This window comes from Neofelis nebulosa, chromosome 9 (assembly GCF_028018385.1).
Source record: "Neofelis nebulosa isolate mNeoNeb1 chromosome 9, mNeoNeb1.pri, whole genome shotgun sequence".
NCBI lineage: Eukaryota > Metazoa > Chordata > Mammalia > Carnivora > Felidae > Neofelis > Neofelis nebulosa.
In genome coordinates, this window is record NC_080790.1 from 120,100,515 (window position 1) to 120,170,852 (window position 70,338).

General features: G+C 52.3%; 1 protein-coding gene and 1 long non-coding RNA gene across 2 annotated transcripts; one reads left to right on the top strand and one right to left on the bottom strand.

Moving 5' to 3' along the window:
- Positions 1–23,025: 23,025 nt before the first annotated feature.
- LOC131485741 (uncharacterized) lies at positions 23,026–27,140 on the top strand. The gene is made up of 2 exons (XR_009248986.1): positions 23,026–23,849; positions 24,275–27,140. It is a non-coding gene; the product is annotated as an uncharacterized LOC131485741 (long non-coding RNA).
- Positions 27,141–28,065: 925 nt separating this feature from the next.
- On the bottom strand, positions 28,066–59,062 carry TGM2 (transglutaminase 2). The gene is made up of 13 exons (XM_058685571.1): positions 58,960–59,062; positions 55,184–55,363; positions 50,292–50,534; positions 46,300–46,418; positions 43,681–43,809; positions 42,446–42,623; positions 38,725–38,860; positions 37,926–38,029; positions 35,876–36,118; positions 33,636–33,911; positions 29,941–30,101; positions 29,241–29,377; positions 28,066–28,521 (listed from the first exon to the last, which is right to left on the bottom strand). The coding sequence occupies exons 1-13, from the start codon at positions 58,967–58,969 to the stop codon at positions 28,371–28,373; spliced, it is 2,067 nt and encodes a 688-aa protein (XP_058541554.1). The 5' UTR covers positions 58,970–59,062; the 3' UTR covers positions 28,066–28,370.
- Between the last annotated feature and the right edge of the window lie 11,276 nt (positions 59,063–70,338).

Here is a 70,338-nt window from a genome sequence, read left to right on the forward strand (position 1 = left end):
CTCAAAGGAAATGAATGAGGTTGACTAACCGCTGAAGTCCTTTCCCGACCTGAAGTTCCATATGCCCAAGCTTTCAGAGTCTTTCTACCGAGAATCTTACTAAAACACCCACACCATACACTCCTTTGGTTTTTAAGTGCCAGTTATCTGTATGAAGTCTTAGTTATAAAAGTGGTAAGGTGGTTACAAACATACCAACGAATAACTTTGAAGGAGGTGTTTTTTAAAAGGGCCTAGGGCCATGTCTGGAATAAACTAGGGACTTGATGGTAGGCGTTACTATATTCAATAATGAATGTAGGTATTTCAGTGCACATGTAACATGAGGTTCAGGCGTTTTGGGGGAGGCAGCAATAGATACCACATGCCTGGACCATACGCTCTATTTACAGTGGAGACGTAGCCCACTTAAACTTTCTCACCCTCGCGGAGGGTATAAGAGAGTCAGGAGTTCAGAGCTGAAGGAAGACGATTTGGGGTACGGATTTCTTTGAAGAGGGTCATTGGTGTGTTTTGAGTCCCCCAAGGGAGAGTTAGTGGATGCCACCTGCTCCTTGCCTTCAGGCTGGGGAGCTGGGCTTCTGTGGAGCTTCACATGTGTCCCCTCTGGGGTGACAATCCAGTACCCAGGACAGCCCCCTACCTGGAAAAGCCTAAAGGATGGGATGCTGGAAGCAAAGTGCTTTGATGATGGAGGCAGGGAGAGGTGGCTGAGTTGAGTGCAGCCTCTACTGCTAGAGTTTGTCAGGGCGAGGGACGCATGTCTGTCTCCCAAGGACCAGACGTGGGCCGTATGTTAGAGAACTGGCATGGGGTCATCTCAGATCCTGGCCAAGAGGCAAGGGGTGGCCCCAAGCAGGTGCAGTGCTGAGGAGGAGAAAGCAAAGAGCTGGAGGCGTGTGTATAGAGGGAGAGAAATTTTAAGGAGTGGGTTCATGCAATTGTGGGGGCATAGTAAGTCCAAAATCTGTAGGATAGGCCAGCAGTTGGGGACCCAAGAAAGAGTGGCACCGGCATCCAAAGACAGTCTGCTGACAGCATTTCTTGCTCAAGGGGGATGTCAGTGTGTTTCATTTATTAAATATTATTTATTTGCTGGTTGGATGAGGCCCACCTACATAAAGGGTTACCTGATCTACTCAAAAGTCCATCAATTTAAATGTTGAATCTCATCCTTAAAACACCTTTAAAGAAATATCCAGAATAATACTTGACCAAATATCTGGGCTTTGTGGCCTCGCCCAGTTGACACATAAAATTAACCATTATGCTCGCCAACACTACTTTACATTTTTAAAAAATCATAGCTATATTTGAGTCCTGGGTGTACCACAAACCAGGTGGCTTAAAACAACAAATGTATTGTCTCACAACTGTGGAAGCTAGAAACCCAAAATCAAGATGTTTGCAGGGCCATGCTCCATCCAAATCCCCTAAGAGAGGCTCCTTCCTTGCCTCTTCCAGCTTCTGGTAGCCCCAAGCAATCCTTAGCTTGTGGCAACTAACCTTTACCTCTGCCTCTGTCTTCACGTGGCTATCCTCCCCCTATATCTTTGTCCAAATATACCTCTTTTTAGGGCCCACCCTGATGACCTCATCTTAACTTGATTAAACCTGCAAAGACCTAATTTTTAAATAAGGTCACATTCCCAGATACTGGAGCTCAGAATTTCAACTTACCTTTTTTGAGAGGGGACACAATTCAACCCATAGTAGTAGCCATCTTAGCGGGTATGAAGTGACTTGCGTTTTCCTACCGTAGGCTAATGGCAGTGAGCATCTTTCCACGTGCCTGTTGCCCCTTTGCCCATTTTTGAATTGGCTTGTCTCTGTTGTTGGGTTGAAGAGCTCTTTACATATTCTAGATATCAGACCCTTATCAGATACATGATGCACAAATATTTTCTCCCATAGGTGTCTTTTTGCTCTCTTGATAGTGTCCTTTAATATACAAAAGTTTTAAATTTTGGTGAATTCCATTTTCTTTTGATGTCACATCTAAGTAAACGTTGATAAATCTAAGGTCATGAAGATTTACTGCTGTATTTCCTTCTAGGATTTTATACTTTTAGCTCTTATATATAGGTCTTTGATCCGTTTTGAGTTAACTTCAGTAATGGGTTGTATCTCGATCAATTCACCTTAACCTCAAAGATCAGGTTCCCAGCTCAGCTTTTCATAAAATCTTGACAGACCTGGCATTCTGGTAGAGTTGTAAAGCTCAAGAATACTCATGAATTTACTCCAAGTACAATTTTCTTTAAGGTCTCTAACAGCCTTCAGTGAAGTCACCATCTATGAAACAATAAATGACATTTTGAAGTTTAACCCAATAGTGAAAACAACTCGAGTAGAGATTTTCAGTTCCACCTATGAAGGATTAAGTGCTATGGGAATTTCCCTCCACCCTAAACAACTGGAAAAGTAGATATGTAAAACAAGTGTTTTCAAACACTGGACATCAGGAAGCACAGAACTACGAGTCCCTGGAGAAGGGGAACAGATAGGGAGAGGAGACTGCCACATCTTACTCACTGAGGGTGCTTCCAATCTGCAGTGCACAGATGGGGAGCCAGAGGCCCACTGTATCACTGAATTGAGGAGATAGACATCAGAGTTCAGGAAGGTTGAGGCGGCTACAATTTGCACGGAGAGCTAACGGGGCAGCTGCACAGAGACTGAGTGCAGAAAATCTGCAGAGGACATGTGTGGGATGAAACTCAGTGAGACCAAGGAAAGAACAAACAGAAAGCAGTAACCCCAATAATTCCTGCAGTTCACACAGGTCTGCGGATAGGTGAAGTTTCTGCTAGCCAAAGTAGAGAGGCCTTGTAATACACAGAGCAATGGAGAGAATCCTCAGAAAGGCCATGCCTTTGTAGTTGGGCTAAATTAGTACTAGAATAAAGTTTGCTTTCAGCCAGCCATAAATAAAGCTTGGTAGTAAACTTCAAACTGATCTGTAACTTAACTGCTTGGCCAAAGTCCAGCTGTATTTAAAGAAATAGAACCAACCCTAGCACTCAACAGAGTAAAGTTTGATCTTTGGATTCCAAAAAAGAAAGAAGAGAGAGAGAGGGAGAGAAAGAGAGACAAAGACAGAGAAGGAAAGAAAGAAAGAAAGAAAGAAAGAAAGAAAGAAAGAAAGAAAGAAAGAAAGAAAGAAAGAAAGAAAGAAAGAAAGAGGAAGGAAGGAAGGAAGGAAGGAAGGAAGGAAGGAAGGAAGGAAGGAAGGAAGAAAGAAAGAGGAAGGAAGGAAGGAAGGAAGGAAGGAAGGAAGGAAGGAAGGAAGGAAGGAAGGAAGAAAAAAAAGAAAAAGAAAAATGATCAGACCTGTAAAGAAGTAGAAAAAAATATGACCAGAGTTGGAAGAAAAATAAGTCAATAGATCCAGAATGGCACAGGTGATGGAATTAGTTGACAAAGATCTTAAATAGCTGCTATTAGTATGGTAACTACTCAAGGATATAAAGGAAAATATGAACATAATGAGGAAAAAAATAGAATACATATTCCTAAAATCCAAATCAAATTTCGAGAGATGAAAAATACGATATCTGAAACTAAAATAAACGGAATGGGATCTAACAGCAGATTGGACACTGCAGAAGAAAAGATGAGTGAAATTAAAGGCACAGAACTAGAAATTATTCGAAACGAAGCACGGAGAGAAAATACCAGAAAAGAAATGAACAGAGCAGCCTATGGGACAATACCAACTGTCAAAAATACATACCGGTAGGAAAGGAAAAAGGGAAAGAGAAACATACTTGAAGGAATGATGGCCATTCCTCAAATATGATGAAATTTATAAAACCATAGATCCAAGAAGCTCAGTACCTCAAGAAAAATAACCCTGAAAGAGCTGCACATGGTAACACACATCATAATCAAGTTGCTGAACCAGTGATAATGAGTAAAAAGAAACACATAGAGTCACAAACATCAGGATGATGGCGGACTTCTCATCAGACACTATGCAAGCCAGAAAAGAATGGCCATGACATTTTTAAAGTGTTGAAGGAGACGGGAGTGGTGTGGGAAGCTCCTGTCAATCGAGAATTCTGTATTTAGCAAAAATGTCTTTGAAAAATAAAGGTGAGGGGCGCCTGGGTGGCTCAGTCAGTTAAGCATCCGACTTTGGCTCAGGTCACGATCTCCTACTTCAGAAGTTCGAGCCTTGAGCTGGGCTCTGTGCTGACAGCTCAGAGCCTGGAGCCTGCTTCAGATTCTGTGTCTCCCTCTCTCTCTCTCTCTGCCCCTCTTCCGCTCACATTCTCTCTCTCTCTCTCAAAAATAAATAAACATTTGGGGCACCTGGGTGGCTCAGTCGGTTAAGCGCCCGACTGTTAATTTCAGCTCAGGTCATGATCTCACAGTTCAGGAGTCTGAGCCCCATGTTGGGCTCTGCACTGAGAGTTCCGAGCCTGCTTGGGATTCTCTTACTCCCCCTGTCTGCCCCCTCCCCTGGTTTCTCTCTCTTTCAAAATAAATAAACATTTAAAAAGTTAAAAAAAAAAAATAACAATAAATAAATAAATAAATAGATAAATAAAATAATAAAAGTGAAACGAAAACTTTTTCCAAGCAACAAAAACTGAAAGAATTAATCACCAAAGACCTGGACAACTTCAGACAGAAGAAAAATGATATCAGATGGAAATCTGGATCTCCAGAAAGGAAAGAAGAACACTGGCTACTACATGAGGAAGTATATCATTTTTTCTTATTATCTAAATATTGTTAAAAGATAATTGTCTAAACAGAAACAATAGTGTAGTGGGGGCTTATAACATGCAAAAAAGCAAAATGTATGATGACACTGGCATAAGATCAGCAGGGATCAGAGAAACGGAAGTATATTATTATAAGGATCTTATTGTATTTGTGAAGTGTTATAATGTCACTTGAAGGTAGAATGTGATAGGTAAAGTTGTACACTGAAAAGTCTAAATCAACCACCAAAATAACGAAAAGAGTGGTAGCTAATAAGGCAACAAAGGAGATGCGATGCAATCGTAAAAATTATTTAATTATGAGGGACGCCTGGGTGGCTCAGTCGGTTAAGTGTCCAACTTTGGCTCAGGTCGTGATCTCACCATCCATGAGTTCAAGCCCCACGTGGAGCTCTGTGCTGACAGCTCAGAGCCTGGAGCCTGCTTCAGATTCTGTGTCTCCTCTCTCTGCTCCTCCCCCACTCACATTCTGTCTCTCTCTCTCTCAAAAATAAACATTACAAAAATTTTTTTTAATTATTCAATTATCAGTAATTTTACCAGTAATCACACACTGTAAATAGCCTAAACACCCCAAAAGGCAAAGAGTGAGATATTTTTTTTTTTAACGTTTTATTTATTTTTGAGACAGAGAGAGACAGAGCATGAACAGGGGAGGGTCAGAGAGAGGGAGACACAGAATCGGAAGCAGGCTCCAGGCTCTGAGCCATCAGCCCAGAGCCCGACGCGGGGCTCGAACTCACGGACCGCGAGATCGTGACCTGAGCCGAAGTCGGACGTTTACCCGACTGAGCCACCCAGGTGCCCCGAGAGTGAGATATTTAAAGTTCATGGTTTCAGGTATCAAGGTCACCAAAAGAGACGCAACTCACACAGGTGCTGGATGGAATGACTCATTTACTCAGAGAGGGAAGACACAGACAAGATCAGCTTCAACAGTGAGCATCAGTCCCTCATGGCCCACACCCCTCATCCCACAGCCAACACGGGAATGGTCTGTATGTATCCCTCTTATGCTCCCTCCTAGGCAGAGGACCCTGTGTCCTACCATGGGGAACAGATAGCAGCCTGGTGCCTGCCCTACGATGCACACCCTTGAGCAGAATAAAGATGTATGCAGCAAGCCCTTTGGGGAGGGAAGGATATTTCCAAACAAGGTGATTATGCCCAGCACAGCCTGTGAAGGGTCCTTATCCCATCTCTGGACTAATGTAATGCACACTTCAGTCCACCCTAGACCATGATGACTTCTGGATTGTTAGGTTATGAATTAATGAGGTCTCCCTATATTTCCTAACGTGTCATTCTTCAAAATGCCGGATACCTACGGTGGGTATTTCTCCTCTCCCCGGCCCAGGGGCTCACTGAGTAATTGTGGCCTCTCGGATATGTATGTGGACTCAAACCCGGGTGGGTTAGAATCCGTTTGACCTCCCTCACTAGGTTCTATGTAGTATTGCTACCTCGGCAGATTCCACTTCAGTTCGACCCGATTTGTCCACTCAGCATGCTCTGGGCTAGAGCAAAGCCCTGAATTTGGAACCCAGTTGGAATCCCAACTCCATCACTGCAGAATGGAGTGACTTTAGACACGTCACTTCACATCTCAGGGGGGGTCTGACTTATTAGGAAGACGCTATTTCCGGTTCTCCCCGGAGGCCTTCATTCCCATGTTCAACACGAACAACTGCGTGGAAGGCAGCACGGGATGGCTGTGAGGACCAGCTCCAGACCCCCAGTGGTCTGAGTTCGAGGCCCAGTCTCCCCACTCAACTGGCACTTTGGCCAAGTGATTTCACTTCTCTGCACCTTGATTTCATCATCTCTGTACTATGGATGGTCACAGACTCGGTCTCAGAAATTTATGGGGATTTAATGAATCAATATTGCTAGAGTAAACTGAGCTACACAAGTGTGAAATAAATAAAACCCGTTTGCTGATATGAAACAGTCTGTCCAAACTCTGGGCATGTGAGCCTGGGATGTGGCACAGCTGGACCCAGCCTTTCTTCTCTGGAGATCCTGGAACAGGAACTGTGCCCTCTTAAAGTCACAGCTGTTGTGAAAAGATGCTAAGGTGGGGGCGGGGGGGACTTTGGCCAATGGCAGGAGGGTGGACAGGCCTCAACATCAAGGCCTCCCAGGAAGGAATGGGTCAAGGAGAGGGCTTGTGGACAAGGAGAGGGCAAGTATGGTGGGACTCGGAGGCCGTAGATGAATATAGGCATAAAAATGGCTCTTACTTTGAGGATAAAACTGAGGACAAGAGGCGGAAGTTTCAGTGGAGACGACTTCTGACCCATCCTCAGGAAGACTGGTTGCCCCACCAAGGTTGGCTGCCCCATCTTGTCTCGGGCTCTGTAGGGAGATTCTCAATGAGGGTAGAGAATTGGACAATGTGAAACATACACGGCCCCTCCCAGATCTCATGGTCCTGGACTCTAGAATTTCTGTTGGTTTTGAGATCTAACTACTGATAAGTGTGGTAGGAACAACAAGACATTGCTATTGTAAAGTTCCAAAATGTGAAGCTTGCCAAGAACTCTATAAAGAGCGTCTGCCCAGATTCCCTGGGCTGCTTCCTGATGAAGTGCTCAGCAGCCTGCCATTGCTGTAAGAACCAGCCCCCCCCCTCTTCCCAAGGATTGTGAAACATGGGTGGTGGTGACAGCTCTTGGCAAGGTCATAGAAAGTCAGTTTGTCTAAGAGCTGTCATTGCTTAGGAGCCCAAAGGTGGACCTTCAAACCCTCTTTTGATATTGCCCGTGGCTGCCCTTGAAACTTCAAAAGGGACATCCAGACCCGGCCCCTAGTTTGCCCATAATCCGATGGCATCTGGGCTTCCTTTCAATGGCCGGAAGTCTGTGAAGTGATTCCTAGGAGTGGCTTTCTTGTCTGCCCCAGCCAAAACAAGCATGGAGAATCCTGGTTATGAGGCACGCACACGTTTATTAGGCTGTGGTATTAAATTATAGCATGGCCTGTTATACATGGATTTAGATAAGCCATGGTTCAAATCAAGCTCTCCCTCCTCCCCAGAGCTCTTTGACCAGCCATGGAACGGACTGGTAGCATACCGTCTGTCCCTGAAGGCAACAAACGGTGCCTATGTGACCACTTAGGTGGGCAATACGTGGAGAGGGGGTTCTCAAACCCAGTAGCATAAAGGCTGTAAACTCAAATGCTTTCCAGGCCGGGGATGCAGTGGAACTGAAGCAATTTGGCCAGCTGTGGGCAGGCACTCAGCAATGCGCCGTTTAGCTAAGTGTCAACATGCCGGGAGGCAGAGCCAGTATGGCCAGATTGTCTGATTTTTCTAAGAAAAGGTGGAACCCTGCATTTGCACGTAAAAATCTCCCCATTTTTTTGAAGGGTGGCAACTAATTTGAATACCGGTCGGAAATTCCTTTCGGTAGCGGCTGCAATATCATCTTGTTTTAGAGTGTCTGTTGGTTTTAGAACGCCAGTTGGCCACTTTGGCAAGCAGAGAGTTCCTCTCTGCTGAGGACCTATGACAGGACTCTGCAAAGCCAACCACGGTCTGAAAAGGAATCCTTGTTCCAAGAAGCATGTGTAGGCCTGAGTTCAGAGCCTGCAGGTGACTTCAAGTTAATCCTGTCTGGCTACTTGTAGCTCGCTGTGGAGATGGGAGCATGGGCCGGAGAGTGAGGAGGCCCGAGGTCTGGTCCCAGCCCTGCCACTGCTTCCCTGTGTGACCTTGGGAAAGTCTCGGGTCTACTCTGGCCTCCGTTTCCCCTTCTGGAATTGGCCCAGAACATCTCAGGTCCCGGATAGTTCCAATGGTCTCGTTTTTTCCGGGAGGAACCCAAAGGGAGAGTCTTTAAAAGCAGGACATGTGGTTCATTTGGGGTGAAATGGCTGTCCTCAGGACTGGCTGTGCATCTCTAAGGAGTTCCAAAGCTAAGAAAAGAAGTTACCAGAGAAGAGGCCTTCCCAGCGCCTTCCAGAGTCTTTGTGCCAAGGGCTTGGGGCTGATGGAGGTGATCTGCTGACATTCATGAAGCACCAGTGGTGAAGTTCAGATGGTGATAGAAGGCAGGTGGGGCTTTTATGACAGACGGAGAATGGCAGGTGGACGGTCACACCAGTGGCCTGGCTTCTCAGCTCTCTGCTCTCACTCATCCTGAGCCCAAGAAGACCTTCCCTGTCTCTGGACCTCAGTTTCCTCCTTCAGAATGAGGAAGGAGGTTGGCTGGCTGGTTTCTGAGCCCCCTTTGAGCCCTGGAGGTCTAGGATTCCAACGAATTATGTCACAGAGTTACAGTTTTGTTATCTGCACAAAGGCTTTAATTTTTTTTTAGTTCAACAGATAATTTTTTTAAGTTTACTTATTTATTTGGCGGGGGGAGGGAGGGGCAGAGAGAGGCAGAGAGAGAATCCCAAGCAGGATCCTCGCTGTCGGCACAGAGCCCGATTTGGGGCTTGAACCCACAAACCGCGAGATCGTGACCTGAGCCGAAATCAAGAGTCGGATGTTTAACCACCTGAGCCATCCAGCCAGCCCTCAACAGATACTTCTAGAGAAACCTGCCATCATGGCTCGCACCATCCTGGAGGAGGCAGCGAGCAGCCAGAAGGAACGGCGTGCCTGGCAGGGAGCAGTGAGAAGAGAACAAGTTTTCAGTGGGGGGACTCCGACGTCGTCAGGGCGGGATGGGGACAACTTCTTCAGGGAAGGAACTCGAGCCGGGGTCCACAGGGTGATGAGGCGCTCACTAGGGGAAATGACAAGAAAACATTCCTGCAAGAGGAACGGAAGGTACAAAGCCAGTGACCAGAGGGCAGAGGCATATTCGAGGCACTGACAGGAGCCAGTGCTGCTGTGAACAGAGGCTGTTGAGATTTGGGGTGAGCCAGACCCCGCAGAGTCTTGTCACTCTCGGGGAAGACTTGGGTCTTCACTCTGAGCATGTGAGAAGCAAGGACAGACAGGGTCACACCTGTGTTTTGAAAAGGCTTCTCTGAGTACTGCTGGGAAGAGATAAGGGGATGGTGGAAGGGACGAGTGGGGATTCAGGGGAGCAGAACAGACGTGGGGGAGCCAGTGAGGAGGTGGTGACGGAGTGACAACATCCTGGTGGGACACGACGGGGGGCCTGGCTGGAGCCATGACAGCCGAGAGAGACCGAGAGGTCAGACTTGAGAGCTCTTTGGGATTTTGAGTCCCCAGGACTTGGTGAAAAATGGAGGGAGGAGTTGGGGCCCCCTCCTTGCCGTCGGAGCAGGTGCTCCCAAAGGCGAGCCGGCCTCCGCTCCACATCTGTCCCAGCAGTAGCCCCTGACGTAGGCGGCCTCTGACACGGCTCCCAGCGATCCCCTCCTTCTGGGCTCTCACAGCTTTGTGTTTTTCCCTTTTGGCTGTGGGGCCCACTTAATGACTTGCAGCAGAAAGAATATGTCGGCAGCGATGGGGGGGAAAGGTTGGGTTATAGAAGGACTGTGACTCCTGTCCGGTGCTCTCTCCATTCCTCCCGCTGGGGAAGCCAGCTGCCTGGGTGTGGGGCGGCCTTCGCGAGACGCCCATGTGGGTGCACTTGGAAGTGGGTCTTTGGAGGCCTGCCGACAGCTGTGTAAGTGACTCTGGAATCCGCTCAGCCCCCCAGTCAAGCCTTGAGCTGGCCCCCACCAAGGCTGACGCCTTGATTGCCGCCTCATGGAAAACCTTGAGTTAGAACCAGCCAGTGAAGCCACTGGCAGATTCCTGACCCACAGAAATTGAGAGCTAATCATCATTTGTTATTTCCAGGGGCTGGATTTCAGGGTGATTTGTCAGGCAGCCACGGATAATAGACACAGCCCTCCCCGACACGGGCAACACCCTCCCCGTCCCCGGAGCTGGGGAGGGAGGGGTTAACCGCAGAGCCCGGGGCCTCCAGGCTGGGAGCAAGGTCAATGTCCCCAGCTTGAGGGACAGTTCATTACGGAGTCATCTAGTGGCCCAGCCAACATTTGGGTCTGCTGCCGGCTGGGCCTCAGCTCTCCTGTGGTGCCTGTCAGAGCAGTGGCCCTGGAGGGGCCGGGGCAGCCTGGAAACGGATTCATTCACCGCCTGGCTTCCCTACATCCGCCCGTGATGCGCCAGCTGCACGTCCCCAGTAGGGGTCAGTGCTGCCTCAGCTCCTGCATTGCGGCATCTTCCAGAGCCCATGGCCCCGGGGTCTGCTGTGTTGGGTCCACAGAGAGGTGCCGAGGAGGCTACCCCAAACCCCAGGGACGGCCAGTAACCACACACAACATGTATGGAGCACCTCCTGGGTGATGGGCCCTTGTATTCACCATCTTGTTTCACCCTCCCGCGAACCCTGCCCAAGTGGGAATGCCTACGAGCCCCTCCGCTGCAGGTGAGGAAACCAAGGTCCGAGGTAGCCGGAGGGGGAAAGCACCTGCCGGTCTGTCTCCAGAGTGTGTCTGCCTCCTTGGTGGCCCCGTCCTGAGGAAGAGGGATTTGTCGCCTTAGTGGTTAGGGGAGCTGCTTCAGGGGCTGAGGTGGGGGAGCCGAAGAGGCAGGGCCCCACCCTGATTCCAGCAAAAACAATCCTCTCCCAGGTTGTGCCATGAAAGGACCATGCAAAATGTCATTTGAAAAACAGTTACAAAGACCAAAGCAAACAAACCAGGTAGCACGGTGTTTCAGAATGGGTGGTCTGAACTGAGAATGTTCCGGTCCCAAGTCCCCACTTACCGTGTGACCTGGGGCGCTAATAATAGGCCCTGCCTCATGGGGATCCATGGAGGACTCAGCGAAGTCGAACAGGCAAAACCCTTAGCTCAATGCTGGGCACGTAGCAAACGCTCTGTGTGGTGGGGTCGGCAAGGAAGGATTTGACTTTACAAATGGGGTCTGTGGTGTTCGGGGGAAAACCCATGACTTTAGGTACTAGGGAGCCTTTAAAGGCTTTGAACAGAATGACCTCCCTTGAGTTTGTGCTTGTGGAGAAGCTCCTAGCCCAACACTCGCCAGACTCAGGAGATCTGTGCCCTCTGCCAGAGAACTTGAACTAGGAAGAGACGTCTGGTGGGGCAGGAGCAGGGGGAAGAGAAAGAGAAGTAACTGTTGTGGGTTTTCTCTGAAAGCAGAGCCTAGGAGGGGAGAGTGGACAGTAATAAGATTACGAACCGTTACACACGTTTCCCGGAGCCGTAAATCCTGGCTCGTTTTACCCAGTGTACCAAAGGGGTTAAGCTGACAGAGCGAGGAGTCAGAGAGGAAGAAGACAAGCCACCTTCCAGGACTGACTGTGCAAAGAACTGAGGCCCAGCCCGGTCTGGTGAGGGACCTCTCAAACCTCTCACAATGAGCCTAAATTCTTTTCCCAACACCATCCTGTTCCTGCTTGAACCACCCTTCTGGAAATGCGGAGCTCACTCCCATATGGAGTAAGTAGCCTGTTCCCATAGGTTCATCTCTCAGTGCTCAGAAGAACTTCTTCTACAAACCTTCCCCCCAGCAGCGTCGTTCAATAATTCAGTAGCTTGTTGTATAGATACATACTTTTCTTTGTATCCAATAAAAATACCAAACTTGGTGGTCAATTTAAACAACATAGTTGCGGGTTATTTGGAAGTTTCTCTATACATAATTACGTTACTTTGAAAAGATGACTGTTTTGTTTCTTCTCCAAGTCTTACACCTTTTATTTCTATTTCTTGCCTTACCACACTGGCTAAGACTGCCAGTAGTTGTTGAGTAAATGGGTGCAACGAGCATCCTTGCCTTGCCTCTGATCTCCAAAGGGAAAACTTGCAATATTTTACGATGTTAGCTGCAGACATAATCTTTACCAAATTATGGAAGTTCCCTTCTGTTCACAATTTCCCATTTTTTATTAGTTTAAAAAAATGTTTATTTATTCATTTATTTTGAGAGAGAGAGAGAGAGAGCACACAAGCAGGGGAGGGGCAGAGAGAGAGGGAGGGAGAGAATCCAAGCAGGCTCCACGCTGTCAGCGTGGAACCTAACACAGAGCTTGATCCCATGAACCGTGAGATCATGACCTGAGCTGAAATCAAGAGTCAGATGCTCAACCGACTGAGCCACCCAGGTGCCCCCACCCTTTTAAAATTAGTTTTAAATCATGAATAAGTTAAATTTTTATCAAGTCGTTTTCTGCATGTAGGTTTTCACCCTTGAGTCAGTTTATGTGCTGAATTACCTTACTGGATTTTCTAATGTCAAATCAACCTTGTATGGCTGGGATTAGTCCATTTCAGTTGTGGTATCCTTTTGTGAGTTGATGAGTTTTTGTGGCTAACACTTTATCAGTGAGTTTTCATTTCTATATATGAGTAATATTTTTCTTTTCTTGCCATACTTTGTCTTGTTTGGGTATGCAAGTTATGTTAACCCAATAAAATGAACTGGAGATTATTCACTCTTTTTCTAGTCTCTGGAAGAGATTGTCAAAAGTGAAAATAGTTTCTTCTTTGAATGTTGGATAGGACTTGTCAATGGAGCCACCCAGAGCAGAAGTTTTCTATATGGAAAAGGATTTTAACAACTGGTTCAATGTCCTTAATTGTTAGAGGATTATGTTGCTTTTCTATTTCATCTTGAGTCAATATTGGTATGTCTTTCTAGGATGTTGTCTGTTTCATTTAAATTTTCGAACGTATTGACTCAAAGTTGCTCAAAACATCCTCTTTTTTTTCTTCAATGTTGGCAGTATCTGTAGTGATGTCTCACTTTTTATTCCTAAAACTGGGGAGCTTGGGGGGACCATTTGTGTTTTTCTCTAGACAAGTTTCATTCAGGATTTTGTCAATTGGCCTGTCTTTTTCAAAGAACCAACTCTGACTTTGTTGGATTAGCTCTGTTTTAATCTTTGCTTTCTTATCTTATTAATTTCTGCTTTTGCCTTTACCATTTACTTCTTCCTACTTTTTTTTTTTTTTATGTTTTTTATTTATTTTTGGGACAGAGAGAGAGACAGAGCATGAACGGGGGAGGGGCAGAGAGAGAGGGAGACACAGAATCGGAAACAGGCTCCAGGCTCTGAGCTGTCAGCCCAGAGCCTGACGCGGGGCTCGAACTCACGGACCGCGAGATCGTGACCTGGCTGAAGTCGGACGCTTAACCAACTGCGCCACCCAGGCGCCCCAACTTCTTCCTACTTTTATTGGATTTGTTTTGATATTCTTTTTCCAACATCTTGGGGGGATGTTTATCAGTTTTCAGATTCTTTTCTTCTCTGACATATGCATGTTAGACTATAAATTTCCCTCTACATACTGATTTACCCACACCTACAAATGTTGGCATGAATTTTCTTCATTATCAATTGATTAAAAATACTTTCTGGCTTCCTTTATCAGTTCTTCTTTTAACCCATGGGTTATTTAGAAGTATATTTAAGTGTCCTGGCATATGGAGAATTTCTAATTATCTTGTTATTGATTTACATCAGTTATAAGGAATAACTGTTTAGATAATATGCTCTATGTGGTTTTGGTTCTTTGAAATTTGGTGAGACTAGCTTTATAGCTCAGGTTATAGTCAAATTTTGTAAACTGTCTTATGTGTTTGAAAATAAGGTGTTGGATGCTGTTATTTATATACATCCATTAGGTCAAGTCTGCTCATCATGTTAGTTAAACCCTTTGAGTAAAGACTATAAATGCTCACTCCTATATGATTCTTCTCCTTTGGGGTGGATATAGGGAGACTACGCTTTTCTATACCCTTAGAGATAAGAGAGGCCATGCAACCAGCTCGAGCTTAAGCGCTATGAATGGAAGTGATATGTTTAACTTCCGGGCTAAAGCATTTAAGAGCCAGTGTGCTACCTCCATGTTTTTTCTTCTTTAAAAGCATCTGTGGAAACCACACATTGAGATGACAAAGGCATGGGTTGAGAGATGCCTGGATCCCTGGGTCGCCGCTCAGAGGAGATCTGCCCTAAGAATTGCCTGATGGCTGCACTTTGCGTGAGTAAGAAATAAATCTTTGTTGTACTTTTTTGGTTACTGCTGCATAACCTATTCCTATCTGATATATACATCTTCTATATCCACACTGACTTTTTGCTTCCGTGTTCTGAGAATCAAATTCTGAGAGAGGTATAACGAATCTTCCATTACGACTTGGATTTGATGATTTCTAACAGTTCTGCCAATTTCTGTTTTGCACATTCTGAAACTGTCATTAGGTGCTTATAAGATTAAAATAGCGGGGTGCCTGGGTGGCACAGTCGGTTAAGCGTCCGACTTCAGCCAGGTCACGATCTCGCGGTCCGTGAGTTCGAGCCCCGCGTCAGGCTCTGGGCTGACGGCTCGGAGCCTGGAGCCTGTTTCCGATTCTGTGTCTCCCTCTCTCTCTGCCCCTCCCCCGTTCATGCTCTGTCTCTCTCTGTCCCAAAAATAAATAAAAAACGTTGAAAAAAATTAAAAAAAAAGATTAAAATAGCTTATTAAAACATTTATAATTGTACAGCGTCCTTCTCATCTCTGGTAATACTTTTAGCAACAAAGCCTCTTTTATTTGATATTAATATAGTCATGGAACACTTCTTTTGCAAGCTATATTTTATTCCATCCTTTTACTTTCCACCGTTTTATTTCCTTACGCTTCCTGGTGGGAGGGGTGATGTGAGGAAAAGGAAATTTAGAATGAATTCCACATAACTTCCTTGAGTGCCTCTGTGTGCCAGTCACATGGCTGGGTTCTGAGTTCACAGAAGGGAACAAGATACAATTTCCTCTCTCCAAAAGGTTACCGTATCGTAGCAGAGATGAGATATGGGTACTTAAACAATCATATAAAATGTAATAAGTGCCGGATACTTGATATGTGCCTTATAAATCATCTCTGAGTGAATGATGGGAATCGCCACGAGAGCTCAGAGGAAAGGGAAATTACGTCCGATGGGAACGGGTCCAGACAATCTTTGTAATGGCATTTGAGTTGGGCCTTGGGAACCAGCTATTTTTGGACATTCAGAGAAATGGGAGAAGGTGAGGGCAATCCAGGCATGGGAGCAGCGCGGATAAAGGCAGAGAGTATCTTTTTAGATTTAAACAGCTTTATCGAGATATAATTTATCCACCATAAAGTTCATCCACTTAAAGTGTGCAATTCAATGGTTTTAAAGCATATTTAAGAGTTGTGCAGCCGTCACCGTAATCTAATTTTAGAACATTTTCATCCTCCTCAAAAAAGACAGTACTCATTTAGCAGTGACTCCCTATACTCTTGACCCCTCTTCTTCCCCCGCTCACGCCCTGGGCCTAGGCAACCACTGATCTACTTCATGTTTATTTGTCTGTTCTAGACATTTTATTTAGATGGAACCATACAGTATATAATCTCTTCAGACTGGCTTCTTTCGCTTAGCCTAAAGGGAACGAGTTTTATCCATGCCGTATCATGTATCAGCACCATATTCCACTTGGTTGCTGAATAATATCCCATTATATGAATGTCCCACATTGTCCATTCGTGAGCTGATGGACATTTACGTTAGTTCTCCTGTTTAGCCACTGGAATGATGCTGCTATATCTGTGTTCCGCTTTTGTGTGGACGTAAGGTTTTATTTCCTGACTCTAGCAGGAGGGGAATCGACGAGTCAAATGTTGACTATGTGTAACCTTTTGAGGAACTGTCAAACTGTTTTCCAAAGCTAGCTGCACCATTTTATGTTTCCAGCAGCAGCCTGGGAGGGCTCTGATCGCGCTACATCATCGTCACACTTGTCATTATCTGTCTTGTTGGTCATAGCCATCTGTGGGTGTGAATTAGCATCTCTGTGATTTTGATTTTCAATTCCCAACGGCCAATGATGTTGAGCATCTTTTCATGCGCTTACTAGCCATTTATAGATCTTCTTCCGAGACCTATTTAAATCCTTTGCCTATTTGTAAAGTGGGTCGTTTGATTTTTTGAAGGTTGAGTTGCGAGGGTTCTTTATACATTCTGGATACTGGCCCCTCGTGAGATCTATGACTTCAAAAGGTCCCCCAACTTCCGTGGTGTCTTTTCACCCTCTTGCTGGTGTCCTTGGAAACACTAAAGTGTTAAATGTGTATGAAGCCCAGTCCCTCCGTTTTCTCTTTTATCACTTGTGGCTTTGGTGCTGTGTCCGTCATTCTATTTTGTCAACCCGGGTGCTGGTCCCACGGGTGGGTGCTTGTGGGAACTCACCGGGTGGTTATGATTGGTGCACTTTTCTGCACATGGATGCAAGGCTCCCGTAAACAGGCTTTGTAAGGGGCTGATAATAACTGCAGCTTCCTCCACTGTGTCATCGTGAGGACCGGATGAGTGAATGCATGCACCATGATTGGGATACGTAGGTTATTGTCAAATCTAGCTCTGCTCCTCATTCGGTGGGTGATCTTGGCCCCAAGTTGCCTCAGCTCATCAAGCCCCACTTTCCCCACCCATCACGTGGGTTAGTGCCACCCACCTCACCAGGGCCAGCAGGGGCCTCGAGATGCAGGATATAACACCGCCCAGCTTGAGGTTTTCCCCGAGGAGGCCCTCATGAAGGCTTGGATCAATAAAACAGGGACAAGGAAAAAGAACAACCAAAGTCATGGCCGAAGAGAGACAAACTGTCAGCACCGTGAGGGTCTGAGGGGCCACCAGGAGCCGGCTGTGGGCCCCTCAGAGTTTGCCAGAGCGGGGATGGCCAGGCCTGCGAAGGAATGAAGGGTGGAGCTTGGCCTGGTGTTGCCAGGGTGCCTGGCTCTTTGGGGAGTGATCAGAGACCAGCCCTCCCATTACCCCTCAGCCCCTCACAGTGGTTGCCCCTGTTTGAGTCCAGTCTCCTCTATGCCCAAACAATCTCTCCACCCACCTCCACTTCCCCTATGCTTGCCTTGCCCTTCAGGTCCCCACCAAGGAAGACTTCTCTGCCCTTCCCCCTTCACTGGACCCCTCCCCCCCCCCACCCCCATCCCATCTCCAACCACCTGGGAGGCTGGAGGGAGCTTTTCTAAAGCATCAAGGAAGTCATTACCACCCACTGCTCACACCCCTCCGGGAGCAAGGGCAGGTGCAAGTTTTAAAGAGCTTGAAGCTTTTACATTGTATGTGTGTAGGAGAGGGGAGGGTCATTAAATATAACACGCATATAGAAAAGTCATGCATAAGGGCACCTGGGTGGCTCAGTCGGTTAAGCGTCCGACTTCGGCTCAGGTCATGATCCCACGGTTTGTGAGTTCGAGCCCCACGTCCGGCTCTGTGCTGACAGCTCTGAGCTTGGAGCCTGCTTTGATTCTGTGTCTCCCTCTCTCTCCGGCTTGTGCTAGCTTGTGCTAGCTCTCTCTCTCTCTCTCTCTCTCTCTCTCTCAAAAATAAACGTTAAAAAAAGTCACCCATGATAAGCATACAGTACAAAGAATTTCCCCAGACTGAACACGCCCACGTAAAATGGCACCAAACTCCAGAATCAGACCATTACTGAAAGCAGACACCCACCCCCCTGTGTCCCTTCTAGTTATCACCCATCCCTCAATGCTAAGCACTTCTCACGTTATAGAGGAGTTTTGCCTGGTGTTGAACTTCACATGAATGAAATCATTCGGTGTGTATCTTGTGTCTGGCATCTTTTGCTTCACACGTCTGTGAGATTCAAGTGAGCTGTGACATGTGGCCGTGCTTTGTGTCTTCTCACCCCTACGCTACTCCTCAGAGCCACTACACCCCCATGTATATATCTGTCGCATTCATGTGGGGCTTTGAGGTTGTTTCCAGCATTGAGATATTATGAAAAACAATTAAAACGTTCTCGCACATGTCTTTTGGAGGGCACACAGGCTCATTTCCATTAGGTAAACGTCCGGGAGAGGAATTACTGTCTCATCGGGAAAAATGAGCGTTCAGCTTAGAAGATACCGCAAAGAGGGGCGCCGGGGTGGCTCCATCGGTTGAGCGTCCAACTTCGGTTCAGGTCATGATGGCGCAGTTCGTGAGTTCGAACCCCGCGTCGGGCTCTGTGCTGACAGCTCAGAGCCTGGAGCCTGCTTCGGATTCTGTGTCTCCCTCTTTCTCTGCCTCTCCCCGGTTTGTGCTCTGTCTCTCTGTCTCTCTCTCTCTCAAAAGTAAATAAACATTAAAAAAAAAAAGCGGGGGGGCGGGTGCCTGGGTGGCTCAGTCGGTTGAGCGTCCGACTTCGGCTCGGGTCATGATCTCACGGTCCGTGAGTTCAAGCCCCGCGTCAGGCTCTGTGCCGACAGCTCAGAGCCTGGAGCCTGCTTCAGATTTTGTGTCTCGCTCTCTCTCTGCCCCTCCCCTGCTCATGCTCTGTCTCTATCTCAAAAATAAATAAACATAAAAAAATTTTTTTTAAAGAAAGAAAGAAAGAAAGAAAGAGAAAAAGAAAGAAAGAAAGAAAGAAAGAAAGAAAGAAAGAAAGAAAGAAAGAAAGAAAGAAAGAAAGAAAGAAAGAAAGAAAAAGAAAGATACTGCAAATACTTTTCCAAAGTGGTCATACCAATTTCCACTGCTCTCCCAGTTACAGAGGAAAGTTCTTGTTCCATATCTTCACGGACACTGTGTGTGTGCGTGTGTGTGCGTGCGTGCGTGTGTGTGTGTGTGTAGTGTAATGTATAAATAGAGATATTATATACACATATAGCCTTTTTCACTTGAGCCATTCTGGTGAGTAGGCTGTGTTATCACATCGTAGTTTTTATTTTAACTTGAGGGGATGGTCTTTAAGAAAAAGAACATAAAATAGAATTTTGGACATAAAATTGGGTACCAAAGTGAACATTTATTAAGAATGGGAAAAGAAATCATAACAAATTTCTGGAGGCTTTCAAGCTTCAAATTCCTTTCTTCTGAGATTTTTTTGAGGCCGTTTCCCAGAAATGCTTAGATTAAAGTGCTTCCTGATAGCAACCTGGGTCCCCTCCCTGCCTGGAGTGAACAACAGCTGCACAAGAACTTTTTGTGAACAAGGGTCCCGGAGCTTAGGCGTCACCAGCTTCCTAGGAAATGGCCTCTGAGCCCTGCCCCTCTCCTACCCTTTCCCAGCCTGACTCCTCGTTAGGATCTAGGCTCAGGATCTCCTCAGGATCACGTTAGCTTCTCAGGGGGCCTTCTCTGCCTTCATTTGGTGGGTCCACGTGATGAGACCGAGGACAACAGAGAGGGAGGCTAGCAGCAATCGCTGTGGCCCTGGCCTGCGTGGTTGACCTTAACTCCACCATTATCTAGCTGTATGACCTTGGACACGTCACACAGCCTCTCTGGGCTTCAGTCTCCTCACCTGCAGAGCGGGGCAGGCCACGCCAACTCCCACCTGTGGGACCCGGCAAGTTAATACGAGTAATGCACTTGAAAGGGCGCTCGGCACCCTTGTTGTAGGATCGTCAGGATGGCCCCATCATCATGAGCCTTACTTCTCTCCTTCCGGCACATCTCACCTCACACTGCCGATCGGCTTGAGTGCTCACAGGACACATCGATCTGCTGTGTCTCTAGTCCCAATGGGGTATCTGGCACATATTAGGGGCGACGAAGATGTTGAGTGACTGTCTCTCCTCTGTATCTCACAGCCATCCAGGTGTCTCCAGGCCACAGCCGCACCCAGGTTTCTCTTCACCCCTTCCCTGCAGGCAGCAGCCGCCCCTGCTCACCTGCAGCAGGCACTGATCGAATAAATGAGCCTCGGCCGCCTACCCTGGATCTCGCCTTTCTCAGGCACGAGGCCAGAGTTCTCGTTGGCTTTTGTGTCCATGGCCTTTTACAGTTTACAAGACCCGTTCCCCTCCATAACCACATCTCTGGGTTAGGCATCGATTGGGAGCCCCAGGGTGACAGAGAGGTCTGGAAAGAGTGGCTCCCTCAAAGTCACACAGCAAGAGAGAGGGGGGAGATGGGCCACGCAGCCAGGACTCTGGGGTGAGCTGCTCAGCGTCGGTCCCAGGGCATCTCTCATCCCGTCCAGTGAGCACTGCAGGCTGAGCACACACTAGGCACTTAGGCTTGTTCAAAAGGAGTGGAAGGAGGACAGACGGCAGTTCCGTCACTGGCTCTGGGACCGTGGGCATGACCCACCCGTGCCTCAGTTTCCCCATCTGTAAGTGGAGTTAACTTACCAAGTGCAGGCAGATCTGTCTCAACCGGCCTGGGTGATATTTCCCCTTGGTCCTTCTGTCTGTCTGTCTGTCTGTCTACTCCAGGATGGCTTTGGAAGGAGCTGGTGTGGAGTTAGAACTGACTAGTGGCATGGAGGGAACCTGGGATGTCCCCCCAGAGCCTCCGGTATCCTTCTTGACACAGAGCAGTGGCCCGGACCAATGTTTGGAGAAGCATCTCCTCTGGCATCTTTAAAGGATATTGATGGGGGGGCGTCTGGGTGGCTCAGTCGGTTAAGCCTCTAGCTCTTGGTTTGGGCTCAGGTCACGATCACACGGTTTGTAGGTTCAAGCCTCGCATCAGGCTCTGCACCGACAGCGTGAAGTCTGCTTGGGATTCTCTTTCTCTGCCCCTCCCCTGCTGACTGACTCTCCCTCTCTCCCTCAAAATGAGTAAATAAAATAAAATAAAGGCTATTGATGAAGTGTGGCCTGTTACTGGTGAGCTCAGATGATCTGCAAAGACCCCAGTGAATGGTTAAGGGGTTTACCAGCCTCTGGAAGACCCCGAACTCGAGCAGACATAATCTTGGACAACTGTTGTGAAAAGTGTGATAACACGCCCGAATCAATGGCACTGCACAACTCCGCTCCAACTCCCTCCTCTCCCCATTGATAGCAGGAGCAACTAAGGCCCAGAGAGGGAAGAGATTTACCCAAGTTCATCCAGGCAGACCTCCCGAATCAGAATCATGTCTACGATTCTGGGTCTCAGCCTTCTTTATTTTTTTTGCCCCTGCTCTTTATTATTTTTCTTATATTTTATATGTGACAGAGAGAACGAGAGAGAGAACAAATGCAAGCAGGGGAGGGGCAGAGAGAGGGAGACAGAATCCGAACCAGGCTCCAGGCTCTGAGCTGTGAGCACAGAGCCCGACGTGGGGCTCCAACTCACAAACCGTGAGATCATGACCTGAGCCGAAGCAGACGCTCAACCGACTGAGCCACCCGGGCGCCCCTCATTGTTCGTTACTTTTAAAAATAGCTTGATGGAGGGATAATTCACACATCTTGCAATTCACTTTTTGTTAAAGTATATAATTCAGTGGCTTTTAGTACAGACTTGTCCACCCATCACCACAATCAATTTTTCAAACTATAATTACTCCAAAAAGGAAACCCTGTAGGGATCAACCCCCTCCCCCTCCCCCAACCCCCACACTCCCCCCATGCCCTCGGCCCCAGGCAACCACCAATCTGTTTTCCGTCTCCATATGTTTGCCTATTCTGCACGTCGTACATACGACCTGTGGTCTTTGTGACTGGCCTCTTGCACTGAGCACAGTGTTTTTTCAAGTTTCGTTCATGTTGTAGCATGTTATCGGGACTCGGTTCCTTTCTATGGTCGGACAACAGTCCACCGTGTGGGGCTACCACATTTTATTTATCCGTTGATCAGTTGATGGGCATTTGCGTTCTTTCCACTTTCTGGCTATTGTGAACAATGCAGCTGTAAACATTCATGCACAACTTCTTGCGTGGACATGTTTTCAGCTCTCTTGGGTATATACCCAGGAGGGGAATTGCTGGGTCCTGTGGTAACTCTATGGTTATGAGCCCAGGCTTCTGGCTCTGGCTTTCTCAGACCTTGGCAGGGCGGGGGGAGTGGTGACGGCGGGGAGGTTTGCCACTTCCAGTGTCTGGGATCTGGGGACCAAGTCCTCCCTTCCACTTTTCAGAGTCTTCCATAGGATGCATGGGAGAGCCAACTGGATTCTAACTCCTGCTCTGCCATCAACTTGCTAGGTCACCGAGTAAGCTATTTTACATCTCTCAATCAGTTTCCCCCTCCGGGAAATCGGATGGTAATCTCTATGGTCCATCCTGAGGATTAGCTGAGATCGTAAAAGCACAGTTTACGTCCACGCATTCAATACTCCCATTGGTGGCTGAGGGGCCACGCACTGTTCATAGCAAAGGAGACACACAAGATCCCCGCCCCGACAGTCTTGTATTTACACACGAAGCATCTTGCTTAAGCCTTGCAATCGCCCCAGGAGGTATACCTACTGGCACCTCGTCTCCTGGAAGAAGAAAAAGAGAGAACTCAGGAGGCCAAGTCCCTTTTCTCCATCCCCCTTTGGACTTAATTTTAGAATCTTTAAAAAAAAAAAAAAAAAGTTTAGAATTTTTTTTTAATTTTTTTTTTTTAGCGTTTATTTATTTTTGAGATAGAGAGAGACAGAGCATGAATGGGGGAGGGTCAGAGAGAGGGAGACACAGAATCCAAAACAGGCTCCAGGCTCTGAGCTGTCAGCACAGAGCCCGACGCGGGGCTCGAACTCACGGACCGCGAGATCATGACCTGAGCTGAAGTCGGCCGCCCAACCGACTAAGCCACCCAGGCGCCCCAAAATTTTAGAATCTTTGAGCACTGTGTTTTTTTGAACTTTTATCGAAGTAAGCCCTACATGCAAAAAGACCACCGGTGCGTGTGGACAGGTGAACGTACCCGTGTATGCGGTGCCCGGATGAAGGAAATCGAAACCCCATCCTCACGCGCACCCCCGCCCCCATCGCGCTTGCGCTCTAGTCCAGTCTGCCCCACCAGGGAAAAGAGTTCCGCCCGTTCATGAACTTCATGTGAGCGCACTTACGTAGCTCACAGTCTTTTGTGGTCGCTTCTTTTGCTCAACCTGAGGTCTGTGAGATTCATTGTGTTGTGTGTCGTTATAGATCCCCTGTCCTCAAGGCTGGGCGAACCGTCATTTTTTTTTCATCGCTTCTGCTTTTAATGAGCCTCTTTGGGCTTTTCTTCTTGAAACAGAATTCCAGGCTTCACAGCCTCCCCGGCGTGTGTGTCTGTGTATCTGCCCAGGCCTGTGGGGGAGGGAAGCGGGGAGGCCGGGAGAGGGTATGTGCTGACCCGTCCTGGCCCCGAGGTGCGTGTGATTTTAGGAGGCACCCGCCTGGCCCTCCTCCCGAGGCTCCTCCCTTTTGGAATCTCTCAAAGTTCTGTTATTCTCGGCTGGCTTGAGGCCTGAGGGGTGAGCTGGCAGGCATCCAAGGTAAGCAAGAGCAGCTGGAGAAGAGAGGGACTTTTCAGGGTGGGAAGATGAACCCAATCAGATCCCCGCTGAGGACCGTGGGGGCTCGTGTGAAGGGCTCTGCTGCATTCGTCCTGGAACACTGTGGGAAGGGAGGGTTTGGGTACAGATGAGGCTTCCTCTGGGCCAGGGTGTGTCCTGGGGAAGGCAGGCTGCCCGGGTTCAAGTCCCATCTCTGTGACCATAAAACCTGTAGAATGGGGGCAGCATCCTGTTGGGGCTGTTTGAGGAGGAAATAACTCCGTGCACGTGAAGGTTCCTGACCCTGGAGTAGAGCTGGCTGTCAGGATTATAATGTGCTGGGAGCCAGCTGTTTTATGGGCACAATTTTACTGAGCCTGCATACTGCTCGGGAGAGCACACCCCCTCTCGTCCCCATTCGACAGATAAGAAAGTGGAGACACGGAGAGGCCGAGAACCTGCCCGAAACCACACCGTGACATCTGTGGCAGAGTCAGGCTTTGATGCTGCGTCCGTCTGACTCCAGAGCCCAGGCCTCCGACCCCAGGGCTATGAGCTGCCGTGGCGCGGTGCACAGCATTGGACTGTAAGGACCCAGGCTCATGCCTCCCCTGGTTTGGGGAGCCGGATCTCAGGATCATCTGCTTTGTCTGTTAAATGGGCCTACACGAACAGCAGGGCCTTCCTCCTTCCTGGGTTCGTGGCTAGTGAGCTCTCAGGGGTGGGACAGGCACGGGGGCCTGGTCGGGAGAGGCCTCCGAATCTGTGCAGCACCGGCCGGCTTTGCCGAGGCACCTTGCCTTTGCTTTTCAGGAGGGAGGCCCAGTCGACAGTCCCGAGTCCACTCGGTGGCCCCCTTGTAGGGAGCGTGCCCTGACTCTGCTCTTGGGGTGCTCCAGAACTTGGGCCGGGCACTCGAACGGCTGTTCCTAACCCGGGCTGCTGAGTATTGCAAAAGCTACCTATGATACACCCCGGGGAACCAGAGGTTGAGGCCATTGGCCACAGTCCAGGAGGACTTCACAGAGGAGGCCTCCTTGGAGCAGGGTTCTGTAGGCTGATTAAGAGTTCCTTAGGCAGAGATGATGGTAAAGCTCTTCTTAGCAGAGGGAACAGCGGATAGGCATCAGCGGCTCCACTCCATCCCCACCCCCCACCCCCCCACTCCCTTGCTTGGCCATCTGTTATCCGGTGGGGGCTGGAAGCCTGAACGTGATATTTTCCAGAGCCCCTTGCCAGCAAGTTTCTGGATGGGATCTGCCAGCGGGGAGAAGGCAGGACGATGAGAGATGCCAGCCTGCCTCTACCTCCCGCCACGGCCAGGCCGACTTGAGCGGACTTCACAGACTCCCATCAGTTCTCCTGGTTCCAGGGCCGCGGTGAGAGCGCCTCCAGAAAGTAGGTGGTGAGCGCCCGCTTGGCTTGGGGGCCTCGGACTGTTCTGGATGGCAGCTGCCTTGTAACAGTCCGTCTCCCTTCTACTCTTCCTGCACTTCGGACGCCTTTGGAACCGATTTCCCTCATCCTCTCAGCCTGAAATAGCCCAGCGGTTTTCTGTTTTCTAGCTGGTCACTAATTGATAAAATGTTCAGGCCATCTAAGCCGGAACAAGTTGTAGTTTTCAAGGGACAGAAGGAGTCAGTACCTAGAACGTGTGATGTCATGTTTTCGTTCCGATTTCTCTTCTAGGCGCTTCCTGTGCGTTTCAACACGCGTCCCCTGGGGGCAGAGACCGTCGTCTATCGCTTCTTCAATCAACAAACATTTATTAGTGGCTGGTCAGTGGGGAATGAGATGGGTGACCAAGTTCCCGTACTTTCGGAATCACAGTCTAGAAGCCACCTGTGGCTCTTGAGCACCTGAAGTGCAGCCAGTCCAAATTGAGCTGGGCTGTCCGTGTAAAATAGAAACCGCATTTCAAAGACTTACTGTGCAAATAAGAAGGTAAAATACCTCACGAATATTTTCCAGATTGATTACATGTTGGCATAATATTTCAGACATACTAGGTTAAATAAAATACACTATTGAGACATATTTTACCTGATTTCTTTTCACTCTTTTTAACGTGGCCACTAGAAAAATTTACGTTACATACATGGCTTGCGTTTGTGGCCCACATGATATTTCTCTTGGAAATAAGCACTGGTCCTACGGGACCTGAGTTGAAATACATCGGTTTATCAATTCAGCATTCACTGGAGTCCATTTAAGAGATTGACTTCACGGGCGCCTGGGTGGCTCGGTCGGTTAAGCGACTGACTTCAGCTCAGGGCATGACATCTCGTAGTTTGTGAGTTCGAGCCCCGCATGGGGCTCTGTGCTTTAGATTCTGTGTCTCCCTCTCTCTCTGCCCCTTTCCCACTCTCACTCTGTCTCTCTCTCAAAAATAAACATTAAAAAAGAGAGAGAGAGAGAGAGAGATCCTTCAGATAGGATGGGGAGCGGGACAGATAGACCAACATGGAACCAAAATTCACTGTGATGAATGTTTGAATTGGTTCATGTTCCAGGGTTCTGGGAGGCTGAGAAGAAATCTAAGAAGGCTTCATAGAAGAAGTGACTTTGGTGTTGAGCACTGTAGGATGAGTAGGAGTTTGCCAGATGGCTAAGGAAGAAGAAGGGCACCCCAGGCTCAGGGAATACCCATGCCAAAGCTAAGAGGTGCACAGGGTCTTTTGAGGGCTTTGGGAAGTTTATCGTGACCCAAACATGATTTGTTGGGAGAAGAAGCTAGAGACAGAGCCAAACTGGGTAGAACGTCGAATGCCTGTCAAGTTTAGACCTGGGGGAGGGGCCAAGACCGAGGAAAGTTTCCTAGGCAGGAGGTGGCTGGTCGCAATGCGAGTGACTTCACCTACCTCCCCTCCTCAAAAGTGTAAAAGAACCAGACCAGACCTTGTTTGAATGTGCAAAGTAAACTATTTTATTTCAGTGCTCAGTCTTTGTGGCTCAAAAGCGTATCTACTGCCTGCCTGGAACCCTAAAGTGTTTATAAAACCAAAGAGAATTAGAGGCACATTTGTGAGAACATAGATATGTCGGCTCATTTTGTGTTTCTTTCCTATGCAAAGCAGAAAGTTCCGTGTGCAACAGCATGACTTTCTCCAAGTCCCTCGCTGGGCTTTTCCGGGGCCCTGGAGGCTGTGACCGCGCCCCAGATAGAGAATTCTCCCTCGTTCCTCTTCCTGCCCAGTCACGTGGAGAGAGCGGGGGATAAAGTCAGAGATGACAGCTCAGGGGCTCTTGGAGCTTCCTCAGGGCAGGGGCTGTACTCCTGGGCCCTAGCCCTGCCAAAAGGTGGCAGTTGAGATGCCAACCTTATTGGTTAGTGACCAGCACAGGCAGCTAAGGTTCTCGTGAAGTCTAGGCGTTGCAGTGTACAGGCTCGTGGGTAGGACAGGGGCCCCTGGGGCTCTTTTCCCCAAAACTGTGGTCTGAAGGAAGGTGCCTGGGCACAGACGGGGGACCCAAGCAGGGCTGGGGGCGGGGGGGTGGTCATGGTCAGGGTTTCACTCTCCGAGACATCTGGTGGCCTCGGGCTCCGGGGAACCAGGGAGTAGGGCTTGCTATCATTTTCAAGGCTCAGTCCTGTAAGGCTCTGGAATCTTGCACAGGAGCTGGTGCAGCCACTCCATTGCCCAGGGAGGAGCCTGAGGCCCAGAGAGGGAAGGCAGCGGCTGGCTGAACTTGGGGCTCAAACCTAGCACTCAGACCCCTCCAATTCTCCTCCTCACCTCACCCCAACTGCACCCTTTTGGATCAGGTCCCAAATGGTCCCTGTGATATTCTCAGGTCAGCGCTGGCACCGTGAACGGGAGGCCGGACTCAGAGTCAGAAGTCCTGGGCTCTGTCCCAGCGTCTTCCTACTCCCCAGCCTTGCAAATACCCCGCTGGTGCAGCGTGGGCCTCCTCCCTTCTCTGGGCCCCAGTCTCTTGGTCAAGAAAGCAGCTCCCAGCCGCGTGAGCATCAGCAAGACAGGGCGTGCCTGGCACATAGTAGGCACCTCACGATGGCGGTGGGGGGGGGGGGGACTTTTGGGCCAGGCCTGCCGGAATGTGGAGGGAACTCGGGGCTGGCCTTTCCTGGGACTCCACCTGTGCCGGCTCTGGGTCTCCCCAAGGGCTCCGGGGCCTGTGCATCCTTTGGGATCTGGTCAGTGGGCACGGTCTCTCTTTCGCTCCAAGGGGCGCCGGAGTAAATCAAACAATAGGATGGGTAGTCAGTGGCTTTTCAGTGGCATCTGGGCTCCATAGGGAGGCATGGGTCGCCGCTCCTCCCCCACCCCAGGCCCAGGCAGCCAGTCTTGGCTCCCACTGTGGAGGCACAGAACAATCTTCACAGGTAAAGGGAGGTGGGGAACCACAAGAGGAGCCAGGAATACATTCCGTTCCAAAGAGTCCCCACAGACTCAGGTCTGGGGCCCAAGAAGGGGCAAATTTTGCTCATTAGCTTGGAACAAAAATCGGGGTCAAGCTGGGGGCTTTCAGCTGGCTGAGGTGGGACCGGGCACCCAGCCCCTAGGCGGGACCAACGATGACGTTCCTGAAGCCTTTCACGGCCTTCAGCTTGTCGCTCTCAAAGTTCACCACGAGCTTGTGGCGGCCCACGTGGAGTGGCAGCAGGTCCACCCTCACCTTGGCTTCCTCCCCCGCCTCCACGGGGTCCGGGCTGTGGAGGGAACGAGCAAGAGGGTGAGGACGGGGGGAGGGCCCGGGCTGGTCCCCGTGGCGGGGTCAGGCCAGGGATGACACGCGTCTACTGAGAACTTCGCACGGAGCCTCGTGCACGTACGAGGGGGCCTCGTGCACGTACGATGAGAATAAAACAGGCCCCACTCTCCTCTCTCTAAGAGCCTGGGCCATCTGCTTCTTGCGTGAAGAGGGGCCCGTGTGTGTGTGTGTGTGTGTGCGTGCTTGGGGGTAAGAGTGGGTATGCTCGGCGGGCCACACGTGTGAAAATGCACTGAGCTGTACGTACGTGATTTGTGTTATTCACTGCGTGTCAGTTACGTTGCACCAGAAAAGTAAAAATACAGTGTCTACGCTCACGTGCACATATGCAAATATGTCCCTATGAGGATTCACCCACAAGGGCACACGGGTACACATTCAAGGTGAATGGAGGACCCGTGTGTCCAGAGGCGGGCGCTTAGTGACTGAATGTGTTACCGGTTGAGGTTTGTGAAGACGCGGGCCTGGAAAGCAGCTAGAGGGGTGTGGGTGCTCAGAGACGGTGCAGGGGTGGCAAGTGTCCCTAAGGGGGTTGGGAGTGGACACACGGGTGTGTGGGAGATGAGAGGAGGGAGCTATAGGGCAGGGCGCCCCCCCCCCTCCATTAGCACCTGCCCTGTGCTCCCAGGCCCCCAAGCTGGAGTGACCGGTCCTTACATCTCCACGACCTTCTGCTCCTCGGTCAGGCCGGCCCCCTCCACGGTGAAGATACAGTTTGACAGGGGCGTGGTGAGCGGGTTCCGCAGGGACACCTCAGCCACCAGCTTGCGTTTCTGCTTGGGCTCGCCCAGGATCTGGAATTGGGTACAGGACAGGTGTCAGGGGCAGCACCGAGGGAGAGGGGCCCAGCGCCCCTCCAGGGCAGGCAGAGTCCCGGCTGGGCCATCTCTGCATTCGCTGCAATTTGGCTCCTTGTTCGATTGAGCTCTGGCATGATCACTCCCCGCCTCTGTGCCTCAGTTTCCTCATCTAGGAAACATGGATATTGGTACCTGCCCAGGTCTCCTTCACAGACTGGTAGCGAGGCTCCACACGACTTGGGGGGATATGTAAAGTGCCTCCCTTGTTCTAGGGTCTGTGCTTTTCCCTGCCCCACCAGGGCCCCGGGGCCTGGGGATCTTACCTTAGGAGTTTAGCTTTCAAGGGTCTATGGTTCTGAGATCCCTAAATCCCACCACCCTACCACTCTGGGATTCTAGGATTCATTTCTAGAAGTCTGCGTCCCAAATTCTTTTGGCTTCACGATGCTTTCCTTTGACGAAGTTAGGATTTGAGGAAGCCCGGGGCATCAGAGATCTTGGGATCCTGTCCTGGGGCCCCGCCCATCCCCCCACACCCTGCCCAGCCAAGCCCTTACCCGGATCTTGATTTCTGGATTCTCCAGGTAGATGTCCCTCTCAGCTAGCAGGTAGCTGTTGACAGCCGGCTCAGTGAGGAGTCCCCGCACCTTGATGAGGTTTGACTCGGTCAGGCAGTCACAGTATTTCTCGTAGAGGATTCGAAGGGGAACGCTCTTCTCTGCAGGAGGGGACAGGGGAGAGCACTCGTGACTGCTGAATCATGGCCCCCACCTCTCCGACAGCATCTCCACAAGGCACAGAGAATGGAAAGAATGTGCTTGAGGCCACATAACTAGTGAACGAATGGGCAGATCCCCCCCTTCCCCCACCTGCCCGGGCTGTGGGGTTCCCAGGGAGGAGCTGGGCGGGGGGGGGGGGGGCGGTGCAGGCAGAACGGCTGGTCTGTGGGGTTCCCAGGGAGGAGCTGGGCGGGGGGGGGGGGGACGGTGCAGGCAGAACGGCTGGTAGGGAACGTGTTGGAGCTCCAACGGGCCTGGGTTCTAATCTCGCCTCTGCGCCTTTGCTAACTGGCGATGCCGGGCGAGTCGCTTCACCTCTCGGGACCTCAGTTTCCCTCCATGAAGTTGGTGGGATTGCACCCATTTTACAGATGAAGAAACACTTGTGCCAGTAAGGAAGCCCTGGCTCAGCTCGGCCGCTGACTGGCTGTGTGAGCCCGGGGAGGTGACTTCCCCTCTCTGTTCCTCTTCTGTTCCCTGGGACAGCGGCACCGGCTGGGAGGAGCTGAGGGCAAAAGTCATTTCAGAGCAAAAGCCACACAGTGATGACGAGATGAGAAAGAAGCCAGCTGGGCCGACGCCTCCCTCGGCAGCGAGGTGAAGTGTAGTTTCTAGCCCCATTTCTCTGACGCCACTGAGGCACCAGGGCACTAGGGGTCGGCTTGTGGGAGGCAGGCAAGAACAGTGCGAGGAGCCCAGGGCTGAGAATCCACAGGCTGGTCCACTGAATGCTTGTCCTTTCATCGCAGAGAACTGTGGCCATCCTTTTCCACTCCCCCTGTGAAAGGGCAGCGCTGGAGGGCCGGGCTTGGGGCTTGGGGCTCAGGGGAGCCCAGCCAACCTCTCCTCGCTGGCTGTCGCAGGGCCACGATGGGAGATGCCGCTCTGTTCCCGCCATCTGTCCCCTCCCTCCCCCACTAGGCTCCAGCCAGTCTCGGAACTTTTTATACATCTGAGTATTGCCTCATCAATTGCACATTGTTTCTCTCTCCGTCCACTCGCTTTATACTTCTCAACCTTTCTTGCTTAGGGGCACTTTACGTTCTGTGCGGCAAACCAGGGTCATGTACTATAAATAGAAGGTAACTGGCAAAAATGAATACAAGCCAAGTCATGCTTGTTCGGTTCCGGCTAGGTATTCTTGTCTACTGAGGGCTCTGGCGGAGACCTGAGATGGGCGAGGGTTGGGGGGCACTGGGCCCAGGAGCACCGCTGAGACATTCCCTGCAGGGCATCCGTAGGACTGTGAGGGCCCGACAGACAACCACCTTCTCCCTGCCAGTTAAGGTCTAGGCTCCAGCGTGCCCCGCGCCCCAGCTGCTCAATCCCAGGGTGAATCGGCCCCAACCTCTGAGCGGATGACGTGGGGCAAGAAACCCCAGCCTTCTGCCAAAAAAGACAGAAAGCAGTGAAAATCCCTGGGTCAGGGCCTGGTGGAACTGACTGGAAACTCTGGAAAGGTACACGGGAAAGAAGGAAAACACTGCCCTCCAGGAACTTAGAGGACATGGTCCCAACTGTTGACTTTTCCAGAAGGCTGAAGCTAGGGTGGGACCAGGGACCAAGGCCTTGGCCTTGGGCCAGATGATGGCTGAGAGAAGAAAACCTGTGTGGTCAGTCTCAGTCATTCCTTACATGACTTGCCCTGTTCTAGAAGGTACCTTGGGCGTGGTCACAGAGGCCACAGTGGCTGCACTCCCAGTGACCCACCTGGAGGGGAGAGGGGAGGAGAGAGGGCGGGTGGGGGCAGGAAGGGGAAGGGAGAGAAGCAATGCAAGGAGGCAAGGGTGGGGATGACTGGATTCTGTTCCCTGTCCTGCGTCTGGTTTCCTGTACATTAATTAGCACATGGAAAGTCCCTAGATCTTATCATCAAAGAATAACAAGCAAGGCGGCCAAAGTGTGGGGTCACCAAAGCGGCTATCTCCAGCTGAGCTTGGCATTGGAGGCCTTGGTCAGGCACCCTAGACTGGGCCTGCAGCCTGAGGACAACACACAGGGCCTCTCCTCTCCTCCCCCCCTCCCCCACTCCCCGTTGCAGGCTGTGCCCCTCACGGAGCGGGAGGGTCTCCGAGGTGGGATGGACCGCTCTGTTGTGACCACATCCCCAGGATGATGAGAAACACCGACAGGCTTGGCTGAGCTCTGGAAGAACAATGCTGCAGGGGCCCAGATGGTAACTGGGAGGCAAAGGGTGACTCAATAAGAAGGAAGTTATTCTGGCATCCCTGGCCCGGGCTGCAGTTCACCTCGTGCCATACATTCCAGGAAAGACACTTCCTGCCTTTCAAGTGGTTCTGAGCATGAGAAGAACCTGACGGGTGTACGTTCACACAGAGGGGCTGGCGCGACTCTTCAAACACCAGCCAGCCTTTGTGCGAGTGGGGAACTTGATGCCTGGAACGGAGAAGACAAATACCCAGGAGCCCACGGCCCATTGACAGAGTGGTGGGGACCAGAACTCGGGGGTCCTGGCCACGGCACAGGGATGGACCCCTGCCCCTGACACTCGGGGCCCGGATGCAGAGGTGAGGGCTGGGTCCTTTGCATGCCATCAAGGCTGGCAGGGGCTCAGGACCCGTGGAGCCCGGCACTGAGGCCATCGTGTGGCACGGCAGGTGTTCAGGACAGACCCACAAGGCCTCTCTGCCTCCCCATGATCAGTTTTACACTTTCCAGGTATTTCCTGAGCACAGGGTCTCCTTCAGTCCTCACAGTGGCCCATCGGGAGGGACGTGTTACTGACCCCCTGACTGATAAGTATGATTGGAGGCTCAGAGAGCATGCTCACCCTGTCCAAGCTTGTACATCTAGAAGGTGGGGGAGGCCAGGGGCAAAGCCAGGTCCGGCTGGCCTCGGAACATGTGTTTGGGCAGCCGTGAGTGTTGGGACCCACCTCCGGTGCCATTGGCTCTGCCCCTGAGGGCTTCACCCATTCTTAGGGACCCTGATAGACAGTCTGCTCTGGGCGTGAGTCTCCAGGAGTGCCTATGGGGGACCCGAGATAGAGAAACCAGGAGGTGGCACTGTTTGGAGGGCCAACCCCCTGAACAAGCTAGCTGATAAAGAGGAGACCGGGAGGTGCTCTCAGGGGCCGTGGCAGAGGGAAGGAATTAGCTGGAAGCAGGCAGTAGAGAGTCCGGGAAAGCAGTCGAAGGTCACGTGAAGATGAGACGGGACAAAACAGTACAGTTGCGAAGAGCACGGGTTCAAGCCCCAGTCCTGTCACCCCCTAACCGTGTGGCCTCGGGAAAGCTGCTTCACCTCTCCGTGCTCAGTCTTCTCACCTGAAAGATGCGGCAATACATACAAGAAGCCACCTCCGATGAAGAATGAAATGGGTTGCTAGTTACAAAGTACTTGGGCAGGGCCTGACCCAGGGGAAGAAAACTGCACATGCCCAGCGCTCAGGATGCGGCCTCGTGCCTTGCGGGTTGGTGGTCAGTAAGTGCTCCAGGAACATGGGGCCTTACCGGAGAAAGGCGCCAGGGAAAGGTTGAGCAGGTCCTTGGTGCCGCACTCGGGCCCCAGGATCCCGTTGTAGCTGACGATGCGGGCACAGAGCAGGAGGTGGCAGGCGTGCTCCTCGGAGGTGTTGTTGGTGATGTAGGCGAAGACGTCGAAGTCGCTACCCATACTCATGCTCTGGCTCACGCGGATCCGCATGGCCATCCCGGTGTTCTCTTTATCAGTAGTCAGCTTGTTCAGGTGGTTGGCCCTCTTGAAGGCCTCTCTCTCCTCTGGGGACCCTGTGAGGAGGGAGGAGAGAGCTCCATTAGAGCTGAAATAAGGACCAAGGATCATGAACGGGCGAGGGGCAGAGAGAGAGGGAGACACAGAATCCGAAGCAGGCTCCAGGCTCCGAGCCGTCAGCCCAGAGCCCGACGCGGGGCTCGAACTCACGGACCGCGAGATCGTGACCTGAGCCGAAGTCGGACGCTCAACCGACTGAGCCACCCAGGCGCCCCACCTATCATGCTTTTTAAAAAAAAAAAAAAAAAAAATTTTTAACGTTTCTTCATCTTTGAGAGACAGAGCGTGAGCAGGGAAGGGGCAGAGAGAGGGAGACACAGAATCCGAAGCAGGCTCCAGGCTCCTAGCTGTCAGCACAGAGCCCGACGCGGGGCTTGAACTCACAAACCGTGAGATCATGACCTGAGCCGAAGTCAGACGCTCAACCGACTGAGCCACCCAGGCGCCCCTATCATGCTTTTTATTTAACCAAGTTGCTTTCTCTTTATGTACTTGCCCTCTTGAGCTGCTCAAAGACGAAGAGTGTATTTTACTTCTCTTTTTGCCGTACCCAAAGCCTATAACAGTGCTCGGTGGGTAGTAAACAGTAATACAATGCAAACTTTCTCCCCTCCAAGTGTTTGCACAGGGATTACTTCTGCCTGAGATCTTTTCCCTCCCTTTCCCTACCTGTGGAGCTCCCCTTCTTGGTGCACTATTTACTCCCCCCCGCCCCCGCCCCCCCCCCCCGGTCCTTTTAGGTTTGTCCCCAGTGTCGCTGGGTGCGTATCTATGTCTCCTATCCAACCATCAGCTCTAGACCTTTCAGAGACCAGGGAAAGCACCCTTTCCTTCTGTTTTGTCCCTTCCGGCTAAGGCATGGCCATTTATCACCCACACCCCCAGCCAGCCCTGGAAAGTCCGTGGGAGTCAGATGGAGGCAGGGGCAATGGTATCTGTGACCTCTGTGAAGACACCCTGTGCTTGGCACACAGTAGATGCTTAGAAAACATCTACTGTGTTGAACTGGCTGTTGGATGTGCTCAAAAGCAATTTTCAACATAAGCTGTGTTCTTTTTTGCCTCTACTGATTGAACATGAGATGCAGAAAGCAGTTTCCTCTTTGTCTCTGACGGAAGCTCTCTAAGTTTCTCTTGCTTCATTTCTCTCTCCTTACCCGTCTATTGTCACACTCACCTCCCCAGCCGTGTGTGAAATACTGCATGAATAAACACTACAGAGTTCCTGTAATCTCTCTTCCTTGGCCCTCTGGACTTTCAAGCCTCTCTAGGCCAGATATGTTGCAATTAAAAAAAAAAAAGTGGGATTTGCCCATTTTCAGTTGTAGATGCCACTACGATAAATACTGTTAATAAACAGCACAGATGTCATTAATTTTGCTGTTCAGATGCATGCCTCTCCTACATAACTGTCATCCCTTCAGATTTATTTGAGTCAAAGCAGCCAAAAAAGCCAGGCTTAAAAAACCAAATGGAATCCTTTTATGGAATACAGAATTCTTTTCCTAAATGAATAATCGTCTACCACTGTCTCCCAGGGTGCTTTTTCCTTTTTTAAAGTTTTTTTTTTTAATTTTTATGGATTTTTGAGAGAGAGGGGGTAGGAGGGGAGGGGCAGAGACAGAGGGGGACAGAGGATCCGAAGGGGGCTCTGCGCTGAGAGCAGTGAGCTCGACGCGGGGCTCAAACCCGTGAACCACAAGATCGTGACCTGAGCCGAAGTCGGATGCTCAACCGACTGAGCCACCCAGGTGCCCCCCCGGTGTGCTTTTTTTTCTTTTTTTTTTTTTAAGAAAAAAAGTAAAATGGAGAGTAACCCATAGGTCATTATCGTACACAGGCTGCCAAAGAAAACGCAGGTGCATGCACGTGTGCGCGTGCCCATGCAAGCCCGCTGGCTGGTGAAATGAGCTGCTTGTGTGCAAGGCGGTGCTGAAGGCTCCGAGGAGCAGGGCACCTACCCTCCGGGTACTTGTAGGTGTGGGTGATGTCCTGCCGCTGGTCACGTCCCACGCTCTTAGTGCTGATCTTCAGCCCCACGACCAGGGAGTGGTTGATGGACTTGTGCATGGACCCATCTTCCTGCCGGATCCAGTCCACCACGTCGGCATTGACCTCAGCAAAGACAAAAGGAGCGTCGTACTTGGTGCTCAGGTCGCCCTCCTTGATGGCACGCACTGGAACGGGCCCACAGCAGTATGTCCCTGTTTGGGGGGAGGAGGGGAGACGGTGGGCTGAGTGGGGGGGGGAAGGGGAGGCGGGGGGGAGTGGCACCCTCTCAAACCTCCCACATTTCAACCACATGTAGCAAAGAATCCCAAGACCATCCAGCCCTTTGACTCAGGGACTCCATTTCTGGGAAGGCAGCAGTGACTAAGAATGAAGAGTGGAGACTCTGGAGCCGGCCCGGCCTCTGGGGTTCAAATCTCAGCTGGTCTCTTGTTAGCTGTGTGACCTTGGGCAAGTTACTTCCCTTCCCTAAGCCTGTTTTATGTGCGGATATTTGTACCCAGCTAATGAGGATTTGCATATGCTAAATGCCATGTAAGGGTCTGATAAATAAAATAGAAGCGTGTCGCCAGGCGTCCCGAGGCGATGAGGGAGCCACACGGCAGAAGGCAGTGTGTCTGTCTTGCTTCCTGCCCGCGCAGAGACCTGTAGCCAGGGACCAACAACATTCTCGGGGAGGGCACGTTGACCGAATGAACAGGAGAGCCGGGTGTTTATCTCCGTGGGGTTTACAACTGCTTCTGACCGTTCAACACAGTTAAAGGTTGAGGGCTAGAGGCTGGGTAGCTATACCACAGTATATCCATTCGATGGAACGCAGCAATATTAATTTAAAACTAAAATCACCAAAAACTCTCTGATCGAGAAAGGCCGGCGATATACGGAGAAGTGATGGAACCAAGACAAAAGGCCACGTGCAGCCCGAGATCTTAATGCAGGGACCAAAGGACCCCCAAAGCGCTGCAAACAGAATTCAGAGGCCCGTGAACTTGGATGGGAAAAAAATCACATCTTTATCTTCACTGAATTCTGATAACACTTCCTTCGATTGTGAAAGCAGACAAACCATCGTCTTAGATGCACTTATGACTTGTCAGCCATAAGGACCACAGATATTTATATCTCGCCTTATAGTTGTCATAGATAACTGGAAATATCACTTCTATGCATCTCTACCAGTACATAATGGACCTTACTATCTCCACCCCTAAATCTTGTTATGTAAGGCATATATTATTATATCATAAATTTATTTTTAAAAAACGTTGATAACTCTTGTCTCGGTGTAATTGCTTTTCTTTGTTACCCTGGGTCATATATTCTATGCATTTAAAAATATGCTTCTGAGGGGCGCCTGGGTGGCTCAGTCGGTTAAGCGGCCGACTTCGGCTCAGGTCACGATCTCGTGGTCCGTGAGTTTGAGCCCCGCGTCGGGCTCTGGGCAGATGGCTCGGAGCCTGGAGCCTGTTTCCGATTCTGTGTCTCCCTCTCTCTCTGCCCCTCCCCCGTTCATGCTCTGTCTCTCTCTGTCTCAAAAATAAATAAACGTTAAAAAAAAAAAATTAAAAAAAAATATGCTTCTGAGAAAGGATCCATTTGGTTTCACCCGATTTTGCTGTGGCGTTCTGTCTCTCTTTCTCCCTCTTTCTTTCCCTGTCTCTGTCTCTGTCTCTGTCTCTCTCTCTCACACACACATACACACGAGTATATAATAGAAAATTACTAGAAGCTGTGTGTGAACGTTAATGATACTTCCTCTGCGGGGGAAGAGGACAAAGATGCGATTTGATTTTTTTTTTCTTTGTGCTTTTTCATAATCTCTGTTTGCCACAACGTGTGTGAATTACATACACGGTCAACGGAGGGCCCCCACCCTCGTGCGGGCTAGTCAGGGGTCTCTGGAATCAGCCACACTGGGGTTAGCACCGGCCAAGTGACTGTGGGGGAGTCCTCCCCAAGACTCAGTTTCCCCGCCTGGGGAAGGCGGCCACACCCACCCACCTTCGCTCTTCTCCTGGGGCGTGGGGTCGAGGGCCTGCCACCCCTCGTAGCCCGGCTGCAGGTCTGGCCTGCTCATCCATGACTCCACCCAGCAGTGGAAGTTCCTGTTGGGGAAACGAGGCGAACGTTGGCCAGGACTCAAACTCAGACTTTCACTGTCACCTCCCGCGGGCAGTCCACACTTGCCTGTCCCAAGCTGAACCCAGGGTGTCCCCGACACCCTTCTTTGCTTTTCCTCCCCTGGGCCCTAGCCAGGTGCTCGCTGCTACCCCGGAGTCACTGTCATCGCCCCCTCCCACAATCCTCCGCTTTCGGTGGCTCCTCTAGTCCAGCTGATGGGACCTCCTCACTTCTCTGCTGTCCCTTCTTTTCCAGCCCAAGGGCTCTGCCCCGGTTCAGGCCTCATCCCTGTGCACCTGGAACACACCCCAGCCTCCTTCTGTCAGCTTCTCCGGTGTCATCTGTGTCCCTCTCCAAGTATGAAGACTTTGGTGACAACCTGTTGCACCTGTTGCCTTGGGAGGCAAGCCCAGACCCCCTAACCTGGCATTCCAGACTCCTGAAAACCCAATCCCCTGACACCTTTTCATGCACTTCATGACTTTCCCTCCTCTTGGCCTTTGCTCCTGCTGGGGCCCTACCTGGAGAGCCCTCCCCAAGTCCTGTTCCCCCTTGTCCAAATACTGTTCAACTTTGAAACCCAATTCAAATGTGACCTCCTCCGAGAAGTCTTCCCGGCTTTCCTTTCCGCGGGACCCTCCCCAGTGGGCTCTACCCCTGACCCTGGGCCCCAGCTCACCAGATCATCTCGCTCTTGTCACCCTGGATCTCCCCAAACTCGTTGCGGAAGTACTCGATGAGCAGGTTGCTGTTCTGGTCGTGGGCCGAGTTATAGTTGGTCACCACTCGGGTGGGGATGCCGAGGCACCGCAGCACTAGGGTGGGAGGAGGACGTGATGGAGAGAGGGATTAGGCTCTGGAGACATCTGCCCTGCTTTGGGCCTCCACATGCCCATCTGTATCCCAGGCAGCATTGTACCCATTGTCTAGGTAGTGAGAGCGGGCGTCATCCCCTCAGCTGGATGGTGGTGCCCACCTCGCCGGTCACCCCATGTCTGCTCTGACTCTTCACATCACAGCTAACAGAAGAAGACCCCAAAATGCAAGTCTGACATCAACACTCCCCTGCTAAGCCTTTGATGTCTCCCTATGGCCGCTGAGGTCAAGGCCAGACTTCGGGCTGTGGCCTTTGGCCGTACAAGGTTTGGCCCCTGACCGCCTCCTGCACACTTCACTCCGGTCACACTTGCTGTCCCTCTGGCACTCTCTACACTCCCGCCAGCCACAGGGCATTGGCATATGCTGTTCCCTCAGCCTGGAAGGCCACCCGCCAGGTTTAGATTGTTTCATTTGTATTCGTAGCAAGACTGGGGATTTATCGTCATTCTCAACCTAAGGGCGTGTGAGGGATTATGTAACTAGTCCTCTGAGGGCAGCGAGGGATCTGTCTTCCTTTAGGTGCCCAGACCCCAGGACAGGCCTGGCACAGACAATTTTGTCAAATGCATGAAGTGGAGAGAGGAGAGGAGGAAGGGGGTAAGGGAAGGAGCAAAGGAACCGCGGAGATTCAGGGCAGGGAGCAAACAGTGAAGCAGGCAGAGAAGGGAACAAGTGTCGGGGTGGGGTGGGGGTGGGGAGCAGGGAGAGGCTTCCATTCAAGCCCCAGCTGCTGTGGGCTGCATGAGCCGAGGCCAGTCCCCCCACCTCTCCGGGCCTTGTGTCCTCCTCTACGACATGGGGTTGGGGTACGCACGCAGGGCCGGCAGTCGCGTTGGGACACCATCGGGGAAGAAGAGGGCCCTGTGCTCACGCCCAGGCACGGTTTACAGAGGTCGTAGTGGCGGGGGAGGGGCCAGGTTGCGGTGACAGGACAGCCGCTGGCCGGGAGGGAAGCCGGGGGCACGATTCATGCCTGAGAGGGCAGGGTGTTCCTGACACATGGCATTTTGGGTGTCTTCTCACTCCCTCATTTTTTCCTGTGTTTTTTATGTGTTTTGTGAAAGTAACATATTCTCGGGGTGGGATAAAGAAAGTAAATATCTCTTTTAAAAAGTGAGGAAAGCCTTACTAAATGTAACCTGGGGGACTTCTGTCTTTTAGTCTTGATTGAGACCGAGTCTCTGAGATAGAGGGTGGGGGTGAGGGGGCAGGATGTGACCTTGGCTCTGTCGCCCTTGGCCCGCCATCAGGCCGGACAAGAGCCTCTGGGACGGCCCTGGATGTTGGCCAGGAGACACGAGGGCCCCTGGCAGGGGACAGAGGAAGGACAGTGCTTATCCTCTGCCTCCAGCCTGGTTGCTTGTCCTGGGACCTGGCCAGTAGGCTCTTTGCTGCCCTTTGGCAGAGGCTGGTGTCCCAACCCTGGACCTTGCCCCGTCACCACATCACAGGCCTCAGAATATAGACCAGACATGGGGGGAGGCCTGTCCCTGAGGAGCACGGAGCCACCGGTGTCCAAGAGACAGTGTCCCAAGAGGTCTCACCATCACAGTGTCAGGCCGCAAGGCTGCCCCAGAACCGAGGACCCCTGGTTTCAACCCTGGCTGTGCTGCTCACCAGCTGTGTGACCTTGGGCAGCCACTTCCGGTCTCCGGGACTCCATTTCCTCCTCTACGGGGAGCTAATAAATAGCAGCTTTGGGGGAACGCTGTGGTGATTCAGAGAGACAGTGGGTGTGGGCCATATCGTCTGCCCCGGTGCCCAGGGCAGAAGAGCACAGTGGTGCCCGTCCCTGCAAATGCCCAGCCAGTCACCGTTGGCTGACTCGTGGACATTCCAAAAATGCTCCAGGATCCAGCTGAGGAATCCCACCTTCCTCCACAAACCCGAGCCTGACCTGAACCAGTGACATCTGCCCGGGTCCTAAGAGCTCTCTGTGAATTTGGTCAGTCACCATTGTGTCCCTTTTCTAGGTGAGGAAACAGGCTTGGAGACACCAGCTGTCTTGCCCAAGCCCACCCAGGACCCCTCCAGGGGCCGGAGGCAGAGCTGGGATTCCAAACAGGCAGCCCGACCCCAGGGGAGTCCCTGGGCCTCGCCCACCCCCCACCCACCTGCAGCTCCCGGCAGAGGCCCCAGGGCCTGCGCACAAACGTAAGCCAGAACCCGTTTTCCCCGGTTCTGTCACAGGCCAGGCCTGGGAGAAGGCTGCAGGGACCCAGACTCAGCCCTCGCCTTGGGGAGAGAGGGGTCCAGCACAAGATCCACAGCTAAGCCCTCCGGAGGTCACAGCCCAGGGGAGGGAGGTGTCTGCAAGGTGAGCTTGGGGGACCCAGGACATGGCTGGTGATGTGTCTCCAGAAAACCCGCGGGCCCCTCAGAGGAAGGGGTCTGGGATTGCACAAGAAAAGGGAACGCATAGGTCCCAGGAGCTGGCAGTCACGGGTGGTGTGGCCGTGGAGAAGGGGGAGCAGGGACAGCCCAGCTGGGAGCCCGGGCCACACGGCCTCCAGATTGCTGGTGTGGAGGACAGCGCTGGGGCTCCCAGAGGCCCTTCTCTGGGCCTGGGGCCTGGTCCTGGAGTCAGAGAAGCTGGGAACCAGGACCCGCCTCTTAGATTTCCTGAGCCTAAGAAATGACAGCTGCACAGTAATTGTAGTGAGAATAATACAGCAGGAGATAAATAATTACTGTTATTACTGTTATGCATCTGAAATCATTTCACTCACTTCGCACATGTTAACTCTTTCAATCCTCACAGTGGCCCCAGGATAAAGGCACTGTTGTTACGTCCCATGTGGCAGAGCTGAGGCTCAGAGAAGGTCGTGATTGTCCGGGGACCCAGTGGATAGAGTGGAGCTGGGATCTGAATTCAGGCCATGGATCCAGTGTCTGTGTTTTTAACTGGTTCAGGCTACTCATCCACTCCCATACGGACCATCCTCAACCCAGAACAACCTTCAACATTTTCTGGGCTCGAATTTTTAAGATTTCTTAAAGATTCATTTTACTTCTTGGGTTTACGTTGCTTTGTCTTTCCTCGTCTGCATTTTACAAAGTGCCTTCTCTTTCTTGACATTGATATTGCTGTTATTGTCAAGCTATTAATAGCTAATATTTACTGAGAGCTGCCCTAGGCCGAATTCTCTGCTGAGCAGCTTTATATCAACCCCCGTAGGAGATAGGTCCTTTTACCCCCATTTTACAGATGAGGACACTGAGGTTCAGAAAGAAGTCATTTGCTCAAGGTCACAGAGCAGGTGACTATTACTGGGGATATTTAATTCGGGTGTGCTCCAAAGCCCGCATCGTCAACCCTGAGCCCAGGCTGCCTCCTAAATGACATCCCTTGGTCCCAATGACCACCTGAGGGCTAGTTGTTGGACAAAGGACCGGAGAGGGACAGCCGCTGACTCCAGGCCACACGGCACATTGGTGGTGTTGGAGGCAGAAGCAGGACCAGAACTGGGGGCTGCTGATTCCCACTGGAGAGCCCTCCCTGCATCCAGCGTGCAGCTCACCCGTGCAGGCCACAGCCGCGAAGACCCAGCACTGGCCGTACTTGACACGCTGGCAGCCGGAGCTCTTCCAGCGCCGCAGAATGTCCACACTGCCGATCCAGAACATGGGGCTGATGCCGTCCCCGTAGTTGTTGTCCCAGCGCCCCAGCAGCACGCCCTGGTCATCGTTGCAGTTGACCTACAACCAGCGGGGTCATCGGAGGGACTGAGCCTGGGAAGCAGGTGCTGTGAGTTCAGTGCGTGGGGAAAGGCAGGGAAGGGAGTTTAGGATGAGGGAACAGCCCATGCAAAGATACCAAGGTATGACAGGCCGGTATGTGGGAGACGGTTGGGGCCGGAGCCCCAGGTGGGAGACAGAGAAGGGGAAGGGAGGAGGTGGAGAGGGGTCGAGGTTACGAAGGTGACGCTGGAGATGTGAACTTGTCCATGGGGTGGCAGGAGGGTGATAAGAGGTGATCTGAGTTTTACGAAGACCCCCTCTGGCCCCTGCCCGGATTGTGTCATTCCTCTCAAACTCCGTTGCCTTGGGAATATCATCCAGCTTCCCGACCGGGGTCCATGAGGTCTGCGTGGTCTAACCCCTGCCCACGTCGGGCACCCCGCACCCCCTTGCTCACTCCACTCCGGCAGCACCAGCCTCTTTTTTTTGCTCCTCGAACCTGCCAAAGTTTTTCCCTCCTCAGGGCCTTGGCACAAACTGCCCCCTGCCTGGGATGCTCGTCTCCGAGTTCCTATATCAGCTGAAGGATCACCACTTAGGGAGGCCTCCACAGCTCCTCCCCGAAGTTGGACTCCGCAGTTAGACCCCCTCACACCCTCTGGCTTCCTTCAGCACGTGCGTTATCGTCTAGGATTGTGCCCTCGTTCACTTGACATTTCTGTTAATGTCTCTGTTAATGACATTTCTGTCTCCTCCCACCCACCCACTAGAACATAAGCTCCATGAACTTAGAGGCCATACGTGGCTTATACCTGGCTGTTTCCCCAGTGCCTAGGACACAGGTGGCACTTGGTAACTATTTGTTGAATGAGTGGATGAATGAATGAGTGAGTTAGGGACCACACGACATTACCCTTATTGGTGTAAATCCTGCCTTTCCAAATACACGCACTCTTAGCTGAGAGTTCCCCTACCGAGCCCAGTGCGGAGTGCAGCCTCCATATCACAGGAAGGGAGGAGTCCGCTGGGGCCCATCGTGGGCCTCGACCCCGGGGCGGGCCAGCCACTCACTCACCATGCCGCTCACCACCCGGCCCACGTAGACGGGACTGCTGCGGCGGGAGCAGTCGCGGCCGGCATCCCTCAGGAACTTGGGGTTCTTGTCCAGGAGCAACAAACAAATGTCCAGGATCCCGTCTTCAAACTGTGTTGTAGGAAACAAGAGGAGGATGAGGGAAATGAGAAGTCACCTCCTCCGGGAAGCCTGCCTTGAAGCTCTGCAGCTCTACGTCCTCTCTGGTCCACCTCTCGCACTAGGGAGGTCCAGGCTGGGTCTGCCACATCTCTGTGATGCCAGCTTTGTCTGGCCCGGGACGGGGTGGGGTGGGACAGTGACAAAGTGTGAGAAGGAGGAAGGGGATGTGCCTGCATTCAGAGCCTGGCTAGGGGGGTCCTGGGAATTTGGAGTAGAAACTACAGTGTCCCTGGAGCGTCCCTCTCCTCAGAGTCACCTCAGGCCCTGCCACCGCCCCTTTCCCATCTCTGCTCTGCCAAATATCCCACTTCCCCTAAGGCCTGACTCACCCTGCAGAGCTGATGAGATTCCTCTCCTGCCCCCACCCCACCCCCACACACTGCTCTGATTGGAACTGAGGTCAATTATATATATAAATCTAGTCTTATGACTCCCGTTTCCACTGCACCCAGGATAAAATTTAGACTTTCCCTGTGAGCTGCAAGGCCCTTCACAATCCGGGCCACACCCCATCTCTGACCTCTTATCACCACTCTCACCCACACTCATTGCCCCAGGGCCTTTGCACTTACTATTTCCTTTGCTTGGAATGTTCTTCCTGCTACTCTCTGTATGGCTCACACCTTCTCATCCTCATTGTCATTATTAAAAGTAGGATCCTCCCTCCTTGTCTCATTACACCACACCACCTAGTCTGACAAGTCCAAAGGCAACCTGGCCCCTCCTCCCCATCTCTGTGGTCTTGTCCCAAAGCAGACTTTATCTCAGGCCTCCCTCCATGCTGCAGAACAGCTTCCCCATGGCTCTGAGCCCTTTTGTGGCTCCCTAGTGCCATCAGCCTGACATTCACAACCCGGACACTGCTGACTTTTCTCTCTTCATCTCTTGGGGCTCCTTCGCACATACAGTGCTCCCCAAGGCTACAAAATTCTTCTTAAGCATGACTCTTCCGAGCTTTTGCTCAGGCACTTCCCCTTGCTTAGTAGACCGCATTTCCGCCTCCTCCAAAGCCCAGCTCAGACCTTGCCCTATTTCAGGAATCTCCCTGATCCCCACAGGCAATTTATTCCCTTCCTTTCTCTAGGTCTTATCATCCCGGATTGTGATGGCTTCCCGAAGATTCACAAGGGCTGTGTCCAGTGGCTCAACACAAGCCTGGACCCAAAACAGGAACTCAGGGGATGAAAGGAAGGACTTGGCTTTGTTCTGTTTGTCAGGGTAAAATACAGAGCCCTGGGAAAGAAAAGCCAATTTACTTCTTGATGTATGTTATGTATCCCGGTCATACCACCATTTCATGTATATCCCACAGCAGGCTACAGGTTCCTGGGCAGATATGCTTACAACCATTATCCCCAATATTCAGATGGGGAAACTGAGGTCAGAGCTCCAGAGCACACAGAGAAGACTTCTTTGTGGCCCCAGGGCAGGATTCTGGAGGCCCGAATATGGAAACCCCACCCCAGGGGCTGTTGGAAAAAGCCTCAAGGTGAATCCCATGTCAGAAGGCCAACAGTCCCTAACACACCAGGAGGTTGAAGGGCCAGGAGTGGGAGGACTCTTGCTTCATGAGTTTTCTCAGCAATGTCTCAAGAACTTTCACGGGAGGCTGGATGGCAGAGGAAATAAGATGACTAGTTTGAACCCCCAGCCTGGGATGACCTGCTGGAAGGTGAGGAACCACATGGAACAGGGATGAGCCATCTAGCTGAGGTCAGCCAAGCCCAGCCTAGACAGCTAGGCTCTGGTTGACCCATGAATTTGTAAGAAATAATAAATGGCTGTTGTTAAGTTGTAAACGTGTTGTTAAGTGTGTACATTTCAGACTTGTTTGTTATTCAGCAGCAGCTGACTGATACAACCAGTGGTTCGCAAAGTATGACCACCGGTCAGCAGCATCAGCATCATCTGCGATCTAGTTGGAAATGCGAATTCTCAGCCCGCACCCAGCCCTACTGAATCAGAAACTAAGGGTGGGGACTCAGTGATCTGTGCTTTAACACACTTTTCTGGTGATTTCTAATGTACACTCATGTTTGAAAACCACTGATCGAGACGATGGTTTAAAGCCTCCTCTCGGGACTTACTTAGCACATAGTGAGCATTTTTATTACTTAGTTATATGGCCTTGAATGTTCCCTTTCTCCCTCCTGGAGCACCGACCGGCCCCACAATTCCCAAAGGCTCTCCTGATTCTTTCCCCACCTTGAATCTGGGGCTGCCATTCCCACGGTGGGTAGGGCAACCCTTTGCCGTATGATCTCGGGCTTGGCCTGGGCCCTCTCTGAGCCTCCAGCCATTTCGGGGCCCTTGAATCCCTGACAGCCTGCGGTCACAACCCCGAGACCAGCTCCCACCTCTGAAGCTTTCGGCGCCTCAGACCCAGGGCCCAGCACACAGTGGGCCTGTAGCGGTGGAAAAGGCAGCATGCGGCCCTACCTGCCCAAAGTTCCAGGGTATGTTGTTGATGAACTTGGCCGAGCCCTGGTAGATGAAGCCATGCTGGGTGAGGATGTACTCCTGCCGCTCCTCATCCGAGTCCAGGTACACAGAATCCTCTGGGGATGGGAAAGAAGGGGCCTCAGCTCTGGGTCTGGCAGGGCACAGGGTCACCACAGATAGGGCGGCCAGGCGCCGAAAGCTAGGGCCGGGCCAGAGCCTCGGAGGCCCTTCTATCTTTTAATCATCAGTGAAGGATTCAATCACTTAATCAATTCAGGATGGAATGATTTAATTAATTAATTAATCGTTCATGAATAATCCTGTGTCAATGAAATAAGGTGTTAGCAGCAGCTGCCATTTATGCAACCCTTGCCGGGGCTTGCAAAAAGCATATGACACACATGTTAACGTTTCATCTCCACAAGGGCTCTATGAGAAGGGGACCTTGAGAGCCCCATTTTACAGGTGGAAAAACTGATGCCAACACAAGAGAGAGAGGAACACTGGACCAGGAGTCAGGCATCTCCTAGCCGATCCTCACTTGCTGGGTGACCCTGGGGAGACCACTTCTCCTTCTTCGTCCGCTTTAGTCCATAGGAAGTCTGCTCCCTGACAGTAACATGGAATGCAGATCTGGGAGGTGTTTTGCAAGCTAAAGCCTTCAGCCGGTGTGAGCAGGAGCGTAATTCAAGGCAGAGAGAAAGCCCACTAGGGTCACCGAGGCTCAGGGGAGTCGGGATCCTGTCCGCCTTGAGGGGGTCCGGGAGGGCCATCTGGAACAGGTGACCTCTGAATGCCGCCTTGATAAAGGACTAAGATTTAGATACTTGGAGCCTGGCGGGATGACATTCTAAGCAGAGGACCAGAGACAGCAAAGGTGCAGCTGCCAGGAAATGCCTGGAACTCAGTGGCCTGTGGCTGATGACCGCAGAGAAGAGGGCTGCGGCAGTCGGGGCCAGAGGGCAGGAGCCGTAAAGGTCAAGTTGGCCTTTACCTTCACCACTTCACAGGTGAAGAAGCTGAGGCTGGGGAGAGGAAATCCAGGGCCACGTCATGACTTTGGTGGGCCCTGGGCATCTTTGTTTCTGTGGGCCCCTTCCTCCATAAAAAAAAAAAATTTTAAATATACTTTATGACTGCATTGGTACAATGACAAATATATTAATATCACATGTCAAAACACATCCTCTGACCTAAACATTCACTTTTTCTTCATGATTTTAAAAGAAATTAAAATATTTTTGGGGTGCCTGGGTGGCTCAGTCGGTTAAGCATCCGACTTCGGCTCAGGTCACGATCTCGCGGTCCGTGAGTTCGAGCCCCGCGTGGGGCTCTGGGCTGATGGCTCAGAGCCTGGAGCCTGCTTCCGATTCTGTGTCTCCCTCTCTCTCTGCCCCTCCCCCGTTCATGCTGTCTCTCCCTGTCTCAAAAATAAATAAACGTTAAAAAAAATATATTTGTATGGGTCCCTAAAAATATGGTGGCCCTGTTCCGGAATGCAGGGGCTCAGGCCCCTTGGGTCCCCGGGCGCTGTCTGGCCCACCCGCAAACCCCCTCTTATTGCACGGAGGAAAGCAAATGTGAAAGTGGCCGAGTATTTTTTGCCTTGTATATCCTGCACTGTTGGCTCCTGGGACTGCAATAAAAATAGCCTTACAGTAAATGAACTAGACAGTGGTAAGTCAGCAGATAGGTTGGGAGAACGAAAGAGAAAGAAAAACCCAGGGTGTTTCGTCACTGTGGGGAGAGTGTCAGTACATGTCAGCTCGGCCCCACCCTGGCTCAGCAGGCAGGGACCGTGCCCTCCTCGCAGCTCTGCTGGTCAAGGTGGGGATGAGAACCCCACCCCCGCCCCCCACCTCCCCAACCTTCCTCCCACCCCCCTCGGGGATAGGAGGCTCGGGTTCCAGAGGCAGGCCCCAGAGGGACAGCAATTTTCCTATCCCACCCACACCCACACCTCCACTGAGCCCAACTTCCTGCCTCAGCATCACCAGCTCCAACTGTCCCCTCCGGGCTCCCGCCCTGGGATGTGGGTCACTTTAGTCACTGAGCTGCTTGGCTGACAGCCACCCCAATCCGCGGGGCGGGGATGGGGCAGGGCTGGAGGAAAGGCCAAAGGAAGGGGACATCCCCAGAACTCCGCTCCCTGTTCCCTGAACTTTGAGACCCTGTGGGGTCGACAAGTGGGGGACACTGGCGTCTTCCTGCTCCACGGGCAGGGCTGGCGACTAGCCGTAAGCTTTGCAGATTGGTGAGATCAAAACACATCTCCAGTGCGGTCCAGAGAAGCCACTTCTGTCCCAAGACACCATTTCATGTGGCCCCAGGGCATGTGAGCAAGGATGAGTGATCTTCCCTGTGAGGACCTCCCGGGGACGACCTCATGTCCCTGGGTGGAGGGCCAGATCAATAAACTGTCCTCACTGGCAAGATGTGGAACATTCTGAGCTCTTAAGAAGAAAAAGCAGATGGATGCACACTGATGGGGAAAAATCCTCAGGATGTATGGTCGAGGGGAAAAGTGGAATAAGTTGTAGGTTGATGTATACTGTGGGATCCTTTTATGTTTAAGAGAAACCCATTAACGCAGCGATGTCTCCAGGCACATGCACTCGAATCTAAGGAGAGGAGCCCCCCAAGACAGCTAATAATGGTGCTCCCCAAGGAGGAGAGTCAACACGGGGGCCGTTTCCCTGTAATGCTTAAAGCTTATATGAAGAGGATGTTCTCATGTCTTACTGTTATACCTAAAAATAAAAGCCGGAGTCCCTGCGTGGCTCGGTAGGTTGAGCGCCTGACTTTTGATTTCAGTTCACGTCATGATCTCACAGTTCACGGGTTTGAGCCCCGCGTCGGGGTCCGCGCTCACAGCTCGGAGCCTGCTCGGAATTCTCCGTCTCCCTGTCTCTCTGCCCCTCCCCTGCTCGCCCTCTCTCTCTCCAAGTAAATAAGCTTAAAACAAAAAATTAAAGCCAAGATATGTACAAGAGAAAATAAAAAACCTTTCCCCTCAAATGTGTTATAAAATGTCCCAAAATGGTGAAGAAAAAAATAAAAGCAGTGATCCAGTAAGAAACTGGTCGTCTGATGCTGGAGAGGCTGGAATGTGTGGCTGGACCCCAGCGTTGAGGAGGGACTCCCCATTCCCAGGCCTGCCCACAAGGCATCTCTCTCTGCCGTGCTATGCAGGAGCAAGAAAGAAATGGATCTGGCTGCCCTGTCGGTCAGATGGGGAAACTGAGGGCCGGGAAGGGATGTGGCAGCCCCTGCCTCCCCCTTCCTCCTCCAGCCAGCCTCCTTTCTTCTGAGCTGTCCCCTGCAACTTGCTAGTTTTGTCCAGCATTGCCCACTTACTTACTTAGAGGACCCTCAAAAGCCACTTGACCTCTCTGAGCCTGCTTCCTGTCTGGGAATCGAGGACACTAACAATCTCCCCCGTGGGATTACTGAGAGGAAGAATTGAGGGAGCGTACAAAGAGGCACGTAGTTAACCAAACTGCTCCTGCCCGCCTCTCCTGGTTACCCTACCCCTCCACCTCCCTCAGGTTCCCCTCCCCAGGCCGGTGTGGGGAGATTTCAAACAGAGCCCCACGAAACACAACCAGACGTGGAGCCATGGCCCTGGGCCTCCCCTGGGCACCGCATTCCCGAATGGGGCTCTGAACCCAAGACGCGTCTGTGCCCCGGCACAGTGCGGTGGGAACACATGAGCTCCGGCACAGGGTGAGATCCCTTGGTAGCTGTGTGGCCTTGGGCAAGTCATTTTGTGTCCGAGTGCCTGTCTCTTCCTCCATAAGTAGGGATAATAATAAGAGTGCTCACACCGCAAGGTTTTGGCGAGGCCGGAGCTCGGCACGGCGCTGAGGGGGTTTTGCTCAACCTGCTTTGATGTCTCTTCTGCCCCACTGCCCCCACCCTCAGTGGCCCCCGTGGGTGGGCCCGGCCCTGCCCGTCTCCACACCCTGCTGACGGATCGTATGGCTCACCTGCGCACCAGGGGTTGAAGAGCAGGATGAAGTGGCCCAGCACGAAGCTGGAGCCCTGGTAGCCGGTGGAGGCCTCCAGGCTGAGGCGGTACAGGCCGATGGGGGCGTTAGGCGGGGTGCTGAGCTGCAGCGAGAGGGCACTGTCCTGCTGGTCCACCACCTTGGCCGTCCAGGCACCTTCCTCCACGGCATCGGACAGCGGGAAACGGGCCCGGGTGCCGGCCTCCTTGCTGGAAGCTGGACCTGACAGAGGAGAGGCAGTGGCCGTGAGCCGGACGTGGGCAGGGAGGGACGGTGGCAGACCCGGCGGGGGCCGGCACACGCCGGGGGTCCCACGGGCCTGGGTCGGAGGCCGAGGTGCGCTGCCGACCGTTGAGGGAACTTTGGCGAGAGGTTTCACCTCCCTGAGCCTGGGTTTCCTCGTCTGTAAAGCGAGGGTCAGACCCCGACCTCGCAGGGCGCTTTTGCGAGAGCATGTGACAGGTCTCGCGCCCACAGCAGGTTCCCAACCGGACAGATGTCTCCCGGGGGAGAGGACCGCTCAACCTGGGGCAGGGCCTCCGTCGCGCTGCCTGGGCTGGCGTGACTTTGCACGCCCTTTCTCTGGGCTCAGTTTGTCCATCTGTAGCACCAATGGATGCTCCATTTCCTCCTAAATCCTTTACCTGCAAGGGTCCAGCTCTTCCTTTCAGAAGAAGAAGCCCAGACTTTGAGTAGGATAAGACCTTGGTCCTCTGATGCCCCACAGGAACCCGTCGGGGAGGTAGGTCCCTTGCTGGTAGGTGCTGGCCCATCCAGCCTCTAGGTGTCTGTCTCCCCAGGGCCCCCTCCGGCTTTTGGCCTCTGTATCTTCAAAGGCAGCTCCAAGGAGGTAGTTATAACCACCGCCCCCCACCGCCTGCTTTCCCTGAGACCTCTTGTACAGATGGGAAAACTGAGGCTCAGAGAGGAGGGGGTCTCCCGAGGATATCGTAGGGGTCTGGGGCAACGTCAGCGTCTGAGCCCAGATCTCTAGGCTCTGGGCTGTCCTCCAGGGCGCCTCTCATTCCCGTGGTCTCTTGTGAGGGGTCTGGAAGCTTCAGCGAGATAGGGAGCCTGCTTTTCCTGGTACGGGCAGGGCCCTGCCTGGGCAGGCAGGTTTGAGTCATGGGAGGGCGAGGAGGGGCTGGTCATCTTTCCTGGACTTGGGTGGCCGAGAGGAGAAACAGAACCTTCTCTGCCTGGTTGGGCGGCTGCCCGGGAAAGTTTATTTTTATCCTTTCATCTCCCTCCCTGTGCTCTGCCCACCTGCTGCTAACAATATGGGGGCTTGTTCACTGAGGGGCTCCCTCCCAGCACCCTGCCTCCTCCTACCCACCCGACAGCCCCGGCCACACCCGAGCCCAAATATAACCGTGAGCTAACAGGCATGACACAGGCCTCCGAGGCCCTGACTGGGTGCCAGGAGTCAGCTATAAGCCTGAGAAGTCAGGCAGCACAGGGCCCCAAGAGCCAGCCTGGGTCTGGTCCCCCTTCTCAGGTTCTGAGTGCTGCGTGAGCTGGGCTAAGTCACCAGGCCTCTCCGATCTGCAATTTTCTCATCCAGGAAGAAAACAGGCTTGGACCACATGCGTGAGGAGGGTCGATCCTGTGTCTGAAACTGGCTCTGTGACCTCGGACAAGCTACTTAGCTTCTTTGGGCCTCAGTGTCCTCATCTGTAAAATGGGGTCAATTACAGTATACCTACCTCCTCGTAAGGTCATTATAAAGCCTAAAGCAGTTGAGGTACATCGCATGGTGCCTGGCACACAGTAAGTGCTCAATAAATGATAGCTCTGGTTTATTATTGTCACTATCACTTCCTGGCCCGGTTTAGAGGACCGGCAAAGGACTTCTCAGGAAGCATTCAAAACAGTGACTAGTGCAGTAATTGTGCAGTAAATGTGGGCATTCCTCAGCGTCGTCAAAAGGGACTATTAAAAGTCAGAATCCCCAGGCCAAACAACAGATTTTGAGGACTGGGGTGGAATGTAGAAATTGTCTTGTTCAACTGAATCACTTTACAGATATGGAAAGTGAGGCTGCGAGGGACAAAGGCGGGGAGACCTGTTTGCCTGGGACAGCCCCAGTTTATACCTGCGGCCCCAGCACAATTCTTAATGGTGTCCTTTCATTCTCAGAAATGTCCCTGTTTGGACATCCAGTGATCTGGTCACCATGGGAATAACCTGGGCCAGGTCCCATAGCCACTGTCTCTATTGACATACTACCCTCAAGGACAGGTCAGGAAACATTTCCCTTTCTCCCCATCCTGGGGCAGCTGTGCACACACACACAAACACACACACACACACACACACACACACACACACACACTGCTTTCTTCCAAGGGTCCCCGGATGGGGGATCGGGGAGAGAACAGGTTGTTCCCGCCCCCCCCCCGCCCCCCACACCACCACTGCTCACATAAGCTGGCTTCAAAAAGTCATCGGCTTTGGTTTCACATCTTTGTGGGGCCAGAGATGCTTCGGGGAATCCCTGTGGGCCTAAATGACCTGGAGATCTGAGGAGTCCTGGGGACTATCCCAGACCATCCAGACTGGGTGGAGTAGGGGGGTGGATGAGGGAAACCTTCCAGAGGAAAGCCCTCTATTAACCTCATAAAGGTTCTTTTCACTCCCTCAGGCTGGCCTCACTCCCACCCCACTCACCCTCCAAAGCTCGGTCCCCTCTTGGAAGGAAACAGCTTTATTCCCATGATAAAGTGTTTGTCTATTGCGGTCTGTGTCCCGTAACAGAGCCTGTCAGGTCTCCAACTGTCTGGGTGAAATACACAGCATCCAGGTATGTGTAGATCAGGCCACATACTCCACTCACTGAGTGACCCTTCTCCAGCTCTCTCCTCTCTCTGGGCCTCAGTTTCCCTTAGGAGGCAGGACAGGCTGATCACAAGCTAGAATGTTGCAGCACAAGAGCAAGGTGCTCAGGCCAGGCCTGGGGCTGGGTGCTGATCCAAACCAGGCCTTGAGATGAAAGGCCTGGCTTCCTGGTATTGTCCCTCAGGCTTCCTCAGCCCATGGGAGGGTCTTGGTGGCCCAGACAGGGAAGCTGTGTGCATCCAGAGATAGAGTGCCCTCCGTGTCTGCTCGAGGGCTGTGGAGGTGACCAGCACAGACCGGCTATGGTTTGAGATAAATTGGTAGAGACTGGAGAACAGAGATTAGCTGCTGGGATGGGAAGGTCAGCTGTACCCACCCCCTCCCCCAACCCTGAACTTGAGGCCTAATTACCTGGCGCCAGGCCGCCTAGATAAATGGAGAAGAAGAAAGAAAGGAGATGCCTTGAAAGAAGAGAAAGAAGGTGGGAAGTCAGTGGTAGCCTCCTCTGGCAGTTTCTCTACTGTTCCATTTCACAGAAGAACAAACTGAGACCCAGCAGGCCCTTATGGTGATTAGGTAAATATGTCTGCTGTCAGCTCACCAGTGAAAAGCCTCACTTCTGGGGGCAGGTTTGAACCCTGCTTTGTCCTTAACTTACTGTGTGACCTGGGCAGGTAACTTGACCTTTCTGAGCCTCAGTATTTTCATCTGTAAAATGGGGTCTCAGTATGTTTCCCAGATGGGCAGATCGAGAACGAGCATGCATACAGTAGGTTGCTGTGATTCTCATCATCCCAAGCCTGACCCTGACCCTGACTCTTCTCAGGGTATCCTACCCAGCACATAACTGTCATATACTACAACCTTCCACTTTACAGAGAGGGAAACTGAGTTAGAAAGGTCAGAGGCTCGCGGATGCTCCTCAGTTCAGTTAGAAAGGGCCCCAAGGGTACTGGTTTTGCGGGGGGCGGGGGGGGGTGCTGCCCCTGGGTAGTAGGTGTATCTGTGCCAGAAGGCAGAGGGGAAGGAAGGAAAGGCACGGGGGAGATAGCCGTGGCCGGTCTGCAAGCACCATGATAAGCCTTATCAAACGGCCACCCAGGTAAATATGGGCCGCAGCCTGTTGGCTGCTCTCTCTGCCCTCGGTGGTCTCAGAAAGAACTGGCCTTTCTCACCCTTGGGCAGAGGCCCAGCCAGGTGGCCCCTAGCTGACCTCAAGGGAGTGGTTCCCACCAGGAGCCAAATCCAGAGATTCGGCATTCGAGGCCACTTTCCCAGGAATGGCAAGCAAAGAAGATTGGGAACTGGGCATGTGGGGATGACGTGGCTGGGGCCTCAATGTCCTTTCACCCGTCACTGGGGCCCCCCAGAGCAAAAGCAGCAGCGGCTACTAACGTCTACAAGGCACCCCGCCACGTCTGGCCCTTCTCACCTGACACCTTCTACCAGGAGTGCTTTTCACAAGATAAAACTCAAGCCCAGAGAGGCTAAGCAACTTGTCCAAGGTCACACAGCGGGTAGGCAGTCCAGTCCACACCAGAGCCCAGGTCTGCCACCCCCTGAGCCTGAGGCAGCCCTCCTGAGGCCTGGAGAAGGAACTATGGGAACACAAAATTGTCCCCTCAGGGAGATGGCAGCTGGGTTCTCTCCACTACCCAGAGCCAACGTGAGCCCGATCCCAGAGGACTTCAGGTTACGTGGATTGGGGGAAGTAGCTGTTGATAAGAGTTGGAAAGCTGTTTTGATTTGGGCAGGATCTTGATGACCTTCGTGGTAGGAAGCTGTTATCCAGGGCGATAACAGGTTTTCTGGAACCGGGTGCCCAGCAAACTTGTTTACGAGGCTGGGTGGCCTGGGGCGTCCCCTTTCCACTTTCTGGGCCTCAGTTGCCTCATCTGTACAATGGGGCTAGTGACCGCTGGGACCTTCTCGGGGGGGGGGGGTAGCAAAGAGGAACGGAGCCACCTGCCTCATTGTCAGGGGGCCAGGAGATCACAGAACAGAGCAGGTCGGGGCGACGGGGTGGTACTCACCGGTCGTGACACTGAAGGTGAGGCTGTCCACACTGGCCTCATAGTTTCGGCCCTTGAAATGCAGTGTCAGCCGGAAGGCCTGGCCCCGCCGCACCACGAGCTTCTCCCGGCACAGGTCGGCTGTGTGGTGGTCACGGCCATTGGCCTCCAGCTCCAGGTCACATCTCTCCAGAACCAGTTCTGCGGAGACAGCAGGAGGGGCGTGAGCCTGAGCCGGGGTGGCCTCCCTCAGCCAGTTGTGCCCTCGGGGCTCCGTGGATGTGGGGATCCCCGGGAGCCAGGCCTCTCTGGATAATGGTTACCCGCCCTGCCCCCTCCCAAGCCCCCACCCATCCCTGTCACCCTGGGGTCAGCCGGGGCCGAATCTCCCCGACGACTCTTCTCTTCCTCATAGTCACAACGCCGTGCTCACTGTCATAGTCACAATGTCGTGCTCACTGTGGCGTGGTAGGAGAAGTCCTGGCCGCCTTCCAGCATCGTGACCTCAGGCAAGTCCACTTTCTGGACTCCCGTTCCTCACCTGTCACGGGACTGCTGTGAACCACTTAGCACGGTGCCTGGCACATAACAAATGCTCACTCAACAGGAGCTATTCGGTCACGATTAAAGGGTTCTTTTGTTAAAAGTGAGGTGGGGCAGTATTGGGCGGAGGTTCGATTTTGCCTTTTACGTTCGGCTTTCAATTTACAGGGCATACGGAGGACTGAGGAACATGTTAAACACAGAACCAGGATGCGATCGGACAAAATTCACACTCTGGGAGACAAAAGGCAGAGGAGCTGGTTGTCTCAACAAATAAACCGCAAGGTGGGGCGTCTGGGTGACTCAGGCCATTAAGCGTCCGACTCTGCATTTCAGCTCAGGTCACCATCTCCCGGTTCCTGAGACCGAGCCCTGCGTCTGGCTCCACACTGAGAGCACAGAGCCTGCCTGGGACTCTCTCTCTCCCTCTCCCTCTCTCTCTGTCCCTCCCTCGCTTGCAGGCACGTTCTGTTTCTCTCTCTCAAAATAAATAAATAAACTTAAAAAAAAACTGCAAGAAAAAAAAAGAAAAAAATTAGTTGAAGGCAGAAACTATAGATTAAGAGAAACCGAAGACACATTTCGACCCATTGGGTTATGCAGGCCTCATCTGGATCCTGGTCTTTTAAAAAGTATTCTAAAACGTTTATTATACTCATGAGATGATCACAGATTTGAATGCCCGTGGAATCGTGGCGATAGTAAGGACTTTTGGTTAATTTATTCATGTCTTAAAGAGAGAGAGCCCTTATGTTTTACTGAAATATTGGCAGGTGAAATGGTGATGTCTGAGATTTGCTTCCAAATAACAGGGGCAGGGGTGGGGAGCTGAGGGGTACCGGGAGGCAGGAGCGGCCACAGGAGGCTGGGTGATGAGAACACAGGCATGTATTATATTCTTCTCTTTACTTTGATGTGTCTTCAATATTCTCCATGATAAAAAAGGTTTGAAAATGACAGAGGGTTTGGAGACTTCCGGACCTACGCTTTTCAGTTCTGCAGTGCTGCTGTGTGATCCTGGACAGGTCTCTCTCCCTCTCTGTGCCTCCTCTGAAGTCTCAAAAGGCTGCTGAGAGGACTAGCAGAGGAAGTGGGGCCTAGCCCAGGGCAGAAGTTTGTTATGTGAAAGCTCTATTTGTAGTTTCAAAGGGAGCTAAAGGCCAAGGCAGGGGTAGAAGTCATGGGTGGGTGTGAGGAGTCCGAGGGAAGCACACACCTCAGAAATCTTGGCAAGCTCAAGGTTAAGATTAAGAAAACCGCAGCGTGGGGAGAGTGGGCAAGGTGGACTCTCAGAGCCGTGGGGCCCTTGGAGAGTACGCGGTCCAGCTGAGACCCAGGGGCAGGGATCTGCCCAAAGTCACCCAGCAAGTGGGTCCTTCCACTGGGCCATCGACTCGGGTGCCCTGCTTCTGCCATGGAAGATCCCCAAGTGCCCGGTGACTGCTGAGAGAGGGCTTTGACATGGCTTTTCTCCCCCAAAACCTCACAACAACGACTCCACCTATGCAGAAACTATCACCACTGGGAGGAGATATTCCGAGGCAAGCTGCGGCATTGGGATTTGAACCTGGGCTGTGGATTCTGGAGCCTGCACTGGAAGCCCCTCGCTCCACGGCTCAGGGTTTGCTCCCCATCTCCCCCACTCCTTCCTTCCCTTCCCTAACACTCCCGTGTTGTTCTGAGCCTGGGAAGAGAACCGAGAACCGAGAACCGAGGGAGCTGCCCCCTGGGGCTCACAGCAGGAGAGACCTCCCCCACCGCCCGGGAGGGCTTCTGGCTGGCCTGCTAGGGTGAGGAAACACTGTTTTTGAAAACTTCTACTCCAGAGAGCTTAAGCAGGAAGAGACCACCATCGTCCCCCTGGAAGACCATAGAGAGATCGTCAGTTCCTGGGCTGGGACAGGTGGGTGCTTTCTTGGGCTATTATCTAAAGAAGAATTTCCAGAAGTCATGCCCAGCTCCCAAGGTGCAGAAGCACTGAGCTCCAGGATCATAGGATTTCTGCACTGAGTAAAGGACCCCAGGTCTCCCAGGCCAGCGGGACCCCTGTAGGAGACGGCCACTGTGGTAATGGGGCAGGTAGGTCATCCACAGCTGGCACCTCCAGGGTCCCCCAGCCCCACTGAGCCTCCCTCGGGGCCAGGGATGGGAAACTGCATCCGAGATGCCACCTAGAGGACCCATCACAGCCAGCCCTGAGCTGGTTTTTGATCTCATGTGTTGGGGAGCCAGATCCCAGCTAGGGACAAGGGTAGCCCGAGGTCACTCGGTAGGTCAGCTTCCCTCCTCCCGTCCCTGCTCCACATGCCCCATGTCCCTCTTCAGAGCCCCTCTCCCAGCGCCTCCTTCCCGGGCTGCAGTGTGGTGTGGAGGCCCTCTCCACATGGACTCGAGCCAAGAGTTAGCCGGGTCACGGGGTCCAGCCGCTTTAGTCCACGGACACCCTGCATTGCAGAAACCCCTCCCCTGGGACAGGAGTGCTGCCACCGCTGCGACTGTGTGTGTGTGTGTGTATGTGTGTGTGTGTGTGTGTGTGTGTGTGGAGTGGGGGAGCAGGTAGGAAATTAATCGGACCCCGACTCCACTCCCCTTGGCCCTCACGGATGTACCGAGGGCAACCCATCCATGTTTTATGGGAGGGGAAACTGAGAATCGACAAGTGGCCAAAAACTGGGGTTGCAGAACTTGGGGGCCGGAGGGGACCTTAGAGAACATGTGTGCTCTCAGCCCAGAGGGTGCTAGAACCTGTTCTCTGGCCCCAGGGCCAAGGAGTCAGCCAGGCATGACTTGCACACCTCTAGGTACGACATGCACGCCTCCTCCCCGCGGCTGGCAGGGACCAACCAAAGCTAAGTGTCCTGAGGCCAGGCCAGACCCTGCTGCACAGCTTCGTGCCGGCCGGCCCACAGCAGGGACCCAGCCCCGCTAACTGACCGAGGACAAGTGACAGTGGCCCGCTAGTCCAGTGCTCTACAGTTTACAACACGCCTGCATGTTCCACTGCTTTGTCTGATTCGGGGAGGCAGGGGTTAATGATTTTGCCCTGGGGATGGAAAGGCCCCAGCGGGGCCAGGCCTGAGGGGGAGCCAGGCCCTTCTCACCCAGCCCAGCCTTCCTGTTGCTCTCCAGACTGGGGAGAGCGCCTGCCAGGTGTTGACCCCCAGCCGACCATGGCACAGGGGGGACCCCTGAGACAGGGAGGGGTGGCCAGGCGCGGGCCCGTGCTTGGCGGCAGCGCTGACCCTGATACTCACCCTCGGCCATGGTCAGGTGGTGGCGGTGGCTCCTCTGACGGGTGGCAGGACCCTCCAAGTGCGGGTGGCAGGACCCTCCAAGTGCGACCACTGAAGGCGAGCACTGCCGAAGCTGAGAGGGACAGAGAACTTATAGCCCGCTTTGGGCGGGCAGGGGGCGGGGCCGCGCCAGAAGGCGGGGCCACGGCGGGGCCACCTTTGCCCATTCTGGGCCCTGCTCTCCGCCAGTTAGGGTGCCCCGGGGGCAGGAGCCTGAGAGGAGAGGAGTGGCAGCTGGGCAAGGGCGCCCCCTGGGGGAGCGGACAGCACTCAAGGCTGCGACGGCAATGGACAGAGACACAGAATTAGATCAGGACACACAGAGGCACCTGGACACATCATCAGACTCTGGGTGATTAGAGGCACCTGGGCACAGACGTACACACACACACACACACACACACACACACACACATCATCAGGTGTGGACACAAGCAGAGCGGGGCACCCACAGACACACAAACCTGCAGAAACTCTGAGATAGACCCCCACGCAGACGTGGGCTCGTGTGCGGGCATGCAGACATCCCACAAAGATAGGCACACCCACACCACTTCCTGTGGCAAAACTGATAATCTGCCTCTCCCCGTCCACCCCTCAGCCCATCTCATCATCTGTCCGTCCATCCAGCACCCCGTCCACTCCCCCACCCATCTCTCCCTCTCTTCCCCTCTGCTCCCTCCACTGAGTTTCCCTGCGGATCCACTGTGTGCCAGAAAGAAACAAAGCCAAACTTCCAGGGACTCAGCCTCTGACCCCTGGAACCCAGCACCTGGGCCGAACTCATCCTGGTCTCTCTGGTTCTCCAGACTCCTATGCTTCTTACCCACTGGGAAGCCTGAGCAGGGAGGGTCCCCGGAGAGACTGGAGCCTGTGGGCCTCCCCCAATTTTTTTTTTTCTGGAACAAGTTCCATACGTATTGATGGATCTGGGCTACCAAACTGGCCTTAGTTTCCATTCCTGTGTGACCTAGTGCAGGGAATACATCCACGTGGCTTTAGTGGCTGTTTGTCCCTGGGTCAAATGGGCCCTGTCGGGGGTCTTAGGGGAGCAAACTCGCGACACGGTGATGGGTCCTGCTGACCTGTAAAATATAACCCTGTGAGTGAACCTTGTAATTGCCCCCTTTTACAGACACGGTAACAAAAACTGTTTCCTGCAGCTGGCAAGAGCTCGGAGGAAGAAGCAGGGTGAGTGACAGCAACCAAGAAACCAGGTTTGGAGTTCCTGCTCCGACCCCGACCAGTTGTGTGACCACAGGCAGGTAGGTTGACTCTCCGGGCCTCAGTCTCCCCTCTGCAAAATGGTGGCAAGAATTCCTTTCTTGTAGGCCTGGAGTTTTGAGCACCTAATAGGCAACGAGCACTTAATAACTGGGGGTCCCTGAGTTTTGGAGCAAAATAGCCAAGGGTCCCAAAACACTTGGCCCTGAGGGACAGGGACCTCAAGGAGAAACAGGAGGGCTGGGGACTGTCAGGCTTGGTAGAGGGGGTACTGCAGGCTGTATGTTTCTACAAATGTCAGCCCTGCCCCAGGCGAAAGGGTGCATTTTGCTTCTGTCCATTCTCTTCCACTTGGAAATAATACCTTCTCCACTACTTGGTACTAATTTTCCTTTGTAACCTGTCTGGGAGCTCCCTCCAGGACAGGAACCCAGTCGACTCTCTTTAGAATACCCATCGGGTTGTTCCTGGTAGGGGACCTGGCCCAGAGCCCCGGGCCTGTACGCGACCCAGACAGCTGCCTCCTGTTCCTTCCTCTGCCCTTTCCATAGAACTGCGGCTACCTTAGTGACACAGTGACTTGAGGAATCAAAGGTCGGGACCGGCTTCCAAGAAGTGACAAGCAGTGGCCAGAGCCCAGGCTGGGCTTAAAGACTTGATTCCAGGCCTGGGGACCAGGGGACCCTTGCCCCACTCTTTCCCATCTGTTCAGAGGGGCTGGGAAATCCTGCCTTGTCTTACTTTATTGGACAAGTAAAGATTCAAACTCCATTTTACTAAAGGAAAGGCAGACCCAGAGAGGGTGGCAATGGGCTTAAGGTCCTCAGAGAGCGTAGGCAGGGGTCCTTCACCTCCACGCGGGAGGAATGCAGTGCAATGGTCAGAGGGGAGCATCTGGGCTCACTCTTGGCTGTGTGACCCTGGGCAAGTTACTAGACTTCTCTGAGCCTCAGTTTCCTCCTATATAAAACGGGTATACTAAGAATACCATTTTAATAGTTTTAATATGTGTGAGTAAAACAGGCTGCAGACAACGGAGAATATTGTCTACTGTCTAGAGGTGCTCAGAAGAAGTCTCTGCCTCCCAAACAAATCTTGTACCCGGGGTCACTGACTGATGAGGTTGAGTCACTCCCTAAACTCCACCGTTAGGGAGATCAGTCCTTCACCTCTCTAAGGTTCCAGGCCTCAAAAGTGAGGGTTTTTAAAGTTTTTTAAAGCTTATTTATTTATCTGAGAGAGAGAGAATATGAGTGGGGTAGGGGCAGAGAGAGAGAGAGGGAGAGAGAATTCCAAACTCCACACTGCCAGGGCAGAGTGTGAGATCATGACCTGAGCCGCGACCAAGGGTCAGATGCTGAACCGACTTGAGCCACCCAGGAACCCTGACAGAAGTGAATTCTTAGAACTTTTAAATAACCTCGTACCAGCCAGACGTGCCATTTAAATCTCACAATACGATGCTCGTCGTTTGTTAAATGAGGAAACTGGGGCTCAGAGCAGTGAAGTGACTTGCCCAAAGTCACACAGCTCCCAGGAAGTGGGAGCTTGGAACCCGGGGTTGATTCAAAAGCCTGTGCTGACTCTCCCATGGTTCAGGGGTCAGTCTTATTCCACCTGATCCCCCGCCCCTCCCTCCCAGGGGTAGGGCCTCAGGGGCCTGGGTCAGGTTCAGTCCTACAGCTCTCTGTAAGTGAGGCTTCCGAGGGCAGTTGTCAATGCTTCTGAGCCATGGTGCCTGGTAGTTTCAATAAACGTTTGTGGTGTAAGAGAGGGAGGGATGAGTCAGAGAGAGTTGAAGGAAGAACGGAAAGAAGGAAAGGAAGAAAAGAATAAGGTTCAGAGAGGTCGGGGAAACTGCCTGAGGTCACACAGCATGACTGGGATCCCAGGGCTTGGCTGGGCTTTGCTGTTCTCCAAGGACAAGGAACTCCCAGTCCAGAGATGGACTGAGCTGGGAGGAGCGGGGGAGGGCAGGGCAGGGGAGTAGTGGGTGGGACCATGATAGGGCATTTGAAGGCCTTAATTTCTCTACCAACTGGTGACTAATGGCAGATGAACAGTGTCTGGCATGAGAGAGCCCAGAGAGGGCAGGGCCAGACTCCCTTGAGGTGGGATGGGGTGAGGTAGGGGTGTTAAGACGAGGGGGGGCGAGACGCACGGAAAATGTCAAGGCATAGGCGTGACCTTTCAACGGGTGTCCTGTCTGGGACTGGGATCTGGGTGGCTGGTGGGGGTGGGGACCAGAGAGCAGAGCGCCTGACTGGGAAGGGCCCTCCCAATATGTCCATTTTACAGATGGAAAAACTGACCTGGCCATCTTGTCTGCAGCTCTGTCCTCGCAATGCCCCTTCGGCTCTGTGACGGAGGGCACTTTAATTCACCTTGGTGGGGCTTCGGTTTCCGTTTCTGTGAAAGCAGCAATCACACCGCAGACCTCACGGGGCTGCTCTGACGGTGTGGGGAGCCGCGGGGCCAAGAGGAGCCTTCAGAGGTCTGTGTGAGCCCCCTCCCTGCTGAAACACCTCAGGGCCAAGTCGAGCTCTTCACCTGGCCTTCGAGGCCTTGCAGGTCTGGCCCAACATACCCTCCAATTGCGTCGCCCACATCTGCACCCTCCGGCCTCACCAGGCACACCGCTTGGCCCCAGACACACCCCAGGGTTATCTACCTCTGGGCCTTTGCTCGAGCTGCGCCCTCTGCCTGGGATGCCCTCCCCTCTTACCTGCCACTTGCACCCGGGCTCTGCCCCCCTCCCAAAGGCCACCTGCTCCTGGAACCCATCCAGAGCAGGACTTCCTTTCCCTCATATGCAGCGCCCAAAGGGCACGGTCACAGCCCGCCTTGAATCAGGACCAGTGTGTGCATCTATCTCTCTCCACTCACCTGCTCAATAGATGTTTGTTGCGTGAATAAGTGACCTGTGGTAGCGAGAGCAAGAGAGAGAGAGAGAAAGAGAGAGTGAAAGAGACTTGTTCAAGCCTGGGATAAACCCAGAGCCTTGACTGGCAGGATTTATGGTGCCAGTGGCCCCCGGCGGGACCAGGAGCCAGCCAGGTGCTGGAGAGGGTGAACAACTTTCCCTGGGCCACACAGCAAGTAACAGCAGAGTTGCCCTTGAGCCTTCAAACGCTACACAAAAGTAAATATTGGCCCGGTACCTCTATTCCCAATTTTAAAAATGTAGGAAGCTGCCTTTATTTAACTTGCAATTGGGTACTGCATCGTACCAGGGAGCAGGGTGGGACACGAGGCATGCCTGATGGAACCAGTGGTGAGCTGGTGTGGCAGCGGCTGACTCGGGTCCCGCAGCCCCAGGCTCCAACCCCGGCCCCCTCCTACCGGATGTGTGGCCTCAAGCTTTAGTCTCCTATGAAAAGAGACTCTAAACCCCCAGCCCACTGGGCTCAGAGGAGGAGATCCAAAGAGGAGGCGAAAGCCTCTCCCAAGGAGAAAGTCACTTCTATTATTGTTGTCCCCGCTAGGCGGTTACAGTCGGATGGGGAGTTGCACGACTTTTCGAGAGTGGAGTCTTGACCGTTTCAGGCAGCAAGATTTGCCCTACTCATGGGAAAACCCACTTCGACCCTACTTACAACCCATTATCGCTTTCTTGGCATCCAGCCCTAAAAAAGAGGTAACATACCAGCCTGATGTAATAGCCCCCGAAGATCAGAAGCTGAGAAATTAGGATCAGAGAGAAAAAGCAGTAGACGAGGGAGGTGCGAGAGAGGGAGACATGCTGAAAAGCTGTGCAAGCAAGCAGCGTGGGAGCTCTGACCTTGGTCAGGTTAGCCTTGGGTAAGACGTCCCTCGCACTCCGTTCAGCCTCACAGGGCAACCGTCAGCAATCATGACAGCGACCCAGAGGCATCATGTGAGCAAAAAGGACTCTGTGATCTGCGCATTGGGCTCACGAGACGCTCTCCACTCCCTTCTTGCTTCCTGCAGTGACGGCGTGGTTCAGCCACGAGGACACAGGCTTGGGAGCTCAACAGACCCGGGCTCATCTCCAGCGCCCTGCCACTTACTTTCCTGCGTGATCGTGGGTAAGTCACAGCACCTCGCCGAGCCCTGGTTTCCTCATCTGTAAAAGGGGGATGATCACAGGAGCAATGCTTGATGGGCAGCCTGTGGGAACTGACACCCTGCACAGTAGAAAGTAAGCCGTCAAAAGAGGGGGTTGATTATTTGACAATAAAAAGGCACGATATGTTGATACCTGCTACGACATGCGCGAATTTCTTTATGCTCGGTGAAGGAAGCCAGTCACAGAAGACCTCATATTGTGTGTGATTCCATGTATGTGAAATGCCCAGAAGAGACAAATCCATAGAGACAGATGGGAGATTCATGGTTGTCAGGAGCTGAAGGGAGGGGATTAAGGAGCCACCGCTGATGGGTGTGGGGTTTCTTTGGGGGGGGGGGTGAAGAAAATATCTTAAAATCAGATTTGGTGATGGCTGTACAAATCTGGGAATATAGTAAAACCTAGTGACCTGCGTACTTTAAATGGATGCATCCTGTTGGGTATGAAGTGTATCTCAATAGCATGGTTTGTAAAAATACTGGTTGATTTATTTATTTTTACTTGTTTATTTTTAATGCATGGCAATATTAAGCAGCAGTTGAAAAAAAAAGAGGTAATCTCAGCATACAGCCATGGAATTGATTCCAAGTCATAATGTTGAGCAAAAAAAAGGAAATGGCAGGATATTATGTGGGGTATGACTTCCACATGATTGTTCATTTTCTTGAGAACAAATAAGGAAATATACGTAGAGTACGTAAATGTAAGTTATACAGAAAGTTTGAAAAAATCCACTCCAAATTGCTGATGATGGCAGGAGGGGTGTTGGGGCCATGATTCGGAGAGTGGGTACCAGTGACTTAAAGTGGTTTCAGTATTCCCTGAAAGTTGAGGATACTTTTACAGGGGGAGATGTTTTTATGTATCCGTTATGTCATTAAAGGTTAATTTTTCAAAAGAAGAGAATACCCCATTTTAGATTAAGAATCAAGTTTTTATACAAAGGGAAATATTATAAAACAAAGCAATTCTGGCAAAGTAGATACCAAAAATATAGACAGAGATAAAAGAGAAAAAAAAAAAAGTCCACCACCAGCCCACAAAATATTTTTGTCAGTATTGGCACAAGTTTCAAAATCAAAATCAAACCCACAAACGCAACACATGAATGAAGGGGAGCTTTACGATCCGAGTTCCCACATCTGAAATTCAGAATTTCGAGGACTGCACACTGGATTTCCTTTTACTCCACAGCCCTATTTATATCTCAGACTGCTTCTGGGGCACTCTACACACACGCGTGCACACACACACACACACACACACTCTCCAAGAAAGTATTGAAAAATCTTTTACTTTATTAAGAGGATCAGAGAGTAAAGTGACTTGCCCAAAGTTGCACAGCTCGGAAGGGGCGGAATGGGTGTCCTGAAGTCCATGCTATAAGCAATCCTGTTAGCATTTCAAGCAAGGGGAGTTACACCGTGGGATGTGTGCCTGCTAAGCTCCCATTTGGACTGCTGGAGGCATGGGGGATGAACCGCCAGATTCCGCAGTGTTCCCCAGCATCTCTGCTCCCCCCACTTAGTCTGAGTCATTGGTTGTGTCTGCCTGACGCACCCAGTTCGGTCAATATGAATCAAACACACTTTCTTTCATGAAAACAAATGACCCTCTAGGGCAGTGGCTGAGCTCGTTGACTAAATCGAACACTTGTTTGCCTGAATTGACTACTTGTTTCCCTCGCCTGTTAGATGAGCCAGTCCAGTGACTGCCTGAAGTGAACGCTTGGAGGTCTGAAGCAACACCCGGCTTGACCCAGTTTGCCTGAAACCCGGTCTTCCCCTCCGCGGGGGGCTGGCAGTCACCATGTCTCAATGCCACAGGAGGTGGGAAATTTGACCTCATTCCTGAAAGCACTGACCTTAGTGACCAGAAGAATAAACTCCAATGCACACAGGTCTCTGCAACTTGATGGGAGCCCTTTCAGGACAGTCAGTTTGTCCATTGTTTTGCTTCTGAGTAACTTCCCTTTTCTATAGGCTTAGTGGACTGTCAATCAATAGCCCTGCCCAACTGTAGTTAAGGGCAGGCCTGGGACCCAAGCTCAGCCAATCAGAACCTCTCCTGGGACTTTGGATTTTCTTCTGAGTAAATATCTGTGAGCCCCTGTCCTTCCAATTGAGTTTTTGGATGTTTAGCTGCCCTGAGTCTGTGCCTGTTCATGCGACCAAAGGGCAGGATGGGTGCACCTACATTTCCTTCGTGTAATTCTCCCCACAACTCTCTGAGGTTTCGGGATTATTGTCCTCATTTTACCAAGGAAACAGACTAAGAGAGCCTAAATAGTTTGCCCTGCACCACACGGCAGGGACTGGAATCCAAATCAAAGTCATGAAGGGAGCCACAGCTGCTTTTCTAAATCCCTCATTGCCATGGTGGGAGGGGAACCGCTTCTAACTAATGCTCTTTGATGGATAGTTGATAGAATCAAGGCTTCACTCCCTTGCTCCAGCCTCAGTTTTCCCACTTGAGAAATGACAAGGTTGGACCAAATAATGAGTTTCTCATGCTCCTAGTCTATGCTTTCCACATGCTGTGACTGTAAGAGCAGAGACATCAAGGCCCTGTCTTCTCATAGACAATTCCAGGGAAATGGAGCCCCGCGCTCACCCCATGGCAGCCCCCACCCAGGGCTTCCCGAGCCGGCACCCAGCTGGTTGACCCCCCCTTCCCCAGGAGCAATTTTCACTCTCTGGTTTTCTGGCCTAAGACAAAAATACCTCTGTCACATTGGATTAGCATCGCCTCTTTTGCTAAGAACCTTCTCCCCGATGCAGCCCCCTTGCTTTGTCACTATGTTCGGAATGTTCAGGTTTCTAAACAAGACCTGACAGCTTGGGAGATTAACCCTGCCCTTTCCCAGTGGCGGTTGGCTGTTGGCTTGCTGGGGAATGGAGAAGTGGAAAGAGGGAAGTGATTGATGCCCCGTCTCAGGTCAGAACAAATCCTGCATCAGGACCTACCTTCATCCCAGGCCCCCACCCTCCCTGGGTGCTCAGGGCAGTACCCAGGCTTATCAGGGGGACCAGAGGCGGAGCCGATGGAGGGCTTCAAAGTTAGTTAGCTCTCTGCTGCATACCTTATGCAGGTGACTTCCCATTTCTGCACCTCAGTTTTCTCACCCCAAAAATGGGCATAATGAGAGTAACCAACCTTCCAGACTCAGGAATACATGAGTTAGTAGTGTCTGGGATAGCACTGGGCCCAGGAAAAGCTGCATAACTGTTGGCTATTTTTATGACTCTTATGATTCCCGAGGGCTTAGAGGACCTCAATTCCACCTTCTCCCTCGGGCGTGTGAGAGGAATGCCAGCATCATCCAGCCCCAACTGTGCCAGCTCTGTGTGGAGGACATTTATGCACGTTATTGCTTTTTATTGGTTTGTTTCCAGCCCTAGCCGGCTGCACGAGGACCCTACGTTGTCATTCTCTCCAGCGGTTCTCTGTCGGCCTGATGAATGGCTCTATTCCCCGATGTCCAGATGAGAAGGCTGAGGGTCGGAGAGATCAAGTGGCTTGCCTACAGTCATGGGGGGGACTTCAGGAGCCAGGAAGGGCCCTGGGGTCCACCAGGGTGGGCACACGTCCCACCTGTCCCTTTCTTGCAGCCCCTGGTCCTGCGTTCTGACACATTCTGCCAACTGAGCACAAGGGCCCGCTCCACCCCCCGCCCCCACCCCCCCTGCCATAAGTAGTCCCGGGAAAAGTGCATCTTTCGAGAGCAGCAGCCCCAAGAAAGGCATTGGAATCACCTTGCTCGTGTTCAGATAGGCCATCCGCTGGAGTGTCCTGAGAGGCAGAGGCCGGCAGGACTTTGGCTTTCATGAACCTTCCCACGCAGGTCCACAGGGAGCAGCAGGCACCAGCCCAGCCACCTCCAGTGGCTTTTGTTAAAAGCCTTTCAAGGGCCTGTCGTTTTACAGGTGGAAAAACTGACGCACCTGCCCGGGACCGGGCCTGCCTGGCTCCAAAACTATGCTTTTTGCAGAATGCATGTTCCCTGGGGTGGGCGCAGGGACATGGGGTGGGGGGACGCGGGGAGCTGGGCGGGGGCTGGTGTTAGTATCCAGGCCCCAGAGGGTGGAGCCCCGGGCCAGGGAGGGGGGTGGGGCCCTGTCCACACCTCTGTGCCTTTGCCCATTCTGTTCCTTGCGTTTGTCTGTCCTTCACAGCTTTTGCTGACTCCAGGACTACGCGTCCCTTCGTGTCCACATCAACAGCTGCGTGGCCGTCATTCGCTAAGCACTGACCATAGGCCGGGGCCTATGCCATCCATCTTCTCCTTCCTGCCACTCCCGTGAGCGGCTCAGCCAGCCCCGTGACTTTAGACACTGTGTACTGATGACTCCCACAGGTGCATCTTCAGCCCTGTCCCCACCCCTAAATCCTGACCCGGGTTTCTGACCTCCACCCTCCGGATTGAGCCCTGACCTGCTCCTCCCGAGCCCCTCCTTCTCGGTGGATGGCAACGCCACCACTCCATTTGCACAGGCCTCAAACCTTGGAGTCAGTCTTGACTCTCCCTGTGTCACCTGCTCAGACCCCACCCCCCGTATGTCAGCAAATCCTGTGAGTCTGCCTTTAAATTATCTCCGGAATCTGACCCTCTCTCACGACCTCTGCTGCCATCACTCGGGTCCAAGCCACTAGTGTGTTTCAGCTGGACTAAGCCTCCCTGCTCCCTCTCTTGTCCCTTCCCCTGTCCCCGCACCCGCACAGCAGGCGGAGGGATCCCTCTAAAACATCGGTCGGATCGTGCCACGCCTCCCCTCAAGAACCTGCGATAGCTCCCCGGCTCACTCTCGTCAGGCCCCCAAGACCTCCACAGTCTGACCCCGCTGTTCTTTGACCTCCTCTCCCCCCATGCTCTCCCTGCTCCCTCAGCTCTCGCCGTGCTGACCCCCCTGACAGTCCTGTAGACACCAGGCAGGCTCCCAGCTCGGAGCTTCTGCACTGGTGTCCCCTCTGCCCGAGATGCTCTTCCCTGATGTGGCGACCTGGGCACGGCAAGCGTGTTCTCAGGCACAGCCTGAGAGGTGTATTTTGCGTCTGAATGGCCGGCTGTCGTAAGCTCAGAAGGAAATTCAGTCCTGCAGAGGTGAAGATTTGGCCAACACACATTAGATGCTGTGTGATGATCTTAGAGATGGCTTCACTTCTCTGTGGCCCAATTTCCTCAGTGGCTAACTAGTTCTTAAGTGAGCTGATAGCATCACTGGGGGTTGAGTTATCGCAGCTTGTGGGGAGACATAGGTCATAGGTCATGCCCTCGGAAGCCAGAGAGTTCAGCCTTGCAATTTTCTAGCTGGGGACACCGAGGCCCAGAGAGGGCTCAGATTGCCCAGAGACCCACAAAAAGTTAGAAGTGGGGCTGAGGAGTTGTTTTTGCTCCTGTTTTTGTGTTTTAGGGATTACTTTATTCACCGGATCATTCATTAGTTGAACGCTTCCTGTGGGTGATCCATGCACAAGACACGGTTCCTGTTAACGTCAGGGAATTGTCGGGTCGGTGGAGGAAATAGGTTATAATCCGCTCACCGGGTAAACAGTAACTCCCATAAACGATGTTCGGGGTTGTGGTGGAGGAAGGCTTGGGGCCTGAGGGACCTGAGATGGGAGAGGGATTCTTTCTGTGTCGTAAATCAGGGTAGGCTTCACGGGGGAGGTGACCCTTAATCTGGGCTTTGCAGGATGAGCTGGGATTAAGGCAAAGAGGAGCATTTCATGCAAAGGGACCTAGGTAGGCATTCAGGGGCAGAGTCACAGAGGCGAGGAAGAGTGTGCAGAATCCATGGGGCGGGGGTGGGGTGGGGCGGGAGGTGGGCAACCGGAATGGCTGGAGTTTGGGGGGACGCAGAAGGAATGTCAAGGCTGGAGAGCTTAGTAGGAACCAGACCACAAAGGGCCTCGTACACCAGACTCAGGTGAAACCATAGGGAGCCATGGGAAGGCTTTCAAGCAGGGGACTGAGTGGTGCAGTTAGGGCTGAGTTTGGGGAAGATGATGGGGTAATTATTAACCAT

Excerpts from the sequence above, each read along its gene's own strand:
- TGM2 (XM_058685571.1), bottom strand. Across the intron at positions 38,861-42,445 it reads CGCGGCTGTGGCCTGCACGG|TGCTGCGGTGCCTCGGCATC; the intron begins GTGAGCTGCACG and ends CTCCCACCCTAG. Across the intron at positions 30,102-33,635 it reads TTCCCTGGCGCCTTTCTCCG|AGAAGAGCGTTCCCCTTCGA; the intron begins GTAAGGCCCCAT and ends CCCCTCCTGCAG.